Genomic DNA, 72,089 nt, shown 5'->3' with positions numbered 1-72,089 from the left:
GTGTGAAAAAAAATTAGAAGGGAGGTGAGGCCTCCATCTTCTCTCCAGCAACTGAGTGGGTGGATACAGCCAGGAGCACAGGATACACAGCAGCAGCAGAGCAGATGGGTCCATATGGGCTCCACCTCACCCAGGAGCTGGGCAGCACCACATCACTCTGTGCCAGGGAAGAGTTGGTCACATAGGGGTGCTGAGACAGGCTTGCAGGTCCATAGGAGGGACATGCACCAGCCAGAGGCAGCAGGACCAACTAAAACGAGAGATAACCAGATGGCAAAAGGCAAATGTAGGAACATTAACAATAAAAATCAAGACAACATCCGAACCCAATTCTCCCACAACAGCAAGTCCTGTATACCACAACACACCAGAAAAGCAAGATTTGGATTTAAAATCACAGCTCATGATGCTGATAGAGGGTTTCAAGAAGGACATAAATAACTCCCTTACAGAAATTCAGGAGAACACAAGTAAACAGGTAGAAGCCCTTAAAGAACTACAGGAAAGCACAACTAAACAGGTGAAGAAATTGGACAGAACCATCCAGGATCTAAAAATGGAGATAGAAACAATAAAGAAATCACAAAGGGAAACAACTATGGACATAGAAAACCTAGGAAAGAAGTCAGGAGTCATGGATACAAGCATCAACAACAGAATACAAGAGATAGAAGAGAGAATCTCAGATGCAGAAGATACCATAGAAAACATTGAAACACAAGTCAAAGAAAATGAAAAATGCAAAAAGCACCTAACCCAAAACATCCAGGAAATCTAGGATAAAATGAGAAGACCAAACCTAAGGACTATAGGTATAAAAGAGAGTGAAGATTTCCAACTTAAAGGCCCAGTAAATAAATGTCTTCAACAAAATTATAGAAGAAAACTGCCCTAACCCAAAGAAAGAGATACCCATGAACATAAGAAGCCTGCAGAACTCCAAATCGTTTGGAACAGAAAAGAAATTCCTTCTGTCACACAGTAATTAAAATACCAAGTGCACTAAACAAAGAAAGAATATTAAAAGCAGTATGGGAAAAAGGTCAAGTAGCATATGAAGGGAGACCTATAAGAATTACATCAGACTTCTCACCAGAGACTATAAAAGCCAAAAGACCTTGGGCAGATGTCATACAGACCCCAAGAGAACACAAATGCCAACCCAGGCTATTATACACAGCAGAACTCTCAATTACCATAGATGGAGAAATCAAAGTATTCCATGACAAAAACAAATTTACACAATATCTTTCCACAAATCCAGACATTCAAAGGATGATGAATGGAAAACATCAACAAAAGGAGGGAAACTACACAGTAGAAAAAGCAAGAAATTAATCTGCTTTTAACAAACAAAAAAAGAAGAGAACCACACAAACATAATTCCACCTCTAATAACAAAAATAACAGGAAGCAACACTCACTCCTCCTTAATATCTCTTGACAGCAATGGACTCAATTCTCCAATAAAAAGACGTAGACACTGGATACATAAGCAGGACCCAACATTTTGCTGAATACAGGAAACCCACCTCAGGCACAAAGACAGACATTACCTCAGAGTAAAAGGCTGGGAAACAATTTTCCAAGCAAATGGTCCCAAGAAACAAGCTCGTGTAGCCTTTCTAATATCTAATAAAATAGACTTTTAACCTAAAGTAATCAAAAAAGATAAGGACACTTAATATTCATCAAAGGAAAAATCTACCAAGATGAACTCTCAATTCTGAACATCTATGCTCCAAATACATTCATGAAAGATAGGCACCCACATTCATGAAAGAAACTTTACTAAAGCTCAAAGCACACATTGCACCCCATACAATAATAGTGGGAAACTTCAACACCCCACTCTCATAAATGGACAGATCAGGGAAACACAAACTAAACAGAGCAACAGTGAAACTAACAGAAGTTATGAACCAAATGGGTTTAACAGATATCTATAAAACATTTTATCCTAAAACAAAAGAATATACCTTCATCTCAGCACATCATGGTACCTTCTCCAAAACTGACCACATTCTCGGTCACAAAACAAACCTCACCAAATAAATATAAGAAGATTAAAACAATTCTATACACTCTATCATATCACCACAGACTAAGGCTGGTTTTCAATAACAACAAAAATGACAGAAAGCCCACACATGGAAACTGAACAACATTCTACTCAACGATAACTTGGTCAAGGAAGAAATAAAGAAAAATTAGACTTTTCAGAATTTAATGAAAACGAAGGCACAACATACCCAAACTTATGGGACACAATGAAAGCAGTGCTGCAAGGAAAACTCATAGCTCCGAGTTCCTCCAAAAAGAAACTGGAAAGAGCATACACTAATAGCTTAACAGCACAGCTGAAGGCTCTAGAACAAAAAGAAGAAAATACACCCAAGAGGAGTAGACGGCAGGAAATAATCAAACTCAGGGCTGAAATCAACCAAGTAGAAACAAAAAGAACTATACAAAGAATCAACAAAACCAGGAGCTGGTTCTTTGAAAAAAACCAACAAGATAGATAAACCTTTAGCCAAACTAACCAGAGGGCACAGAGACAGTATTCAAATCAGCAAAGTCAGAAATGAAAAGGGAGGCATAAGAACAGATACTGAGGAAATCCAAAAAGTCATCAGATCCTACTACAAAGCCTATACTCAACAAAAGTGGAAAATCTGGAGGAAATGGACAATTTTCTAGACAGATAAATCAGGTACCAAAGTTAAATCAGGATCAGATAAATGAGCTAAACAATTCCATGACTCCCTAAAGAAATAGAAGCAGTCATTAATAATCTCCCAACCAAAAAAAGCCCAGGACCAGATGGGTTCAATGTAGAGCTCTATCAGACTTTCAAAGAAGACCTAATACCAATACTCTTCAAACTACTCCACAAAATAGAAACAGGTGGAACACTACCCAATTCATTCTATGAAGCCACAATTACTCTGATATCTAAACCACACAAAGAAATAGAACTTTAGACCAATTTCTCCTTATCAATATCGATGCAAAAATACTCAATAAAATTCTTGCCAACCGAATCCAAGAACACATTAAACCGATCATCCACCATGATCAAGTAGGCTTCATCCCAAGGATGCAGGGATGGTTCAATATATAGAAATCCATCAATGTAATCCACTATATAAACAAACTCAAAGAAAAAAAAACCACATGATCATTTCATTAGATGCTGAGAAAGCATTTGACAAAATCCAGCACCTCTTCATGATAAAATCTTTCTGAGCCGGGCGTGGTGTTGCACGCCTGTAATCCCAGCACTCTGGGAGGCAGAGGCAGGTGGATTTCTGAGTTCGAGGCCAGCCTGGTCTACAGAGTGAGTTCCAGGACAGCCAGGGCTACACAGAGAAACCCTGTCTCGAAAAAAAAGCCAAATCCAGAAAAAAAAAAAATTCAGGAGACAGCAGGTGTTGGTGAGGATGTGGAGAAAGAGGAACACTCCTCCACTGCTGGTGGGGTTGCAAATTGGTACAACCACTCTGGAAATCAGTCTGGCGGTTCCTCAGAAAACTGGGCACATCACTTCTGGAGGATCGTGCTATACCACTCCTGGGCATATACCCAGAGGATTCCCCACCATGTAATAAGGATACATGCTCCACTATGTTCATAGCAGCCCTATTTATAATAGCCAGAAGCTGGAAAGAGCCCAGGTATCCCTCAACAGAAGAATGGATGCAAAAAAAATGTGGTATATATACACAATGGAGTACTATTCAGCCATTAGAAACAATGAATTCATGAAATTCTTAGACAAATGGATGGAGCTGGAGAACATCATACTAAGTGAGGTAACCCAGTCTCAAAAGATCAATCATGGTATGCACTCACTAATAAGTGGATATTAGCCTAGAAAATTGGAATACCCAAAACATAATCCACACATCAAATGAGGTACAAGAAGAGCGGAGGAGTGGCACCTGGTTCTGGAAAGACTCAGTGTAGCAGTATAGGGCAAAACCAGAACAGGGAAGTGGGAAGGAGTGGGTGGGAGAACAGGGGGAGGGAAGGGGGCTTATGGGACTTTCAGGGAGTGGGGGGCCAGAAAAGGGGAAATCATTTGAAATGTAAATAAAAAATATATCAAATAAAAAATAAAATAAAAAATAAAAAGAATGCTGTGCACAGGACACATGCACTCTACCACTGGGGTACTTCCCAGCCCTGAACCCATATGTTTTATCTGTACTTATAAGTAAATTCAGTTCCCTGACATGGAAATTAAAGTTATTGTATCTATAGGGAAATCTAGCAAGTTGAAAAATCATTCTCTTCTAGATCAATTTATTATTGTTATAGTCTACACTAAGCAAGAAAACAAGATAATGCAATAGAAAGTTGTACTGGTTAGTTTTGTGTCAACCTGACACAAGCTACAGTCATTTGAAAGAAGGGAACCTCAACTGGGACAATGCCCCCATAAGACCCAGCTGTAAGGCATTTTCTTCATTGGTGACTGATGGGGGAGGGCCCAGTCTATTGTGGGCAGTGCCATCCCTGGCATTCTGTAAGAAAGCAGGCTGAGCAAGCCATGGGAAGCAAGGCAGTAAGCAGTTCCCCTCAAAGGAAACTGCATCAGCTCCTGCCTCCAGGTTCCGGCCCTGTTACAGTTCCTGTACTGAGTTCCTTCATTGATGAACAGTGATGTGGCAGCATAAGCCAAATAAACCCTTTCCTCCCAAGTTGCTTTGATCATGGTGTTTTGTCACCGTGATAGTGACCCTAAGTCAAAAGCCAGCTAAACGAAGTGGCCCATTAGATCTCATGGTAATGCTTCTGTCAACAGACCCACAGCACCTCTCTAACTTTCAGGGTGAATGTCCGCTGTGACGGCTGTGCTTGGTTGTCTACCTGAATATATCTGGAACTAACGAAAATCCAAGTGGCTGGGCACATCTGTGGGTGATCTGTCTGTCTTTCTACTATTTTTATCTGTTTTGTTTTATTCTTCTCTCGTATATTATGTCCAGACCACAGTTTACTCTCCACATGTCCAGTCTCTACCCTCCACCTCCTCTCTCCCACAGATCCACACCTCCTCCCCCTCCCCAGAGAAGAGCAGGCCTCCCAGGAACATCATCCAAACTTGGCATAACAAGCTACAGTAAGACCAGGCACATACCCTCTCGTCAGGACGAGACGAGACAACCCAGTAGGAAGAAAGAGATCCCACGAGTAGTCAAAAGAGTCAGGAACAGCTGTTAGGATTCCCACAAGAACACCAAGCTACTCAGCCATGTCATATATGCAGAAGCCCTAGGTCAGACCACTGCAGACTCCATGATCTCTGCAGTCCCCTCTGAGTCCCAGTCAGTTGACTCTGTAGGCTGTGTTCGTGATATCCCTCATCCCGCTGGTTCCGCGGACCCTTCCTCCCCTTCTCCTCAGTACGCTTGGAGCTCCCGTTAGTAGCTGCATGAAGTCTCTCTGCTCTCTTTGATGAGGATTCTGCCAGGCTCCAGTTCCAGAACACTCTACAGGTTTTACGTTACTGTCGATTGGTGTCCCAATCCCTCCACTTGAACCCTGATCTGGTTACAGAAGACGGCCGCATCAGGCGTCCTGTCTCCCGCTCCTAGAAGTCTTCGCCGGGGGTCACTCCTGGAACTTCCACGGCACTAGGTTTCTACATCACTCCTGGAGGGATTTTCCTTAATTACTTGAAGTGGGAGGAGCCATCAGACCTTTTGAGGCAAGAAGCTCCACCTTAAGTCTGGCCACACCTTTAAGTGGTAGGCTATATAAAGAACACAGAAGGAAGTTCTTGCTCCTTCCCTGCCTGCCTCCCTCTGAAGGGCAAGTTCACTCCTTCACTGACATTAGAGCCGACTTCTTCAAGATTCCAGCGTGCACTGAAGACCAGCTGAAACACACAGCCTTATGGACTGAATAACTAGTGCATTCTTGGACGTTCTGTTGGTAGACAGCCATTGTTAACTAGCTGGGCCACAGCCTGAAAGCCAAAGCCAATACATACTTTATTTTTATAATATAAAATATATTACTAAAGTACTAATATATTAGTATATAACACATTATATTCATATATAACATTATGATATAATGTTAATTAATTTAATATTATTATATTGATATATAATACATTATATTAATATATAAATGTATTATTGATCAAATATTATGGTATAATAATATATTAGCATTAGTAACATTAATATATTAATGATATATGTTAATACAGATAGTATATATAATGATTTTAGATGTGATTATTATTTAATATATTACTATGTTACATATTAATATATTAATGCTGTAACAATATTAATGTTATATGTTAATGTTGTATAATTATAAAACATGATGTATTAATATATTAATATGGCATATTATATATTAATAAATTTTTAAATGACATATTAGCATATAATATAATAAATCTTATAGCGCTTCTCTTTTTACCTAATCTATTACTCACTTGTGTACACATGTTCTTTCTCAGAAAGACTTAAAGTCAAAGCATCATTTAAAAAAATCAAGGTTTTGCTGGATGTTATGAGGCACGCCTTTGGTAGGCAGGTCCCTGTGGGACATGGAAGGCCAGCTTGGCTTCCTTATCAGGTTCCAGGACAGCCAGGGTTACCTAGACCCTGTCTTAAAAAGAAAAACAGAGAGGGAGGGAGCGAGGGAGAACATCAAGGGTTTTACCTGCGTCGAGACCTTTGCATCTCTTTTGAAATTTCTAATTGCATCTTGCTGGCTATATTGGGGGGAAAACCCAAAAACAAAAACTGCTGACCCTGAGATATGACAGATAGAAAGAGGTGAAGGGACACAGGAAGGAAAAAGAATGACTTCCCCTCCTTCACCTGGATCTGACGTGTCTCCAGCTCACTGAGTCAGGGGTCTCCATATAGGCAACCCAAGACTGCCCTACACAAAAATCGCAGACAGAAATTACATGTGTCTTAGTTAGGGTTTTACTGCTGTGAACAGAAACCGTAAGACCAAGGCAAGTCTTATAAAGAACAACATTTAATTGGGGCTGGCTCACAGGTTCAGAGGCTCAGTCCATTATCCTCACGGCAGGAGCATGGCAGCGTCCAGGCAGGCGTGGTGCAGGAGGAGCTGAAAGTTCTACATCTTGTTCTGAAGGCCGATAGAAGAGTAGCTAGGATGAGGGTTTCAAACCCCACACCCACAGTGGCACATGTAGTCCAGCGAGGCCACGCCTATTCCAACAAGGCCACGCCTCCAAACACTGCCACTTCCTGGGCCAGGTATATTCAAACCACCACAACAGGCTTCCTTAAAATGTTCATTAAGCTAGTGAACCATGCACAGGGTAAAAATGTATGGCTTAACCTCTTTGTATGACCTGTGTATGTTTTGTTTTTGTTTTTGTCTTTTAAACCGCATTTTCTTAGTTACATTTCTTCCATATGTGTGTGTGTGTGTACCTTCATAAATAACTATAATTTTTATTTATTAAAAAATTCTTGGGCTAAAGATGTAATGTGCTTGTTCAGAATGCACCAAGCCCTAACACCCCAGAAACTGTGTGCTAGCACATGCCTTTATTCCCAGGCTCAGGAGAAGCAGAACAGTCAGAAAATCAAAATCAACCTTAGCTACTCTGAAATACAGAGTATTATGTGAGAGCCCAACTATAAGAGAAAACACAGGCATGACCCGGCACCCAGCCTACCTGGCACACTGCACTTCTCAATATGAAGTACGGCTTTTGAGTGTTCCCAGGAGACACAACACTGAATTCTGAAGTGGTGCGGGTAGCCAGTAACTGACCTGCAGAAGACTACACTCTCACGTCTCTTCTGTGCTTCTTCTGCAGAGACCCTGGAGGTATAAGCACTCACTGTACAATCCAAGGTAATGTGATAGTCAGTCACAGTTGATATAAATAGTTGTTCATGTCCAATAAAGCAGATGATGATCCCCGAAACTTTCTCCAGAGAAATTCATCTCTGGGTCTCCTTTGCTGACCCACGGGTATTGCCCACTTGTTGGTGATGCCCCAGTAGTGACCACACCCAAATTATGGCCTTAAAAGGTGTCTTCCAATAAGGAAATGGTTGAGTTGTATTTTTTCCCTCTCCTACAGCCTTACTTTCAGATGATCTCCTCAGAGCAAGCTTGCTTCAAAGGCTCTGCTGAGGCTCGTGGGAGCACCCCTCTCTTGGTTTTAGTCTTTTGATTTTGTTTGGAGAGAGGTTCTGGCTGCCTGTTACATGTTATATCCCTCTGGCTGGCCTTGAACCTGCGTTGACCCTCTGCATCAGCCTTCTGAGCACTGGGATGCCAGACACATGCCAAACACTGGTTGGTTTTCCTCTCTTAATGTCCAAACTTTGTTGCCTTTCTTCAAATGTGCTTGAATTTTTCTTAATAAACTCACTAATTTTGTATCCCTTTCATTAGTTCTGAAATTTGTTTCTATAGTATTATTGCTTGTAATAATCTAATATCTATGAGCTGGTGACAGTCTAATGGTTGGAGTGTCTATGAGCTGGTGACAATCTGATGATTGGGATGTCTGTGAGCTGGTGACAGTCTGATAGTTGGGATGTCTATGAGCTGGTGACAGTCTGATGGTTGGGATGTCTGTGAGTTGGTGAAAGTCTGATGGTTGGGATGTCTGTGAGCTGGTGACAGTCTGATGGTTGGGATGTCTGTGAGCTGGTGACAGTCTGATGGTTGGGATGTCTGTGAGCTGGTGACAGTCTGATGGTTGGGATGTCTGTGAGCTGGTGACAGTCTGATGGTTGGGATGTCTGTGAGCTGGTGACAGTCTGATGGTTGGGATGTCTGTGAGCTGGTGACAGTCTGATGGTTGGGATGTCTGTGAGCTGGTGACAGTCTGATGGTTGGGATGTCTGTGAGCTGGTGACAGTCTGATGGTTGGGATGTCTGTGAGCTGCTGACAGTCTGATGATTGGGACGTCTATGAACCACAAAGGAGGAAATCTACACAGAATTGGACTGTGGCTCAGTTGAGAGAGTGCCTGCTAACATGTACACAGCCTGATTCCCAGTACCACATAACCTGGGTGGGGTGATGCAAGGCTATAACGCATGCCTTTACGCAGAACACAGGGGTGAAGGCAGAAGGATAAGAAGCTTCAGGCCATCCATCCTTGGTTACACAGTGAGCTTGAGCCCACCTGGTCTGAAGAAGAGGAAACTTCTACACTAGGAGGCAAACCCATCCCCTCCAACACAGGAGGAAGAGGGAAGTATCACTTAGTCTGAAGACACACAGCTCTCCTCATCATATAATTTCATGTCCATGCTTCACTGTTAGAGTTAAAACTAGTGAGAATATAAGCAGGTAGCTCCTAAAGAGGAAATGCAGGTGGCCAGGGGACATAGGAGAGCCTGTCATCCCAATTATAATGGAAAAGATGCCAGCTAAACAAGACAGTGCAGTCACATGGCAAGAGCAGGGGCAGATGCTAGTCACAGGCAGCAAGAGGAAGGGCATGCATTTTAAAGGACACTTAGTTAACTTTTTTGAAACAGGGTCTCATTCTGTAGCCCAAACTATCTGATAACTCACTATATAGCCCAGGCTGACCTTGAGCTAATGGCGATCTACCTATATAAGTCTCCCAAGTCCCGAGCATACAGGTATGAGCCATCACACCTAGCTGAATCAAACTTGAAACCGATCTTCCTAAAGTCTAGAAATCTCTTCAGCAGCACGTCTTAAACCACCAGCCTGAGCCACTGACTCTCGGATGTCTACAGTGCTATCAAATTTATGTTTATAAAAAGCAGAGATAACCCAAATAGTTGCGAAAAGTAAGAGTTTTAAATCCATTACACCTACGCTGTAAATGCTTTATAACCATCACAATGAAAAAGTCCATCTGTAAAACACAGAAAAAATGGCTGTGATATGTTTAATAACTCTAATAAAGAGTTTGCAAGGCATACAGGTGTACATTGGTACAATTGTTGCATAAAGGTTATAGGAGAACCAATTGCTGTTGCATTGGACTTGAAGCCTACTTTACAGGAAGGAGTTCAGGCCTGATACTGAATTGAGACCTGATACTGTATCTTGGTCAAAGGTCTATACCAAGAAACAGACTACTGTCTTTTTGCTAAACCATGTGCTTTCAAACTGCCTTTAAAATAGTTATGCTTATACCCACAAATGAGTGCTGGCCTCAATACTGGCCAGAAAAGCTTCTCTCTGCAGCAGCCAGGAGTTAATGCCAGTAACTGGCCAAAGTGCTGAAAACAAATGTGTATTGAGTGCTTGACCCACAACAGGATGTCCATAGCCACCCTGTCCCTCCCTCCCTGTCATCTTAGAAGTGAGGGAGAAAGGATGTAAGGGCCAGGGGATGGGAAGGAGGGCTGTGACATCTTGACTTTGGGATATGACGTGGCCATTGCCTCCACGAGGTCACGCTGGCTATGGATACCTGCCAGAGGTCATGTCAAAAGGTTAGTCAGCATCCCAACAGGCCACACTAACTGGGTTCAGCAGGTTATTAACTGAAAAGGGAGAGTGTGTGATCTGTAATGAACCTGGGTCAGCATGCTAACCACTGAGCCATCTCTCCAGCCCAAGATATTCTGTTTTTAGAGTTTTTCATGACACATAAGAGCAGATAATTTCTGTACTGGGGGAAAAAGATATGTGTCCTATAATTCTATATTCACGATCACATAGAGGGGAGTGCTGGAGTTGACCTGGGGCCTTGTGCTAACAGGCACAATCATCTGTGAGCTTCATTATCAACTACCTACATGACCGTACGCCGCACAAGGAACAGAGCAGAGAGGTCTCCAAAGAAAAACACCTAAGTGGGGACAGTGATGCAGAGAAACAAAAAGGGCTTTTTAAATTTTAACTTTATACCCCACATCTTCAGCAGGTAGGTGAGCTGGTCCAGAGAGTGAGAGAGCTGGCCCTGCCCCTCGCCAGCCGCAGCAGTAGGGAGAGAGAGCCCCAAATGCCTCTGGCAGCACAGTAGAGCTGACCCTGGTGGCATGGGTACAGAAGAGCCACCTCAAGGGTGTGAGCGTAGGAGAGCTGTCCCCTCCCCTACCTGGGCAAAGCTGGAGGGCTGGCCCTGCCCCTCACCTGGGCAAAGCTAGAGAGCTGGCCCTGGTGGTGATGGCACTGCACTGACCAACTTACCTTCCACCCAGACCTAGATCTGTTGGGCCACCCCAACATCTAGCTCATCTATCCACTGCTGGAGGGTGACAAGGGGCTGGTCCTATAGATTCGAAACTACAGGATCGCTATGATACAGCGAGAGGATATCCGAGAAGAGACCTGGTGAGGATCCAGTATTGATAGTATAGCAAAAGTCAGAGCCCTCAAACCAGACCAAAGGCTCTTTGCAATGAACATTTGCAAGAAAAAACTGTTTGGGCAAAAGGGTATACTGTGGGACACACCGTGCATATTGCAGCTTCTGTGGCAAGACAGGCTTTGTTTTGTTTTTATACATTTTTTCTTTTTCTTTTTCTTTTGTTTTCTTTGGGGGGGTTGCAAGGGCAGAGGGTGAATATGGAGGGATGGGGAGATGCATGATGTGAAATTCACAATCAATTAAAAGGTTTTAAAAATTAATTCTATGTATTTCTGTATCAAATTTAAATTTTAACACTAATGTGCTAGTGTTGACTCCTTTGGAATGAAAAAACTAAAAGTAGCTATAAATGATTACAGAGTACAGAAAACAGTGAGCAGTGCTCAAGAACTGCATGCATGAAGAATCACTAAGTATTCCTCAGAACATCAGCTGACACAATTGTTCACATGTGTGCACCCCAGTTACACGGAAGTCTCAGAAACCTGGTGCCTGTGCATCAAGTAATTTTCATGCTGCAGATGAGATAAGGAAGAAACTGGAGGGCGGGGGTGTCATTAGCACATTGAAGTGTCTGAGATGCCAGGAGTGGTGCTTTCAGAAGCAAATAACCTGATCATGGCTCTATATGGAGTCACAAATCCAAACGAAGCTTCTGGAAATTAATAAATCAGATGGTGGCTGGTTAGGGAGAGAGAATCATTTTTCTTTAGAGATGTGATCCATGACAGGTTGTCCATACTCCACCAAGTACATGTATGGGCAGCATTAACTGGATGCAGTGCACTATTTACAAAAAAAGAAAGGAAGGAAGGAAGGAAGGAAGGAAGGAAGGAAAGAAAGAAAGAAAGAAAGAAAGAAAGAAAGAAAGAAAGAAAGAAAGAAAGAAAGAAAGAAGGAAGGAAGGAAGATTGGGTGTGATTTAATGTGACTGATATACATTATATGTATGTATAAAAATTCTCAAGGAATAAATAGAATACATTACATTTTCAAAAAGTAAAAAAGCTACTGGATGTATCACATACCTTTAATCTCAGCACTTGAGAGAAAGAGGCAGGAGGACATCCGTGAGTTAGAGGCCAGCCAGGGCTACACATTAAAACCCTGTCTCAGAAAAAAAAAAAAGATAAAAAATAAAAGAGGAAAAAGAGGGCTGTGTCTGGGTGTGGTTTGGTGGGAGAACACCTGGGTGGCAGTGTGAAGCCATCCCCAATACTGCATGAGAGAGAGAGAGAGAGAGAGAGAGAGAGAGAGAGAGAGAGAGAGAGACCAGTGCCAAAGGCCCAGTACCATTTAACCTAATATTTCCATACTTCAAAAGAAGCTGGTATTGGGTTTCTGAATTAATATTCCAACCAGGTTTGCACTATCTTCACTGCTGTACTGGTAAAGAGTGCAATGCCAAACGTCATGGGACCGTCACAGCATTTGAGCAGAAATACTAACACATGCTTCGAGACCTGGCCCAGGCCTTCGGTAGCCCTTTGGTCAACACGACACGGGGCCCCTTTTCAGGTTGTTCACCTTCTACACAAGAGAATTATTTTGCCTTTCTTTTATTTAGACAGGATCTCATGAAACCCAGACTGGCCTCAAACTCACTACATAGCTCAAACTGACTGGAACTACTGATTCTTCTGTCTCTGCCTTCCAAGACCTAAGATTACAGACATATGAAATGATACCAAGTATTATAGATAAAACAATTTATAAGCAGACACGTGGACTGGGGATGGATCTCAGCTGGTACAATGCCTGCCTGAAACCAGTATGCAGAAGGGACTTGAGGCCAGGAATGGCGGCGCACACTTGTAATCCCAGCACTTGGGACATGGGGGTAGGAGGATTTCTTCTGCTATGTAGCAGAGGTTGGGGGTTGGGTTTGGCGTCAGATGTACAGTGTGAGTGCAGATGTCATCAGAACAGCTGTTTCTTCCACTTCCTTATTCAGTGCTCATGTGTGTCTCCCGCTTATTTTTCACTGTGGGGTTCTATGCTTCCTTCAGTTGTAAATATGACTTCCTCTCTAACAAAGAAGATCCTCTCAAAAGAGACCCCAAGTCTAGTCTGAAGCAGAATCCTGTTTTCCCTATACTTAGACGGTGCTCCTGACTACTGACTGTGCTGTTTGTAAAGGGTGTGATCTGTCACCTTCTACATAGTGCAGCCAGCTATTGTGCTACAAGTGATCAACCCAATTGTTATTTCTATTCTACATGTGTCTGTGACGTAGGTGGGCGCTCAGGGTCTTTCTACTGGCTTCCTTCCTAACTAATGCTCAAGCTCCCCTTCGCCATTGTATTAGAAAATACCTTAATAACTAATAACTTAACTAAAGCTGTAGAGGAATTTTAATCCAGCAATATGGCTGATCTGGCAAGGGACCACATTCAAAGACCTAAGTCTGTATGATCTGGCTGGAGTGAAGACTAGCTACATACCTTTAGTCCCTCTTGCCCTTCTGGGTCTTTTTCCTCAGTCCCTTCTCCCTTGGCGCTTTCTTCTGTTTGCTCTCTCCCCTTCCGCCTTTTCTCTCATGGTCAGGTTCAGTCTGGACTCTTCCAGATGCCTCTGGCTGTACTCTCCTATATCTACAATCAAATCCTTCTCCTCAATCATTCCTTGGATCAGTCATGTCCTCCTCATTTTAGTCACCTGGACTCCAAGGACAAGTCCCAAAAGATCTCCCAGCCACATTTAACAACTGCTTCCTGTCAACTGAAAGCCACCCTGGCCTTGTGACAATCCCTGTGGTGGTGGGTTTCAGCTCCCTGCAAATGCATTGTCTAGACTTGAGAACCTCAAGAGCCCCTCATGACACTGCCCCATTTCTTCTTGGGGCACTGCACAGTGTCCTTGTTTGTTCTGTTTACCTGGAGAGTTTTCCTGGTTTACAGGTGACAGTCTGTAGAGCAAAGCCAAGGGATGAACTCAAGGAAGGAGCCTAGGGTCAGAGGCTGAAGCAGAGACTCCATTCATGATGAACGCTGCGTGTTGGCTTGTTGGCTTGCTTTGTTCTTGGTTGGAGCCCATGCTTTACAGGTGAGCCAACTCTCCAGCCCTCAGATTGCATTCTTATACAAGCCAGGCCAACTTGTCCAAGGGTGGCGCCACCCACAGTGGGCTGAGCCCTACCACATCAATCACTAATCAAGAAAATGTTCCCATGGACTTGGCTAGAGGCCAATAGGATGGGCATTTCCTCAGCTGAGGTGCCCTCTTCCCAAGTGATTCCAGTTTGCGTCAAGTTAACAAACACTAACCAGCACAGATAGTAAATGTTCAACAAAGAACTTCAAGCTATTTTACTGACTTCATGTCACAGAGTCTGTATGTCTGGATCTCAGGACAGCTTCAGTTTCCAAGAAACTTGATTCAGGGTCAGGAGGATAAGCTTAAATGATCTGAAACAGTAGCTGTGAGAGCTAGCTGTGCGAGCCTGAGCATCCATCCCAGAAGCCATGTAAAAGGTTTGACACAGTGCAGTCCACACATTTGTGATCCTAGGATGCACAGTGAAATGACAGAGCTAACTCTGCCTCTGACCTCTACACAGAAGTGGTGTGGACACACACCTATGTATACATATGTGTGCATGCATTCACATACACACACACACACACACACAGAGAGAGAGAGAGAGAGAGAGAGACTTTAAATAAATAATTTATTTGAAAGACAGAAGTAGAAAGAAAGAGAAGAAAAAGGAAGTAAGGAAGACAAAAGAGAAGATAAGAAAAAAGAAAAGAAGAAAAGAAAAGAAAAGAAAAGGAACTTGGTTCAGAAGCCAAAAAACAACTTAAAATCATTTGAGGAGCTCAAACATGGCTCAGCAATTAAGAGCACATATTATTCTTCCAGAGGACCCTAATTCAGTTCCCTGAATGCAGGAAAGTCTCTCTCTCTCTCTCTCTCTCTCTCTCTCTCTCTCTCTCTCTCTCTCTGTGTGTGTGTGTGTGTGTGTGTGTGTGTCTGTCTGTCTGTCTCTCTCGCTCTCTCTCTCTGTCTGTCTCTCTCTCTCTCTCTCTCTCTCTCTCTCTCTCTCTCTCTCTCTCTCTCTCTCTGTGTGTGTGTGTGTGTGTGTGTGTGTGTGTGTGTGTGTGTGTGTCCTCCCCACCTCCCACCTGTGGATCAGGATATTGAGGTCCCTAATTCAGGGAATCGGGTGATTCCCAAGCACCTGTAACTCCACCTCCAGAGTATCTGATATCCTCTTCTGGCCTCTACAGACGTTTGCACACACATGGCACATAAAGACAAATGTATACACATAAGTAAAACTAAAAGTAAATCCTTTAAAAGTCATTTGAGGCCTGGTAAGTGGCTCTGTGGGTAAGGGCACTTTCACCAAGCTGAATTCAGTTCTCCAGGGCCCAGGTGGGCATTCTGGGGGTACAGATTATCTTGATGGTATTAACTGTGGGTCATAACAAATCCTGTCTACCTTAAGTGACTGTTGTCAGGGCATCACAGCAAATGAGAGAGAAACTTAAGATTGTATGTGTCTTAGTTAGGGTTTCCATTGCTATAAAGAGACACCATGACCAAGGCAACTTTTATAAAGGCAAACATTTATTTGGGGCTGGATTACAGTTTCAGAAGTTTAATCCATTATCATCATGGTAGGAAACATGACAGCATCCAGGCAGACATGATGCTGGAGAAGGAGCTGAGAGTTCTGCATCTTGATAGAATGGCAGCCAGGAGAAGACTGTCTCTTCCAGGCAGGTAGGAAGAGGGTCTCACTGCCCACTCCCACAGTGACACACTTCATCCAACAAGGCACACCTCCTAATAGTACCACTCCCTAGGCCAAGCGTATTCAAACCACCACAATATGTAATAAACACACTGTGTAATATAAAACATACAATATAAACTTGGTATTAGCAATTAAGTTTGAAATAAAAATGATTATATTTGCTTTTATCAAAAGTCTTAGTCAGTGTTCTATTGCTGTGAAGAGACACCATGACAAGGCAACTCTTATAAAGGACAGCATTTAACTGGGTATTGTTTACAGGTCCAGAGGCTTAGTCCATTATCATCATAGCAGAGAACATGGTGTTATACAGACCTCAATATCCTGATCCACAGGTGGGATGTGGGGAGACACACACAAACACACATACACACACACAGAGAGAGAGAGAGAGAGAGAGAGAGAGACAGAGAGACAGAGAGACAGAGAGACAGAGAGACAGAGAGACAGAGAGAGACTGAGACTAGATGCTTTTGAAACCTCAAAGCCCCTCCCAATGACACACCTCCAAGGAGGCCACAGCTACTCCAATAAGGCCCCACCTCCTAATTCTTCTCTGAAATTCATCAACTGGGGACCAGTATGCAAATGTATGAATCTGTGGGGGTTGTCCTTACTCAAACCACCACACCAGCACTCAACAGAAGTCAAGACTACTTGCAAAGCTGAAGCCAGTGAAATGGATATATCTTATGAATTTATTGTCATTCAATAAATTCCAACATTGTAGAAATAAGAGCACAAACATGTCTGTCTGTTTTTCTGGCGTGACGTGCTCACGACACTGTTAGACAAAAGCCCTAGGCTCCAGTCATCTCCGTGGTTAGACTCTGCCACTCATTTCCAATGTGCCAGCTAAACAGACGTCTAATGTGAGAAGTAGAGAGAATGGCTGTGATCAGCGTGGCCACACTGGGAACAGAAACAGTGACCACATGTCTGTTTTCAGCATTCTGACACGGCTTAGTTTCATAGAGGGTGGACAGTTTAATTAAGCATCCCTGGCGAGGATGTGGGTCCAGCCGTCATCAGCTCATCAGTGCTCATCACTGTCCCAGCTGCCATCTGCTAGAGCAGAACAAATTGTCAATCTGTTCATCACTGTTACTATCCAAGGGGACCAACCTGACTCCTTTCAAGATGGTGACTTCTGATCGCAGGTGAAGCACTGACTTCTGGATAATTGGCCTCCCCCCAAAAAGGCTCTGCTCTCTGAGGCTTTTGCTCTCCCGGGGACTGCAGATTTGGACAGTGACTTTAGTTTTGTGCTTTCAGCCTTGAAAGGGAAAGGTCAGCTGAACAAACACTCCAGTGGTTCACAGGTCTGCAGAGTTAAGTGGGCATCTGAGCCCAGGTTGGGAAGACCAACACAGCCAAAGCGGAGATAACAGATGCTCCTCCTGCTTCTGACGCCCGAGGGCCTGAACAGCCAATGCTTTTCAGCACAAGTGGCCTCTAAAGCCTGCTTCGGTCCACTCTCCAACACAGTTTTCTTTTTCTATTTCTTATTTTTCTCTGCTCTCAGTTCAAGCAGTACCCCAATTATTTTGCTCATAGTAGACTTGTATAACAGCTATGCCTTAGCTCTTCCTTAGAAGCATGGAGATATGACTAACAATTCCATCTCCAGAGGTGGCATTGTTGTAGTAGCCTTGGAGGTACATACTACAGTCCCACTTGAAGATAGATACCAGAGCCTTGGTGACTCCAGGAGAAGCTAGTTCCTGGTCTAACACGTGTAAGTTACCTGTGGCACTGAATGGAGACACGCATGACATGTGATCTGATCTATGATGAGAACATTACATTTTGCTGTTTGCTCCATTAAGAGCAATCTCGCCGGGTGGTGGTGGCGCACGCCTGTAGTCCCAGCACTCTGGGAGGCAGAGGCAGGCGGGAACATTGCATATTGCTGTTTGCTGCATTAAGAGCAATCTCTGTGGGGCCTACCAGTCCCTGGGCGAGAAGACTACTCCTTGGGAAGAGGATTCACTGACAGCCATGCTAAGGAGATGGGGAGGGATCAGTCTCCCCTTAAGGAGACAATGCCCACAAGCTACCTAGAGCCCCTACCCTGTGCAACACTGGTAGAGCTTCCACCGCACAGCATTGTGGCCTGTCTGCCTTTCAGAGTTCCTTGGAAAACTGTGAGTTTTCCTCTTTCACTCTCACTCTTTTTCTTTCAGATACTGATGAGAGTCTTGGCATGTTTTCCAGACACTGGTCTTTCTTGTTCTTTTGGTCTGCACCGCCCTCCCCTTCTGCCACACAGATACTTAGTCTTTACCATGAAACTGTCTGCTTTCTTCTTTTTTTAAAAGGCTAACTTTACTATTTTTAATTATGTGTATGTGCACGTGTCTGTATGCGGCTGTGTGCATACGAATGCTGATGCCTGTGGAGGCTAGAAGCCTTGAGGGCGCCTACAGCAGTTGTGAGCTGTCCCGTGTAGGTACGAGCAAAAGTGGATCTTCTGAAAAAAAGAATAGTGCATGCTGTTAACCATGGTGTAGGGGCTCTCTCTCCAAGGTGTGGGGGCACCACATCTTTTCTTGCCCAGAATGCTCTGCTCTATGAGGGTGAAAGGAACAAAACTGAATTTCCGTTCAGTGCATACCCTAAATACGCTCCTGCCATTTTCAAGACTTCCATTCTAGTCCCAACCCTACACATCCTTCTGTGAAGATTCATTTTCACTGTCCAATTGGCTGAATGGAAAATCACCATGGAAACACTCGCTTGGCTTGTGCAAAGAGGTTGTTTCCAGGGAGATTTAATTGAGAGAAGACCCTGGAAATGGGTCTTGGGTGGGAAGTCGAGCTTGGGTACCAGACTGAGTAAAAACGGAGGAGATACGCTACACCCCTGCGCTCATCTACCTCTGCTTCCTGGCTGTGCTGCCGTGTGACCAGCTGGCTCGTACAACGGTGACCATGGCTTTCCTGCTGTGAGGACAGGGCAGCAAGGGTTGTCATCCATAAATCTTGTCTTTATGAAGTGACTTTTTTCAGATATCTTTCATGACAGTGAAGAAAGTAAGAACTCTGCCTTTTAGTGACTCCACTGGCTCGGCGCAGTGGTGCGTGCTATAACCCTAGGAGGAGAGCAGCAGGGTTGCTCTGGGCCTGAAGTCAGCCTGGGATACACAGAGAATACTGAACTATCTAGATTATAGAGCAAGACCCTATTGTTTTGTTTTAAGCAAAAGAATATAAAACCAAATAATAATAAATCATAGCCTCACTTGCCTTCCCTCGAATCACTTCGCGTGCTTCTTTTTAATGCTAGGTTTGGGTCCACGCGCTTCTCCAGAGCTGACTAGACACCAATCATTGAGCCATATTCCAAGCTCCCGTTTTGTTCCTAAATATTCCAGATCCTCATGTGAAAACTTTCAAGGCCCTTGCTGCCCTTATTCAGGAAGCTCCAGGCATGCAGACATTAGCTCTGTCCCCTCGCTGAGTTGGTGCAGTGTAGGGAACCAGGCTTCTTTCAAGCCCGCGGAGTTCTGCTAGAACAGTAGTCCCTATTTATTATAAAGTGCCCGACTGGGCTGGAGAGGTGGCTCAGTGGGTAAGAGCACTGACTGCTCTTCCAAAGGTCCTGAGTTCAAATCCCAGCAACCACATGGTGGCTCACAACCATCCGTAATGAGATCTGACGCCCTCTTCTGGTGTGTCTGAGGACAGCTACAGTGTACTTACATATAATAAATAAATAAATCTTAAAAAAAAAAAAATAAAGTGCCCGACTAATTCTTCCCCAACACATCATGGTTGTTGGTTTGTGTGTGTGTGTGTGTGTGTGTGTGTGTGTGTGTGTGTCTGCTTTCAGTTGCTCAACAGTGAGCCTACTTACTGCCTGTGTCCCAGATGAGAGACTGTGGCACTGTGGCAATTTCCCAACCTCTTTTAAAACTTCCCAGATAGCTGTTTTATCTGTCTGTCACCTGAAACCTTTGTTTCTGAAACCCTGCCTGTGAAAAGTGTTTGTGTGAAGAAGAAGGAAGAAGAGACACCCACTCTACCCGTACCCTCCAAGAAAACCAGTAAGGCCTCTGAGGAGCAGAGAAGCAAGAACTCCAGTCCAGCTGACTGCCTGAGACCCTTCTCCGCCCTCAGGTTAACCCACTGCTGCTACCTAGGACTCTCAACAGATTCCTGTAACAGGCCCAGACCTTAGCACAACTGACTCCATGATGGAAGTACCATTCAGGCCATAAGCTCAGCACATGGACAGCATTACCTGCCAAATCAAAAACAAAGTCCTAATCTATCAAAGTTTGGGAAAGTCTCCAACCTTGCCTTTGGCTTCTGTAGTTCCGCTTCTGGCTAACTGTTCTTAGGATGAAGTATGTTAATGCAGGACATGGGTTTTGTGCTTAAAAGCTCACTCTGAGAGGCTTAGGGCTACACTGGTATTCCCAATGCCCTAGTAGTTGTCAGCCAGTTAGCAGAGGCTGCCTATTAAACTTGTGTCCACACCGTCTTCTCTGGTGGACACCCACAACATGGAGAAAGGACACCTTAGGAACGAACCTCTGTGCAACACGAGTGGGCCCTAGCTTCAGCTGTCAGACCGGCATCCCACCCTTTCTTCCATCGCTTCTATATCCCAGGAAAATCTTCCAAGCACTGTACAATTACAATGTGGTTACATTTTAGTTTTCTTCTAGTGAATGATTATTTTAAAAACAATGTTTTTCAATAACTTTACAAGATATAACACTTGGTAGGACAGGTAAAGAAAACAAGTTATTCTCAGAAGCCCACACACACTCGTAACCAAGCAACTGGTCACAGATTAACGGAGTGTAAGCTAGCAAGGTAGTTCTCTCAGCCAGTTTCTCTTCCTGGCAGGCAGCAATCTACTTTAAATCTTCAAAATGCACATCTATTCATCAGAAATTCTTAATAAATCATATCAGGAAACTGAGGGCAAAAATAAGTATAAGAAATCAGTCATCCAACCACTCTGGAAATCAGTCTGGCGGTTCCTCAGAAAACTGGACATGAGACTTCCAGAGGACCCTGCTATACCACCCCTAGGCATATACCCAGAGGATTCCCTGGCATGCAATAAGGACACATGCTCCACTATGTTCATAGCAGCCTTATTTATAATAGCCAGAAGCTGGAAAGAACCCAGATGTCCCTCAGTGGAAGAATGGATACAGAAAATGTGGTATATTTACACAATTGAATACTACTCAGCAATTGAAAACAATGAATTCATGAAATTTTTAGGCAAATGATTGGAACTGGAAAATATCATCCTAAGTGAGGCAACCCAATTACAAAAGAACACACATGGAATGCAATCACTGATAAGTGGATATTAATTAGCCCAGAAGCTCTGATTCTCAAGACACAATTAGCATATCAAATGATTCCCAAGACGGAAGGAAGGAGAGGGCCCTGGTCCTGGAAAGGCTTGATCCAGCATTGTAAGGGAATACCAGGACAGAGAAATGGGAGGGGGGTGATTGGGGAATGGGTGGAGAGAAGAGGGCTTATGGGACATATGGTGAGGCGGGAACCGGGAAAGGGGAAAGCATTTGGAATGTAAACAAAGAATATAGAAAAGAAAAGAAGAAAGAAATCAGTCATCAGCAGTTCAGCCTCAGTGTCACGCCAGCCAGTGATGCAGTTGTTCTTGTCCCTGACCATAAGAGGTCCCCAGCCTAACTAAAGTCAGTGAGCCTTTCTGAACCTCAGATTGTTCCCTGAGATGTTTTTGCATCAGAGCCAGTAGTAAAAACGTCTCAACCTACCTTCACTAACAACTTTATTTTTCCAAATGTTTTCTAAGGGTGGTAGCCATTGCTGACAATCTACCTCTCTGAGTTCTTCTCTAGGATGGTGATTAAATCATTAATCTGCTCCAACAGCAATGCCTGAAAGAGAGCAAGCACTGATACTGTCAGTGCCAGAAACATTGCCAGTGAGGGAATTGAAGCCCCCTTAAAGTTTTCAGAATTCTTAGATTAAGGCGGATGTGAGGGCAGCAAGCAGGGCAGAACTCCGTAGCAGCATAAACTCCTCAGACACGCCCCTCGGGGCCGTGCCACACAGAGGCTCACCTATGTGGCCATGGTAACCCGTGGACTGCATTCCATGAGTTCTAAAGCAATTTGTCATTCCTCCTGCATGGCCCTCGGCACCAGTGTCCACATACAAACATATATGCACCACATAAGATTATATATAATAATCTTATTATATATAGTTAGTAAGTAAATAAAACATAATAAAATGTGTTGGGTTCCAGAGCCAGGACAGTGGGACTGAGGTGACTGTTTAACAGACCAAAGTGGGCCTGGCCTCCAGGTCCTCCCAGTGTCCCTCAGTCCCCACCTGTCACAGGGCGTGGCTGCCATACTTTCCCTATATGCTGATCTTTCCAACCTAGGGTCTGGGCTTGCATTCAGCCAGCAGCTCTCCAGCATGTAGTGCAGACCTGTTGGTTCCCCTCCCCCGCATCTCCCTTCCCCCTCTGCACCTGCACTTTCTCTTCCTCCTCCCTGTCTCTCTCTGCTCGGCAACTTCACTGACCCCTTCCTGTGTGCTTAACTGCCCCCAAGAGTGACCCCCCCATAACCCCGCCTTTATACTTTAATTTGGCTTGAATTGGCTCATTTAGTCAGCAAGCCAAGATAACTTATCAAAAATGTTTTAAAGAAAAAATGGGGTAAAGGTTTTTTTTAACAACCTTTCACACCGTGGCCACTAAAATGGTTCCTGCTAAGACAATTCATTGAGAGTTTCCTTTAAGGAGCCTGTACCCACACTTGGCTACATTTTACTCTTTTTCTAAGTACCTCTCCTCCTAACTCTCATAAAATATCTCCAGCTTGGCTTCCTCTCACCGGCTAGATCTGAAATTATTTTCTATATGAAAGCCACAAATCCTGTTTGGTCTGAAGTGAGGTGAACTCCACAGGCCTCTGCGAAGCACACTGGCAGCTCGGAGCTGCCTCTCTGTCCCTGACAGGGTGACATGAGTACTTCTGATTAGCCCCACATGTAGAACTGAAGGAACAAGAATCCCTAAGGACAGATAGCAAGATAGAAAACCTCCTGCAAAGAAGACAGTAAGATATAAGCAGCAACGGGGGACTTACCAGCAGAAAGGCCGGGGGTTTCCTACAGCACTCAAAACTTGGAAGTCTCTGCATCCTGCTGAGACAACTTCATTCTGAACACACTCCAAAAACACCCCAAGTGACCTTCCCGGGCAACAAATTCCTCTGTATTCAGACACAGCTTTCCCACATTTTTTTGTTCCAATGCCACAGTCCAAATCTAGCATCTAAATGTGATGGTTAGTGTCATGTCAACAGAACAGAATCTGAAATCACCTAGGACGTGACCTATGGCCTGTGGGAGATCCTAAACTTTGGTGGGAAGACTCCTATTGTCATCTTTTGTGTATATGGGGGATTTGTCTGCTGATGTGACTGTGCACCACCTGTGCATCCAGGGTCCCCTGAGACATCAGATCTCCCAGGACTGAAGTTGTTGACAGTTGTTCCACCACATGGGTGATAGAAGTGGAACCCCAGTCCTTGTGAAGGGCAGCCAGTGCCCTTAACCACTGAACAATCTCTGCGGCCCAGGGAACACCCATCTTAATTTCCTGGGAGGGAATACTGGGTCTTAACCGTAAGACACAGAGGTGTGAACTGGCAAGCCTTCATAACTTTTATCTCTGGTTTAGCCCACAGATGTAGTGTGACCAGTTGCCTCACACTCCTGCTGTGGTGACTTCCTCTGCCAGCATGGGCTGTAACCTGAAACCATGAGCACCCTGGAAAAATGGCTCTGTGAAGATGTCTTTGTCCTGTGGTTAATCACAGCAACCAAGCAACCGAAAAGGGATAGAAACACTGAAGTGGCCCTCTTATTGTCTGTCAGGCTGGACTCCCAAGACTGAGGACCCCCTCTGGAGCCCCATGCCGGGCCAAGAGAAAGGCTGAAGTCTTGATGAATGCAGAGGAGAAACTTGTCTCCCAGATTCCACAGTTCTATTTAAGTGAGCATGTCTTTTTTTTTTTTTTTTTTTTTTTTAGATTTATTTTATTTATATGATCACACTGTAGTTGTCTTCAGACACACCAGAAGAGGGCATCAGATCCCATTACAGATGATTCTGAACCATCATGTGGTTGCTGGGAATTGAACTCAGGACTTCTGGAAGAGCAGTCAGTGCTCTTAACCGCTGCTGAGCCATCTCTCCAGCCCAGGTCTTTTTTCTCGCTCATATTTCATTTGTTTTTCTAGAAAACAGTAATAATATTACAGAAACTCCAGAAAGATACCAGGACTCTCCTTTGCTCTGATTTGGCCAAGGTGTAAATAAATCTGTTTTCCTTTTAAAAAAAAAAGTGTGTGTGTGTGTGTGTGTGTGTGTGTGTGTGTGTGTGTATGCATGCATATGCATGCTTCACTCAAGAAAGTTGTGCCCATCAAAGTCGCTGCCAGCATCTTCAGGATTGTTTAGCCAGTACTCTTAACCACTGAGCTCTCGAGAGCCTTTGCATTTTTCCTTAATCCATTTGTGTCTTAGCTTCCTTTAAGATGGTGGATCTGAGATCCTTTAACAGCACCACTGAGAAGTCCTCCACTGTGAGCACCACTGAGCAGTGCTTCCTAGCCCTTCCCTTTTTGAGAAGCCATCCTTTTAGAACATCAATCCACTAGGAACTTTATTTACTTACTTATTTTTGTGTTTTTGAAATAGACTCTAGCTAAGTGTCCCTGACTGACCTGGGACTTGCTCTGTAGCTCAAACTGGCCTCGAACTTGCAGCTAGCTGGAACTGCAGTCAGCTCTGCTGTGTGTGGCTCCCAGAATTCTTTGCTCACCTTCTTGTTAGACGTGAAAAGTCCAACTGTGTAAGCATTTATCTTCTGCTTTGTCTTGGTTTTTCCTTCATTTATTTTCCTTTTTACTTGTGTACCTCTAGAATCTTAATACGATGTTAAACACAAAAAATACTCAATTCTTTGAGTGATACTTTGATTCACTGACTACATACACACTGGCTACAAATGTATTCTGAGGAAGACTGAAAAAAAAGATGAGAGGAGGCGGCAGTCAAGGCAAAGAAATAGGGAAGTGCACTTTTAATGTAAATTAAGATGACGGCATAGCTGTTGGCTGGTAAAATGGGAGGTACAGGCAGAGATGTGGAAATGGACTTGGATGGAGGCCAATTTGCAGTATTTTGTTACATCTTTGCACACAGCTTTACCTAATCTATAGCTATCAGTCTCAAAGCCAGGAGGATTCTGATTCTTTCCTCGTGCAAATACTAATTTACCAAAAAGGCTTACTGGCCCACAGCTTTGAGTGATTATCACAGCATGCAGAGCAGATGGGCCCACTAGCATCTCTTCCATTGTTTGTCTGTCTCTCATGTAGGCTGGCTAGCCTCAAAGTATGTAGCCAAAGATAGCCTTCAATATCTATACCTCCTGAGTGCTGAGATGACAGGCTTGCAGCCACAAATTCAGGACCTGTTTCTTTTTAACTAAAAATTTACTCTGGTGAATTTTTAAGCAAGTACAATAGTCTGTCTACATTGTCAACTGGACTTATGATCACTTATCGGGAATACCTCTAGGCCTCTACGGAGGGCGTGTCCTGAGAGGCTTAAATACAAAGGGAAGATCATCCTGATTTGACTTGTTTTCCACATAGGGAAACTATATTTCCATATAATTTTTTAAAAGGAAAAAGCACATAGGGCTGGTTTATGATGATTCTGTAAACATTACAAAGATGTCATGTTTTCTCAGCAAAACTTTTTGTTTTGCTTGCCTCATCACCATGGCCAAGTAGTGAATGCAAGCAACTTAGAGAAAACTGTGCTTGGGCTCATGGTTTGAGAGGTATGCTCTGCCCTGGGGGGAAGCAGCGCAAATCTAGTCATTCATGAATATTTTGTTTATTGCTATTGTAATTTTTTATTTATGATTGGGGGTGGGTGTGCATATATGGGTCAGAGGACAACTTTGGAGACTTGGTTCTCACCTTCCACATTTTTATGAGGGATCTTGTTAATCTTGTATACTTGTACAAAAATGTATTAGAATTAGGAATTTCGGAAAACAAAGATTTACTACTGTGCCTAATATATAATTTGAAAAATAAAATAGCCTTTTTAAAAAATAGGACAAATTTACACCCAGTAGAATGCTTATTGAAAGCAATGAACTATTTCATTTATTAAAAATATATCAAGAAATAAAGTATATGGAATCATTTTAAGGCTCTCCCATAAAAATAGCCTGTTTCTGCATTTATAAATGATTAAAATACTAGACTTTCATGATTATAAAAGTAAATTATAATGTAGGTAATGGAGATGCATTTGCTAGATTGTTGTCTTAGGATTTAGTTGCTGTGAAGACACACCATGAGCACAGTAACTCTTATTAAGGAACATGTTTAATTGAGGCTGGCTTACACTCTCTGAGGTTCAGTCCATTATCACATGGTGGGAGCATGGCAGTGTGCAGACTGACTTGGGGCTGGAGGGACCAAGAGTTCTACATCTCAATCCACAGGCGGCAGCAGGAGCCGGGGAGCCACACTGGGCATAGTTTAAGCATATATGACCTCAAAGCCCGCCTCCACAGTGACACACTTCCTCCATCAAGGCCACACCCACTCCAACACGGCACATCTCAACAGTGCAGTAGCCAAGCACTCAAACATATGAGTCTATGGGGGCCGTAACTATTCAAACCACCAGTTTCCTTTCTACCTTCTTTAAAATAGACACCAAGTCACTGTTTATATAGCTAGATTCTTCAGAAATAGAACCACCAAATCCTAAACACACAGCTGCTTTTTTAAAGCCTGTGGTTGATGCTGGCATTTTCAGGTTGGCTGATTGCAGTTTCATAGAAGACCTGTAAATGTAGAGCAAATGGGCCTTGATCCATGATCATCACACATCTATAACAGACAAGCTTCGTGGAAGTCAAAAGTATTTTTCATAACAAAGTTTTTGGCTTATCTTTGTAGTGCCCTGGATCAGGTGTTAGAGAACTGCACTATCCTGTGCAATACGTCTTCCACATTAGTTGAGTGAGTGTACTAGCCACATATTTTAGAGTTCTGAGTGGAATCAAAATGCAGTCTTTGGGAGCATTGCTTTAGGGCTTAAGAGGAATTTTCCCCAAAAAGCTAGACTACAACAGGCTGTTTTTGAACAAGGTCAGCGAACTCTAGAAGACAGGAACCTAAGTTATAGGTGCTAAGTTTCCAACTGCTCTGCAAACCGCACTGCCCACTCTACAAGTTTTCCCACACTTGTAGAAAAAAAAAAAAAAGGAGGCACAAGGGGAGTACGAAGATCGTGGCGGTTAGTTTGAAACATTTTTGAGTCTGACCTCCCTACACTCCTCTGAGAGGCTACCTCTGCAATCATCCAACCTGTAACTCCCTCTCTTCCTCTGCGCCGCATGCGCGCCAATCCGCACCCGAAAACTTCTATACAAAGCCTGTCTTCAGGATGCCCTGACAGACGACTATCCCTCAAAGGACAGAGATGGAGCCGCAGCCACCGCAGCACTTAGTCCAGACCACGCCACGCCCAAAGCCACGCCCTCATCCGCCTCCGAGACCCCTCCTCTTATCCGCTCGGCTGCACTTCAGAGAGCCACGCCCTCCCGTCCGAGGCCAGTCCCCTTGCTCCGCTTCTGTAAGCCCCGCCCCCTCTCCACTCTCCTTTTCTTAGAGCCACTCCCACCCTGGGTTCCGCGGTTCTCCCTGCCCCGCCTCCTGTAGGCCACGCCCCTCCTGACTTTGCGGACCACGCCCTGGCCCCGCCCCAGGCCGCCTGGCCCCATCCCTATTTGGTCACTGGGGGGACCGGCGGCGGCTGCGGGGGAGCGATAAGGGCGGAAGGGGACGCGGAGCGGTCGCGTGCGCGGAGGGCAGCTCTGGGCGCCGGGCGGTTGCTGCGGGCGCTCAGGGGCCCAGGAAACAATGGTGTTGTGCGCGCGGGCCGCGCTGCTGCTGGGCGCGCTGCAGGTGCTGGTGCTGCTAGGGGCCGCGATGAACCAGACGGACGCTCAGGGTAAGTCGGCGGGAGGAGAGGAAGCGCGCTGCGGCGGCCTGCCTCTCCATGTCCGGCTTCTCCGTGGAAAGTTCCACGCGTCTGCGGTAGACTCCGCGGGCGAAGGGCGAACTGAGGTTGGGGTGGGTGTCTCGCTTGCCCACGGGCCACCTGCGGAGCCAGACTCCTGTGCTTGCGGGCGGCAGGCCGGCGTGGTGCGCAGAACTTGTTGAGTTTCTCTGGCATGGCCCTTCAGCTCAACTCAAGTTGGCCCTTAGCCTGTCCCTGGAGTTCTGTGGCTGGTAGCAAGACCTGTGGATTGAAATATGTCCGCCGACTGCCGCAAAAACAGGTCTGATTGTCTACCCACACAGCTTCCTGCTGAAGGTATTCCCAGAATTCAAACTGGATTCCAGGGCCAGTTGGGCTGAGTGGGAACTTTGGGTGTACACGCCTTGTTCCCCTGCGCAGGTGAGGCTTGTGCTCGGACTGTGGTCACTACTGCTGCGCACGCAGCCGCCTTGAGTTGCGTGGGGTCCAGAGCCTACAACGTCATCATTAAGGTCATAACAAGATGTTGTTGACAGCCTTCTGTGGTGGGGATTTTGTTTCTCTTGGAAACCTTGACCTTTTGAACACTTTGAGAAGAACTCTGAGTTTGTGAAAATTCTATTGTCCCTTGTCACCTACTAGAGTCCAGTCGCTAGGGAAAGAGTGAACTAGGATAAGAAACTTTAAATGACCAAAGGCTTTGTGACTTTCAGTTCAGGCCATCTGTTGTGATTTTCAGTATCATCTATGGAGAGAGAACCAGTCAGTTTACTTAAGCAGATGATTTGGACCCAACACCTGCTTTTGCACCCTATTTCTGTTTGTTGTGCTGAATTTCAGTGTTTCTTTTGTTGAGTCAGGATCCCTAGTAACCCTGCAGCTGGCTTTGAACTCCCTATGTGGCTGAAGATAACCTTGAACTTCTGGTATTCCTAACACTACTTCAGGGATTACAGGGCTTCCTCACCTCGATTGGTTATATTTTATGCTTGCTCCTTTGACTTGTACCTGTGACAAGCTGGAATTGCAGACCTACTTCTGAGATCAGTTAAGGTAGGAATGGACAGTGTAATTAGTTGAGGCTCTGTCTTAGAGCACAATTAGACTGTTTTGGGGAGGAGGCCGTATCCTCCTAGCTGTTTGCCTAGTGTGTACAGAGAAATCTGATTTTCTCCTCTCATGAGTTCCTGATTGAAGTGGAGTGCCCTTTTTAATCTTTTGCCCTCAGAACACAGTTTTTGGCTGCTGCAGCTGTTCTGCTTTCTCACTAGGCTCTGGTCTTGGGTGTTTCACAGAGGGCTTAGTGCTGCTCCGAAAACCTGAAATGCTCGGATGCCATGACTTCATGAACTAATAGAACCAATCAATCCAGTTCTATAGAGAGATCTTCAGACTGTGCCAAAAGAAGGTGTTGTTAAGGGAGTGTCAGAACCAGGCCTCTGGTCAATCAGAGGCACTTCTTAAGGCCAGCCTGGGCTGCATAAAGGAGACAGTATCTCTAAAAATTTTAACAGCAAGCAAATAATAATAATAATAATAATAATAATAATAATAATAATTAACTGTTGTAGTCTTTGTGTGCAGCATTTAATTAGTACAATTAGCATTATAATACATGGTGATTTTTAGCAGTGTTCTGAAGCATAGCTAATCTTCCAGGTTCATTTTCTGCTGTTGTTCCCCACTGCCACCACTATGCTAAATTGAAGTTTGTAAATCACCCTTAGAAACTTACCAACCATCTCCATTTTATAGCTGAGAAATCTTAGACTTCACACAGTAAGCTAACTTATTTAAAGTAAAACAAGTAACACATCTTTGCCGTCAGAGCAGAATCCAGGCTCGAGCGTTTCACCACCAAGACACATCAGGTGATTGGCTTTACTCCTTTCATTCCACAGTATCATCCGGGTGTTGTGGAAAAGAGGCCGTGGAACTTCCGGCTTTGTAAAATACTATTCTGCTTGGCATGGGGCACACACCATTAATCCCAGCATTCCACAAACAATGCACATTGATCTCTGTGGGTTTCAGGCCAGCTTGGTCTACATAGTGCCAGGATAGCCAGGACTGTATAGAGAACCTCTGTCTCAAACCACCAGAATAATAAACTAAATATATTAATAATAATAATGATGATGATGATTTCAAGTGTTGTGGCACATACCTTTAGTCTTAGCATTTGGGAGGCTGTTAGTTTTGGGGTTTTTTTTTTTATGACAAATGACAAATTCATTTTCAACAACCTTAGGGAAATGAAATAATTTTTATTAACTTGTAACTAAAAGTGTGGAAATGTCTGTTCAAACATTCAGATATTTTGCCCAGCAATGCTGTCTTGTGAGTGACGGTAACTGAGGCGTATTCGGTGGTCCAGCCTCAGGTTGACCACGCTGTGGAGTTGTGCTGAGATGCAGCAGTGGGACACATTGCTTGCTTGTGGGTCACCTTGATGCCAGAAGAGGGAGGACTCAGGAAGACTTGGGTGAGGAGGGAACAGCTGATGATGTAACAGCAGGAAGATACAGGAGGAAGAACGTAGATCTATTCTGGTTTTGCAGTTAATCAACCTGATCCCCATCCAGACTCACTAAAGAGTTGAGTAGCTTTTTTCTGGGCCTCAGTTCCTATCACTGCAAAACAATGCTCCTGTCATAAAGTTACCAGGAGGCTAGGATGAAGGAAATTTTGTCTATAAGCACTTTATATTGTTGGCCACCATTTGATACCTGCCAAATACATCTATATTGATCAGACCTTCCTGAGTTCTGTCTCACAATGAATGATTATCCCATCCAGAGGAAGAGGGATAGATTAAACAATAGCTAAATATTTCACAGTTATTGTTGGGTTTGGGGGCTTTTTTTTTTTGCATTTTAAAGGTTTCTTCGGTTTGTTTTGAGTGAGTTATGTCAGAAACATAACACCTGTGTGCCTCTTTATACAGGAAGTGTCTCAGAGTAGGGCTCAGCCTGATATCAACAGGTTGGTCTCTATGACAAGGAACTAATAGTGGGTTGTGGTCTTTATACAGATTCCAAAACAAACCACTGGAAAGTTGCTTACCTGAAAAGTTAATCCCCTTCACCTGCCGAAATCTTAAGGTACTAGTTTAAAAATTAGAAGTCATACTGAGATTTTCACTGAAAAAAAAAAATGAGAATCCTACAAATCTCACTGCTCTGAGTGACACTGGGGGTACTGGTGGTTTTAAGACTTAGGAAGACCTTTCCAGAGTGGTCCATTCCACCCGGAACAGTGCTGCCATCACCTCTGCAGGCACCTTGACAAAGCTGTTGAGCAAGGTGCTCCGGAAGCTGCTGTGTTCTGTGTGAAAGATCTAACAATGCAGCCTCAAACTCACTGACAGCCCCAGGATGTTTCTTAGCAACCATGGTACAAGCAGAACTCGTGTGGTATTCCTCCCCTCCCCCATGTCCCAGCCGTCCTTAGGCTGCTGCGAGATCCCCTCCTTCATCTGCATACAGGCCCCAGGCTCTGGCTCCACAGCCTCTGGGGCTAGGGGAATGGGATGTATGCACGCTGGATTCCTGTAAACTAAATGGGTCTCTCATTTTCCTCAAGTTCACAGTTCTTTCTTCAAAATGCAAGGCCCAGGTCTCCCCCACTGCAGCCCAGGAAGCAGAGACAGACTGACTGTAAGCATGTGCAGTGGACTGTTTGTTCATCAACCTGGCCACTCTGCTGCACGGCCTGCACTCTTCCTCGGAGGGGGGCCCCATCACACCGACTTTCCTTGGGGTAGCAACTCTTCAAATCTCTCACACGGAGACAGACAGTTGGATTCAATATGTGTACCCCGTGGAGCCCCAAACCTTTGACTGAAGGTCAGAGGGCTCCTGCTATGTACCAAGTTAAATTTTCAGTACGCTTTAATAATACTCTTTATTTTTGCAGGCTCTCCAAGTGGAAACCACTCTTCGCTGACCAACGATGTTAACCAAACAGGTAAATTTGAAAGATTCAAGGTTTCCTTCCTTCTAGCTATAGCCATACTGGCCTGGGAACTGTATTTAATGCTACAACCTCAGCCTCAGCAGAGGTTCCCTCCTCCCAGATGACTGAAGCTTGTGTCACATTGACAGAACATAGGAACCAGTACAGGCCAAGTCTCAATCAAAACGAAACATATTGCTTTGTTAATATTGCGGGAAGGGATTTGATATTCTGCGTGTGACTGAGGAGTGTGTGGGTCTGCAGGCCCTCTGAAGAGCAGGGTCCCTCTGCACCATCCTGGCTGTCCCTGAATGCAGCTCTGTCCGGTCAGACCCAACCTGCTGTCTTCAGTGAAACAATTAGGCCCTCCCACACTCACACTCCCCCTTCTTGGGGCTGCACACTCACTAGCTTGCCGGTGTTAGGTGTTATCATAGTGCATGCCGGGTACCTTCTCAGTGGCTTTGTTTCCAGTGCTGAGTCAGAAACCGGAAAAGGTTCCATAGGTTCTGGTCTTACTCAGTGCATGTCTGTGATATACCATCACAATCTGAGTGCTGGGGACACGAAGGGGGCTACGTCCTGACCCCTCTCAAGTGTCCACGTGTAATATTCTCACGGCAAGACATAAATGAGATGAAATGACTGCCTTTTACCACTTACGTTTGCACTTCTGCCCTACGTGCGTGCATTCACATCGTGCAGCTTGGTGGCGTTGTCACTGTTGATTCCTTTGTTTAATCATGCTAATCAACACAGCTGGGGCTTGCTGGTCCACTGTGTTCACGGTGTGGTGCAGGCTGGCCTTGAACTTGCAGTCCTCCTGGCTGTGGGTTCGAGACTCTCAGCACCTGCCTGGTCACCAAGGTCCTCTGGGGTCCTCGCAACTTTGTGCTTTGTTCTCCTCAGCGCCCCCTTTCCTGCTGGGGCCTGGGAGACAGAGCTGTGCTCCTGTGAGAAGCACAGTAATGACTGCTGAATTTCTGTATGTGTAGAAACATTACTAAATACAGAAGACTTCGCAATGGGAGAAGAGGACTGGAAAGATGTCCCCAAGAATAGCATTTATCACTGAGTAGTTAAGACTGCTTTACGTATGTTATTTGACTGTTAGGTGGGTGTCTTTTCCTGTTGACCTATTTTAGAGGGAAGGAAGACGTACGTGTGTGTGTGTGTGTGTGTGTGTGTGTGTGTGTGTGTTTGTTATTGTAGGAGACGCCGCATCAGCTAGGAGCCTTTGTTGTTCTCCTCAGCGGAGAACCTGAGCTTAGTACCCAGTTCCCACCTCAGAGGACTCACACACACCCGAACCGCCAAGTCCAGGGAATACAATGCCTTTGGCCTCAACAGGCACCAACACTCGTGCACTTGTGCACTTGTGCACATGCACACATGCACACAACTATAACTAGAATGATCTCTTTAAAAACCATAAGAGAGCGGAGCTTTAAAATGTGTAGGAGAGTTACGGGGAGAGAGGCTTGATTTTGGCATTTCCCTGAATTCCATGAAGAGCCAGTTCACACTCAACCTGTTCAGTTCTTCATGCTGTTACTATCATTCACGTTTGTGTGTGTGTGTGTGTTCGTATACCGGCATCTGAAGAGCGCTGGTAATGTGTGATGTACGTAGATTTCTCCCCACAGATTGTGGAGTGTAATAGTCGCACACTGTTATGCCCACTCACTGAGCAGATATATTTTGGATAACCCACTTGGCTTGCAGCTATTTCAGCCACAAACACATCTGTCTTTGCAGTCGTGAATGTTCCATCGGGATGGGGAGGGAGTATAAGGAAGTAAGGATTACAGATGACTTTGGATAATGCTAAGAGGTGAGCAGATTAAAATACACACACACACACACACACACACACACACACACACACACGGGTTATGCAGTAGAGACCTACAACAAGGTCTGCTTCAGGTTCTGCTGTGTGGGTTGACCTGTATAAGATTGGAGAGAGCCAGCCCTACCCATCCCAGAGGAAAGACCGTTCCAGGCAGGGGGATCACTAGCATAGACACCTTGTTGCTGGTGCTCCTGAGACTGGAGGGAGCCACTTCCATGGAGGTCAGCAATGACCACCTGGCAGGCACATGGAGGATGTCTGCTTCTCAGTTACAGTGTCATGCACAGGAGCCGGGGAAACCAAGCAGTTACATATTCGCTGTCAAAACCACAGGTGGCCAGAAGCAGGGGTCCTGCCACTCGGTTAACTTTCAGACAAGTGAGGGCTCTCTCTTGTGTAATATCTTTCAGTGAGTCTAACCTACTGCACTCTCTCATTTTCAACAGCTAGAATGACGTAAGCAGCCTGTGTCTGTAATACACTGGAGTTGTAATCAGGAGCCTTGCCTTATGATGAAACCAAGGTTGGCTGCTGGACTGGACTGTGCAGTGCACGTTAACACTTTCAGCTTTTGCCACTGGGGTTTTTTGTTGCTGTTGTTGACTTATCTGTGTCTTTTCCCCCTGTATGGTTATAAAGGTAATTCTGGGTTCATGTGGAAATTTTGTAACGTATAGTAAATAGATAACATCATTATTTGAGGTATTTTAATACTTTACCAGCTGAACCTTCTTGCCAGCCCAATAACAATGCTTTACACTTGAAAATTGCTAAAAGAATAGGTTGAGAGGGCTCACCATAAAATAAACGTGTGAGGAAGGACAGGACTTAGCGATTCCCAGTGGGTAAAAACGTGTTATTCATAGTAAATGTGTACACAATGTTAAACATACTCTATTTTGGTTAGTTTTGGGTTTCTTTTGGGTTTTTTGCTTTTGTATATTTGGGTTTTTCTTGTTCTTTTTCCCAGCTGAAATTCACGAGCACAGTATTTGAAACATGAACTACAGAACTTTATGACCCCGTACTTATAATATACTTCTCCTGTGTGTTATATTCATAAAAGGAGAAAGAGGGTTTGAGAATATGGCATATGGCAGTGTAGGGGAAGGGGGCGCCCTGGCTGACCTGTACCCAGGCATCCCTTCCCCTGAGGGACCAGACACACACCGACGTAGTATAAAATAGAGTTTATTCAGGGCAGAGTAGTTAATGGAGTAGTGGAGGCAGAGAAAGGCAGAGAGAGTAGAGAAGTAGAGGCCGGCCATGACCACGTGGAGAGGGGGGAGGGGAGCAGAGCCCAAGAGGGCAGAGAGAGGGGAGTAAGAGGGTAAGAGAGGCAAGAGATAAGAGAGAGGAGGGGCTGAGCATCCCTTTTTATAGCAGGGCCAGGCCTACCTGGCTGTTGCCAGGTAACTGGGGGGAGCTTAGACAGAACCCTAACCCTATATGTGGCCCACTGCCTCCTCCCTCCCTCCCTCCCTCCCTCCCTCCCTTCCTTCTTTCCTTCCTTCTTTCCTTTCTATTTTTTTTTAAACAAGAGAAGCAAAATAACTTTATCCAGAGAAAAACAATAGTCCAGTTTAGAGTGGGCTGCTTAGTCAAGAGGAGCAGTAGGCCACGTGAACAGGGAACCATCTCTGCGCCAGGCTCTTCCAGAGTTCAGGAGGCCAAGGTGGCTCACCAGGGATAAGCATGGACAGGGCACTGTTGTGTGGTTTTTATTTTGTTTTGTTTTTCTTTTCTTTTTTTTTTTTTTGGTAGTTTAAAAAAATTTTCATTCAATATATTCTGATCACAGGTTCTCCTCCTCTGACTCTTACCAGATAATGATTTATGATTTGTGCTTTGAATACAGCGTCCTTTCTACTTTGCCAAGAAAGGGAGAGAGGGGAGAAAAGAAAGGGGGAAAAAAAGAATGATAGAGAGGGAAAAACAACAATCAGGCGCATTTCTGCTCTGAGACTGGCCTGAGGGCTCTGGGAACTGGTTTGGCTGCTGCTGACTCCACTAACTTCTTGTGTCTACCCATGGTTGGTATTCCTTGTTGTTGGTTGGCCGTGGTTGCTCTCAGCAGGGCAGCACAGGGAAGATGGGGTGGTGTATAAAGCCCCTGACCCAAAGCAGCATCAAAAAAGCTAGAACTCAAGTGGTTCTGTTCCTCCTCCTCCTTCTCCAGACTCCCCCGCTCTCCTGCCTCAGGACCTTTACCAGGACTTTTCTTGATACCTCAGGTACTGTCCTCTCCTCTGTCTTTGCCTTCGTCTGCCTGCTGTTCACCTATCATACTGAGCACTGAACTCTGAATGCTCAGGTTCCAGTCCTTGGTGAACAGTCCTTGATCTCTGGTGTGTGTGTGTGTGTGTGTGTGTGTGTGTCCGAGTGGCTCACCAGTCTACATTTACATGATGCTTCCTATCACTCTATAACTCTAACGAGTGCCTGAAGGGGCAGTGCTGATTTCAGTCACCATCTCATCCCAGGGCCCAGAGTGGCCCTGACACACATTACTGTTGGAGACAGTAAGCAATAGCAAGTGCTCTGCATGGGAGAGGGCAGTAGTGTGCAGGCTGCTCCAGCCCAGGGTGCCAAGAGTCTCCAGGGTGCAGTGAGCACAAGAGCGCAGGGCTCTTGTGACCATGGAGTTGCCACCGTTAGATTCCGTGTAGAAGCAACCTTGACTCTTGCTCCTTCCCCAGATCAGGCTGTGCCCTTCTGTATTCTGGGTAAGGCCTCCACAGGGGATGCTGGCACCAGCAGCTTCTGGATCTGCTCAGTTTTTTTGTGAGAGCGTAGAAAAGGCTGGTCCCAAGGCTTCCTAAGTGGACAGGGACTTGCTGAAGTCTCCCGTGGCGTTTGAAGTTGATTGTGTTAGAGACTCAGAGGTGGGCACTCCCATGATTTGATTGACACTTCAAAGAACAAGGTTCATGATGAGGAACCTGTTTCCTGAGTACAACCGGCTCTGAGCCCCTCCCAGTGTTGGGGGGCCACAGACAGGAGCTCTGTGGATGGATTGGGTGTCACAGGTGGGAGCAGGGGCTTCTGGTGTTTGAGTGCAGGTGTCTCGTTAGTCAGGTCACTGAGCAGACACTTAACCCCACACACACTTGGGGGCTGTTTCAGAGGGAAAAGTTAAGATAGAACACTGGCAGATCAGAACAAACCAGAGAGGGCCAGCAGCTAAAACTGTGTGAGGAAGGAAAAGAGTTGGACTCCAGGGGAGAGAGACTCCCTCTTGCTGCGCCTCCTTGTCTATGAGAGGCAGAAGTGACAGGGGTGGTCACACATTTAGAGTCCCCCGCTGAAGCGCGTCTACCTGGATCAACGGCTCCTGAATCCTGGAAAGTTTCTGGCAGTTGGTGCATCACTTCAGCTTCTAACATAAACTTTACAACTTGCTGCAGTCTTTTACCTATTTACATGTGGATGTGTCTGTGGGTGTAGGTCAGTGTCTGCTGGTGTTTGTGTGTCACTGTGTCCTGTGTGTCTGACACAGCGTACGATTACCAGGGGAATGAGAAGAGGTTCAGGTGGCTGTGAGCCACTCTGTGAGATTTAGGGACTTGAGTCCTCAAAAAGAGCAGTAAGCATCTGTCTTAGTCAGTGTTCTATTGCTGTGAAGAGACACCATGACAAAGGCAACTCTTACAAAACAAAGTATTTCATTGGAGGCTTGTTTATCCATTATTATCACAGCAGAGGGCGTGGCAGTAAGCAGGTGTGGTGCTGGGGAAGTGGCTGAGAGCTACACACTGATCTGGAAGCAGAATCCATGCTGTGCCATGGATTCTGAGACCTCCAAGCCTACCCCAGTGACCTGCTTCCTCCAGCAGAGCCATGCCTCCTAGGCCTTCTGAACTAGTGCCACGCCCTGATGACTAAACCTGCAAAGAGATGAGCATCGGGAGCCATTTTTATTCAAACCACTGCAGCACCCTTGACTCTGGAGCCTTCCCTCCAGCCTCTGTTGTGTCACCATCTTCATGTTTTGTGTCCTGTGTCCCCACCCCTCCCCTGCCTCCAGCAGTGGCTGAGGGGCCTTTTCCTCTCAGAGGCCTTGAGTATCTGCTCAGAACCAGCATGGCCGTATTAACTGGCAATTGCTGGCATTTGGCAAGTGAGGGATGTTTCCTTACCAGGTTTTAGGATTTGTTACCTGGTGACAGCCACTGCATAGAAGCCTGCTTACAACAGAGCAGACACCCCACCGCAGAGGCGTGGCAGCAATACCAGCAGCTATGCCATTACTATGATGGGCATTGCACTTCTCTGGTTACCCTTGTTTAATCTGAGTCTGTCCATTAGCTGTCAAGACAAAAAAGGGAACACTCTCCAGGAAAGTAAAACTTTGCTGAAGTTTCCGAACTGAAACATGAGACGCTACAGAGAATAGCAGAGGGGTCCCAGGCCTGACCAAGTCCGTTTAGGTCGGCTTAATACACCTGTTCTCAGGTCATGAAACATTAAAGCTAACTTTTGTGAATGTAGCTCATCCCCAGTGTTTTTATGCTAGTGGGGAGGGGGATGAATATGAATCATTTGTGCTTTGTTCCAAGGTAAACAGGAATGAAAGTTTTGTCCTTTGTGAGACTCCACTGAAGGTATGCACACTAAAACCTTTTCAAAACCATAGCCCTAATGTCATCTTTATTTCAAGTCATGTTAAGATGGCTTCCAGTCATTGCTCATTGGATGATTTTTTTCATAAACACACTCTGAAAAAAAAAAAAGCGACAGCCCTTTACCCACTGAATCGTCCCCTGGGCACTTTTCTCTGGTCAGGCTGAGGGCAACCCATGCGTGTCTTAGTGCCTACCCACTTCCCTTCCATCCTCATCTCAATAGCCACAGTATCAGCATTTAAAACATTATTTCATTTTCAGTTATGTGTTTACATTCCAGTGCAGATGCCCACGGAGGCCGGAGGAGCATTAGGTCCCCTCACGCTGCAGTTGTAGGTGTTCGTGAGCCCCCCCTGGAGAGACTCTGAGCCGAAATGCAGTCTTCTGCAAGAGCAGTAACCATTTTTGGGGGGGTTGGTTTTCTTTTTTCTTAGAAGGTCTGTCCATTTTTCCTGATTGCGGTCTCTCGTGGCCTACCTTCCTGTAGCCTGGAGGAGCTGCAGTGCTCACCACCACAGCTGGGCTTGACAGCAAACTCTTCAGAGTCCTCGTGTGTAAGCAGGTGCTGCTTTGCTCTCAGTTTCTGCCTTATGTCACGTATTACAATGATCCCCAGTCCACTTGTGTCACAGGATGGTCATTCTCCTTTGTGTCCTTGTCCACCAGTGGGTGGGCAGTGAGGCCTTTTGCATCTCGTGGTGATGTGAAAGCAGTAAGTGGACATGCGCACAGCGGTCAGCAGGCCCGCCCCCTCCTCTGTCGGTGGACATGCGCACAGCAGTCAGCCGGCCTGCTCCCCCTCCTCTGGCATTGAGCATGCGCACAGGGGTCAGCAGGCCCGCCCCCTCCTCTGGCATTGAGCATGCGCACAGCAGTCAACAGGCGCGCCCCCTCCTCTGGCATTGGGCATGCGCACAGCGGTCAGCAGGCCCACTCCCCTCTGCCTTGAGACCCAGGCAGTGGTGCGCTGCCCGATGCTGACCTGGAAATGCTAAAGTGGTCAACCAATGTTGAAGTTTTATCTCCACAAGGCCTACTAACGTTTGCCTCTGCCGTCTGGGCGCTCCAGTGTTGAATACACGTATTCAGAACCGCCACCTCCTCTTGCTGGTCAGAACTTCCCGGCAGTGTGTAGCCGGCATATTTATTTGGACTACCTCTTTTTTAACGTGTATTTCATCTATGAGGCCACCGCCTCCTTTAGGTTCCATTTTCATGGGATGTTGTCTTCTGTTGTTTTACTTCCAGTTTACATGTACCCAAACAGTTGAACGTAGTTTATTATAAAGACCATATAGGAACCCCCAAATTTAGTCACTGTCTTTTAATTGGAGGTTTTAATGCATCCACATGCAAGGCTACTATTTCTAGGTAGAATCCGAGTCTAGCTATTTTACATCTGGTTTTCTAATTTTGTTGTATCTCCTCGTTGCGCTCCTTTGTGACTAACTGACTCGTAGTATGCTTTGGTCCTTGTTTACTACTTTTAGGTTTTAACTATTAGTCTTGATTTGATTTTTTTTCCATGAAGCTTGGAAGAAATAAGCCTTGATTATAATTAGCTGTTTCAAAATGCATCCACTGATTTCCTTTGCACTTAGGGACAGGAATAGCTAGCTGTTCACTGTGCCAGTGGGAGACTGTCACCAGCGATCTTACTCAGCTGGTGAAAGAACACCAGCTTCTTGCTGGAACACTATCTTGCTGGAAAGAACATTTTTTAAAGTATGCCACGGGCTCCCTTTATCATACTTTTCTAGTTTAAGAAAAGAAAGGCTTCCAATGTTATATAGCAACAAAAAACACAGCACAATGTGGTAACTGTAAATGTCCCTCTTTTGTTATAGAGTCAAGGTGGCCCAGTGCCATACCTGGTACTGCAAATAAAATAAAATGATAGATATATAGATGAATGAATAAATAAAACAGTTATGTATCTCATAGTGAACTCTGTAGTGTGTAATACTCCCAGTGAAGAAATTGATTCTAGATTCATTTCTGTCGGCATTTGGGTTAAATTTCTTACTTGCGAGAGTTGCGTTTGATTTGGGTTCCCTTGTGCTGATTTTGATTTGCACCTCACGGATCCTGTGAAGGATCGTTTTGAGACAGGAGACCTTTGATATTAGGGGTTGTCTAGCTTAGGGTTTTATTACTGTGAAGAGACAGCACAACCTCAGCAATTCTTATAGAGAAAAACATTTAATTGGAGCTGGCTTACAGTTCAGAGGTTAGTTCATTGTCATCACAGTGGGAAGCATGGCGGCCCTCAGGCAGACATGGTGCTGGAGGAGCAAAGAATGCTACATCTGGATGCCAGGCAGCAGGAAGTCACAGTGAGCTGGCACAGGATACACATGACCGTTCCAAAGGAGAAGAAGGAGCACTGTGAGGAAGTACTAGACCATGCAGGACTGAAAACCAGCTGGGCAGACTCTAAACTTGTTATCGCCATGTCTGATCTCACAGCACTCTTCAGAGCTCCAACTCCTTTAAACTCTGCGGACTGCAGTTCACGTCTTTGGGCTGATTCCACTCCTTACTAACAGCAGCTTTTCTCAGCAGGCATCCACAGATCTGACACTAGAGGTCTCTGAGGCAATCCAGGCTTCCGCTTCACACAAGGTCTACCAGGCCTCCATGCAGGGACACCCCTGACATGCCTGGCCTCGGCCATGTTCCTTACTCACGTGGACAGATTCTATTCCCCCTTTCTTCTATCCTGACTCTAAAGCCAGAAATATGTGGCCAAAGCTGCCAAGTTCTGCTGCTGTGGCCACTCTTTCTAATAGACCTCCTTCTGCTCTCTGTGTCCACTGGTTTCCTTTGTTGCCTGAGCCTGGCTGTCCTGGAACTTGCTCTGTTGACCAGTCTGACCTCAAACTCTGAAATCCACCTCCCTGACTCCCCATTGCTGGGATTAAAGGTGGGCACCACCGCACCAGTCCTAAACTTTCCTCTAGTTCCTTTTCACAGTTGGAAGCTTAGCTGGGTGAGGTCTTGTCCTGAGTCCCCTTTAATCCCTTTAGCAGCAGGCTTTTCTTTAACCTTCCCATCTGTGTTTTGTATTTTTCCTTTTCGTTATAGACGTGCAGAAGACTGGCCAGTAAGAACGATGCCACGTGGGCAGTTTTGAAATCGCTTCTAGCCGGGCGGTGGTGGCACAAGCCTGTAATCCCAGCACTCTGGGAGGCAGAGGCAGGTGGATTTCTGAGTTTGAGGCCAGCCTGGTCTACAGAGTGAGTTCCAGGACAGCCAGGGCTACACAGAGAAACCCTGTCTCAAAAAAACAAAAGAAAACATAAAACAAACAAAAACAAAAAAAGCCTAAAGATTTATTTATTATATGTAAGTGCACTGTAGCTGTCTTCAGACACACCAGAAGAGGGCGTCAGATCCCATTACAGATGGTTGTGAGCTACCATGTGGTGGCTGGGAATTGAACTCAGGACCTTTGGAAGAGCAGTCAGTACTCTTAACTGCTGAGCCGTCTCACCAGCCCCAGGTCCCCACATTTCAGATCACCCCCAGCACCACAGTCTTTCATGTTTCTATTAGTATGGCCCGTTCAGGCCGGCTTAAAAGCATTCAGTTGCTTTTCTAATCCAAAATCTACATTCCAACAACAGGAAGCATGGTCTGTCCTGTTCCAGTAATGCCCCAGTCCCTGGGACCAACTTCCATCTTAGTGTTACAGTGCTCTGAAGACACCATGACCACGGCAATTCTTATAAAGAAACCCATTTCGCTGGGCTGGCTTACAGTTCAAAGGTCCATTGTCATGTTGGGGAACAAGATGGCCGAGTGCCAGATGTGTTGCTGGAGAGGTAGCTGACGGTTTTACATCTGGATCTGCGGGCAGCAGGAAGAGACTGTGAAGCCACTGGGTCTGGCTCAAGCTTCTGAGACCTCAGAGCCCACCCCACAGTGCCTTCCTTCAACAAAGCCATTTCTCGTAATTGTGCCATATGGGCCCGTCAGTGTTATTTTTTAACAAAATCTCAACCGTTCTATTTTACCAGTGAAGACTCAGGAGCCAGATGTTGGGGTGAAAGCCAGCAGCTCAGAGAGGCAAGAAAGCACCCAGCTGACCTTCCTCCTCATGTCTTGTCTCAAAACACTTCTTCCAAACTGACTGTCCCTCCCTTCTACTTCCTGTGTGTCTCCATCATCCAGATTCCCTACTCCCTGTGGTTTTTACTATGTTCACTTCCAGTATGCTAGTCCCTTGCTTAGCCTCTTGACCATTGACTTTATTTAATTCTGTTTACAATATTCAGGCAGAAAACTCTTAGACTAAAGGTGTGTGCTAAGGCTGAGCCACTCCACAACTAGAAACATTGTTTCCAGTAAATAACACAGTCTCAGGTTTCACAACATGATCAAACACCCTGTAACATGGGGGCCGTTTTTATTCAAATCACCACCGGGGGTGTCAGGGACCCAGCCCAGGTGTCCTGCCGCTGAGCTTTGTCCCCAGACATCTTGTTTTTAAAATGTCTTGTTACTTATGCTTTGGAAGTCGGCTAGTTAGCTGAGAAGACTGAGGTAAGGAGAGGCCCCGCTCAGCCAGGGTCAGGACCTGAGAGCTTTGCTGGACTTTGACGACAGTTGGAGTTGCCCAGACTCTGTTCCTTCCCGTTAAGGTTACTGTGATGCAGTGTCTCAGCAAGTGCAGCTGAGGGAGAACGGGCTTATCCTGGTGTGAAGTTTGGGCGGGGGTGGAGTTCAGAACCGCAGGAACAGAGCCTGGCCTAGTGACACACTTCCTTCATCGAGGAGGCTCTGTCCTGAAGTGCTGCTACCGCTGGGGACCAAGTGTTCCAGAACAGAGGCCCGTGGGAGACATTTCTCATGCCGGTCACTACGAGCGTAGGTGGTGGGAACCTGTGCCTCTGAGTAACGAGCGCCCATACGCATGAGAGGGAGAGTAAACCCCGAGTAGTAAACCCCGAGTAGTAAACCCGAGTAGTAAACCCCGAGTAGTAAACCCCGAGTAGGTTCTGAGCACAGGGAGCGGAGGCGGGGCGGAGCACCAGGCTGGCTGTGCGGTGCAGATGGTGTGGGATTAATACATTCTCTGCGGCTCCTAGACAGTTACTGTCTGTTCCTAGCTTTGTCCCCTTTCCTCCCACACGTGGTGAGGATGGAAGCCAGGCCTCACCCTGCTAAGCAAGACCTCCACCAGGGAGTGACACGTGACCGTCTGTGCCTCGGTTTCCTTCTAGTACTGCTTCTTGGGGTTACGAGGGTTAGAGTTAGTAGAGGTGAAGAGCCTGGAGCCGCAGCTGGCAGGTGCGGGTGCTCTGCACCTGTTCGCATCCCTGTTAGGATGGAAGCTAGCCTGCAGGCGTGGAGAAGTCAGGGTTGGAGTTAGGGCAGCGCCGTCACTTAGACTTTTACAGCTGCAATCGCCAGCCGCCTTGTTGATGTTGCTGATAGCTCTGCTGCTGGTCTGGATGTCTCTTGTCGCCGGCACTCAACAGAGGGTCACTTTGTACTTCATTTATCCCAAATGGCATAGGTCCCGAGAGGCGCAGAGACTTAATTGGACATAGATAAAACTTGCTAGGATGCCTCAGCTGAAAGGTAGAAAGAACGGAAGCTGTAATAACAGACAGGTATAAACATGGTAATAAAGGTGCAGGTTATCATCAGGTCAAGAAGGAGAAAATACTGGGAGAAACATCTGCCACTGGGGCCATTTTGAGGATGAGGTGAAAACCTAGTGCTATGGAATCTACAAGACTTCTAGAAATGGCCCTGAGCTGGCCATCCTCTGTAACCAGCCAAGGCCTCAAGAGGCGGGATTGGAACACCAATCCAGCCACAAAACCTCCGATTTACAGTTTGTCCTGCCTGCAGAGTGTTCTAGCACCAGGGAGACTTTATCCAGCAACTGATGGGAGCAGATGCAGAGAATCACAGCCACGCATTAGGTAGAGCCCTGAGAGTCCTAAGGAGGATGGAGAGAAAGGATCAGAGGAACCAGAGGAGTCAGGGACACAACCGAGAACATGGCCCACAGAATCGACTGACTGGGACACATGGGGGCTTGTAGGATCAGGGAGCCTATAGGGTTTGACCTAGGTCCTCTGCACAGATGTTACGGCTTGGACTTGGTGTTCTTGGGGAGTCCTTACAGCGGGAGCAGGGGCTGCCCCTGACTCTTGCCTGCTTGTGTGACTGTCTTCTACTGGGTGCCTTGTCCAGCCTTGATGTGCTGGTACGCACCTGGTCTAATTGTAGCTCATTATTCCAAGTTTAGTTGATGTTCCTGGGAGGCCTGCTCCTCTCTGAGGGAAGGTGGAGGGGTGAGTGGATCTAGGGAAGAGAGTGGGTGGGAGGAAGAGATGTGGGGGAGGGAAGGGAAGGGGAAACTACAGTAGGGATGCCTTAAAAACAAACATCCAGGTGACCAGATGAGCCTCTGAACACAGGACTTCCAGACGAGGGGAGGTGATCCTGGAGCTGGAGAGATGGCTCCGCAGTTAAGCGTGCTTGTTCTTGGCGAGGCCCCGGGGTAGATTTCAGCACCTGCATGGCCGCTCCTACGACTCGTCCAACACCCCCTTCCAACTTCTGTGGGCACCAAGCATGTGTGTGGTGCCCTTACATACGTGCAAACAAAACATATTGATAGCACTCTAATCCCAGTACTCAGGGAGGCAGAAGCATGTTGGATCTCTGAGTTCAAGGCCAGCCTGGTCTACAGAGCAAGTTCCAACCAGAGAAAGCCAGTCTCAAAAACAAGACAAAACAAAAAATTCAAACCACATATTCATACAAAATACGTCCTCAAATCCTTTAAAGAAAATCTTAGAGGAAATAGTCCTTAAACAGGCCTTACGGGGTGTGGCAGGGTTGGAGGGAATCCACAAGTCTTTTGAAGACTAGAGCTCTGGTGAGGGGAAGCAAACCTGACTGTGCGCTCTAGGGCCAGGCCGGTCTTCCCTGTGTGTGCCCTGCAGTGTGAGTGGCGCTGCCAGGCTTGTCACAAGTGCTCTTGCATCCAACGCAGTAACCACGGGGGTTACTTCGGAAGGGAAAGGGTACACAGAAAATGTGCCAGGACCGCGCTCAGTGTGCCTACTGCTCCTGGCCCTTGGAGGCTTTCATGTGGCCGACTGATGGATAAGGGCATGGTGTGTCCTGTTGTTCCTGACCAGGAAAACTGAGACAAACCAGAACTTCATTTCCTCTTGTGGAGTTTTTCTGGAAACCAGTAGTGTCTTCAGAAATCAAATTTGAACTCTCGGGAAAGGAATCCAGGGTCTTCTGTGCCCTGTTCCACGGTCATTTCCAGTCTGTAGGATGACACTAAACCCCTGGCCAGCGTCACAGTAATGAACTCTGCCTGTGCCCTTAGACATCCTCTGAGTCACAGGCGTCTGGAGGGGTCTCTGTTCCGTGGTCTAGTAGCTCCAGCTAGCGTGGGCTAGCTAGCTGACGGTTAGCCGTCTGCCTTTTGAACCAGGATATCCCTGCTCTAATTGCCCACGCCACCCTCACTTTGCCTTTATACCCAGGACTCACCAGGAAACCGCATGATAGAGCTTGCTCACAGTGTGTCTCAAGTTAAAATTATCTCGTACTTTTTTTCACAAGAGTAGAGATTCGGTTGTTTTAGGAATACGTAAGCCCAGCACAGGGCTGGGATGACAGAAACACAGGATGGTGGGGTGGGGAGTCTGGGCGCTGAGTGGAGACACTGCAGCCTGGAGGCTCTGGTTATTATATAGTTAGTGAAGGAGGGGTGGGTCATTACACACCACTGCACCGTCTCGGTAGCAGGAGTCTGTGGAGGGGAACACTCTTCAGGCTGTAAATACGGGGGTGGGGGAAGCTCTGGTGGACATTTCTGCACACACTGCAAACACTTGGGTCTAAGAAAGGCGTTGCCATCCCTCTGACTCTGAGGCTATGAGGTCTTAGACTTGCCTGTGCCATTCAGACAGGGCTCCCCTGCTCCCTGCAGAGCGTGTCTTATTTAAAAATCTTCCTAGGCCTTTGGACAATTGTGGACATCAATAATGTATGCATTTAGTCTCTGAAGTGGTGCTTTAGCATCTAAAGTAATAACGCTAAAGGATCTTGGCCTCCTCCCATTGCTTCCAGTAACTCCGAGACGCAGCCAGTGTTCGCTGGGGTGAAGAACAGAGACACGCCGTGTGAGTGGCTCTGTCGCTTGTATAACTGCAGGTTCAGAGCTGAGCTGGGCTGTTTAGAACTCTCCCATTATGTGGCATCCATATGTATCAGGAATTAGTAACTCCAGTAGGGCCAGATCAAAGTTGGCAGTGATTATGTAGGTATGACCAGGAGGAGTCCTCTCTTGGATGGCTGACATGACCAGCTTATGAGTGAGAGGTCTCGGTTCTTCCCAAGGCTGTTGTAGGCCTCAAATGGTAACCATTTCTCCAACAGCCTGCTCCTGAAGAGAGCTGTGGAAGCTAGCCTCAGATGCCTCGCCTGCACCAGATTCTCTTTCTTAGAAGACAGTCTCAAGACAAGGGATGTTTAAAACAAAACAACAATGAAAACCCCTCACCTTTTGGAAGGAAGCATATCAAAGAATTTATAGACATTGTGGGGAAAGGGATATAACACACACACTGTGCATGTGTGGGGTTCAGAGAACAAACTGCAGGACTCGGTTCTCTCCTTGTACCATGTGAGTTTCAGAGATTAAACCCAGGTTACCAAACTTGACAGCAAGCACCAGTGCCCATTGAACCATATTGCTGGCTCTGTGAACATAATTTTAAATGTTTCCTATTTTGTACTATTTCATTATATATAGGTGGTATAAATTCAGATAGTTTCCTTAGTCAAACCCCATAGTACATATTATATTCTCCTAAGTAGTTCTGCAGTGATCTTACATGTGCATCATTAGCAGCCTGAGCTAGAATTGACAGGACTCCTAGATGTGGGATTTTGGATTCAGTAGGACCATGGAAATAGATTTAGGAAAAACAAAAAAAAACAAAAAAAAAAAACTATGTAGCAAACCTGTGTAAAAGTACAGCTCTTAGATGGAAAAAGTTTAAATACTTTAAGAAACCAGTTGTGTTTAGTGCAAAGAGCAGATGTCAGAAAACATACGTCATGGAGGAGTTAAATAAGATGTAAGCCACGGAGAGGAGCATTGTATATCACAAAAACATTACCAAGTGAAGGAGTGTAATGAAGCCCTTAGTTTAGGACAACAGCGTCTGAGATGGAAGCAGTTGTGAGAGTGTGCTCACACTGGGGGGAGGGGGGACGTTATTGGCAGTACTGTGTAGTTAGGGTTGATATTTCTGTGATAAAACACCAGGAACAAAGCAAGTTGGGAGGAAAGGGTTTATTCGGCTTACACTTCCACATTGCAGTTCATCATTGGAAGTCAGGACAGGAACTCACACAGGACAGGGCCTAGAGGCAGGAACTGATGCAGGGCACAGAGGGGCGCTGCTTACTGGCTTGCTCAGCCTGCTTTCTTATAGAACCCAGAAGTACCAGCCCGGGGTGGCACCACCCACAAGGGGCTGGGTTCTACCCCATCAGTCACTAGTTAAGAAAATGCCCTACAAGCTTCCCAACAGCCTGATCTTATGGAGGTGTTTTCTCAGTTGAGGGTCCCTCCTCCCAGTGACATTTTAGCTTGTGTCAAGCTGACGGAAAACTAACACAACTAACAAACTGAGGAGAACACAGATTATGCATCAGTATTGATAGGTGGGCAGGGGCTGTGGCAGGGAGGTTCAGCCTCCAGAAAAACAACAGAAGCCAAGCTGTGAGACACTATGATTTTAAACCTGGGCTCGGCTACGTCAGGTATGTATGATTCCATACGCACGTGTGTTTGTTGCCGTTGCCTGTGGTGTCTTGAACATTGTCAGTGGGAAGTCGGTGTCTGGGTGAGCACTTCGCATGACAGAGTGGAATGGCTGGGCTTTTGCTGCTGACCTGGAGCAGATGGTGCTGCGGTGCAGCTGCAGCACAGGCCCCAGGCTTGGGGAGCCGTGAGAGCTGCCTCAGGTCTCTCGCCTGTCGGCCCTCCGAGGCTGACAGGAATCACCCAGTGAAAATGTGAACACCTGTCATGGCCTCCGGCTGGCTCGCAGGAGCTGCTGCTGTCTGAAATGCAGTATTCCCAGAGAGCATTCAGCGTGTGTGTATTTCATTGTTACAAGGTTTCATTTTTCATTTGTCTTTCAAGGAAAATGTTCGACATTAAGTATTAAATTTTCTAGTGCCAGAGCCAGGCCAGACGGCTTATGCAGTAGTCTGAGCAGACACTGTTCTGCTGACCAACTCTCTCTGTTGTGGTGCTTTCCTTAAGCTTGTGGGTGACCACATTCTTTTGTGGCAGCTGCGGGATTGCACATGCCTATTCTGTGTTTAGGCCCTAAGTCCTTTGTAACCAAATGACAGGGCCATCTGCATAGCCTATGACATTGCTAGTACAGCTTTAATAGTGCTATCTCAGGCATAGTTAGCCCTGCAAAGACAGTGCAAAGACAGCCTAGGGTATGAGGAAGGTCGCTGTCAGCGCAGTGCGGACTCCCTGATGGAGATGAGCTGGTGTGTTTCTTATGTGCAGATTCAAGGAACAGTAACATCTTTGGTGTGCACCTCACTGAAACGGGTACATTTTAAGTAATACTGTACATGTTAGTAGTGTAATTTTTTTTTTAATCTAAAGTGTATTCACAGTTTTCCAGCCAGGAGCATGATCAAGGTTAGCCCTGGCTAATATAAGCCCCTGCCCTTTCCAGCCGAGCCTTCTTGACTCCTTGCTGCTGCTGCCTCCTGTAGCATAGCCAGTTGGTGACTCGGTGCAGGGGCTTTCCCATCAAATTGCCTAAGCTCAGATCCTGGCTTCTACATTTGTGACTCTGGACAAGCTGCCCTCTGGATGCGGGAGTAACAGCATCTGCCTCAGAAGCCTCTGGAAATTACAGGTGTCTATAACACACACAGAAGAGTCTTCGGCACAGAGGAGAGCACTGCCCCCCCCCCCCCCAGGGAGCACCGGCAGCTGTAACAGGGCGCGGGTCGGCTGCGCCAGCTTACGCCAGGCCCCGGTTCAGTTTGGGTTGCTCCTTCACCTCCTCGCCTCCTCGGGAGGGATAGAAAGCGCTGAAGTGAGACACTGTCCCTGGGGTCAAACGGAGCCCCAGGGCATGCGGGCACATTCAGGCCGCTCCAAGTCCCTCTCCTCAGGGCCCAGGGCAGCCTGGCCAGGGCAGGCCTGGGTCCCATTTGTGCCAGTTTCTACAGAAGAACCTTTTTCTATAGCCTTGTAGTATGTTTTCTAATTTTCTACAGGAAGAAGTTACATTCAGCTTGTATAAAATGGAAAGTAAAAATTGCCTAAAACGTATTTCCACATCAGAAACACCTGAGAAGGGAAGAAACCATCTCCTTTCTGCTTCATCTAGAAGAGCCATCAAAGCATGGGAGAAAAGTTTTTAGTTATGGGGTGTGTGTGTGTGTGTGTGTGTGTGCGCGCGCATGCGCGCGCGCGTGCGCGCCATCATGATGGCCCCAAGAAACATTAGATTCTAAGGTAATAATAATAAAAATGCAATTAAGAACTATAAAGACTAAAACCCATACATTTGATTGAAAGAGAGATGGAAACACTTTGGAGGGAGAGGAGGGCTGCCTCACTTCCAGCCTGGTTCTAACTGCACTGTTCCTTGACTGTCAACTCCGCCATGAACCCCTTACACTAAGGCCTCCTGTGCCAGAGGGTGTCTTAGCTTCGTGGCTAGTGTGGGAACACACATGTATAGAAAGAAGCAACTAAGGCCTGACCTGCTGTGTAACTGCCTTCCCAGCGGGGGGGGGGGGGGGGGCGGGGGCGGGGACTGGGGCGGAGGCGGGGCGGGGACAGGGGCGGAGGCAGGCAGATCTCAGAATTCCAGTCTCAGAAAATTTAAGGGGCAGTTGCTGGGAGGCTTGGAGGGTCTTGAGCAGAGACATCACGCAGTACTGGTGATCTCAGCTCCTTCTCACTGTCCTGGGCCATCTGTAAGTGGCTGGATTCCTGTGGGTGCAGGGTGTGGTTGTGGGATGGAATGAGCAGGCAGGCCCCACGGGACCTAGCTAAGGGAGTCTTCTGGGCGGCCCCACCCAGAGCAGCAAGGCCATCTCTCCTGCACTCTGCAGCCTGCTGGGCAGGGAGGGAACAGCGCTCCTGCAGAATTTCTCAACTCATTGCACAGCAAGCCATCTTTGTCCTGGGGTCTTTAGATGATTACTTTGATTGAAATAAGATTCATAAGGTATTTGATGTTTAGGAAATAGATAGATGTTCCCTTCTGCTGATGTGATTCTTAAAAGGCCCAGTTTTTACCAAGACCCTACTTTTGGTACAGATTTTTCTTGGTTTTTTTGTTGGTTTTTTCCTAGATTTTTCAGTTCTGTGTTCTGTCAAGTAATTTGAATTTACGATTTTTAAAACATGCCTGTGGACTTGTAGCAAGAAAAGGCCTTTTTGGTTTTAAGCAATAAGTTTGTTTACCCAGCCAGCGATTGCTTGACAGGGTAAGGTTTAGGCGGTCACTCTGAGAAGTGGTTCTAAGGCAGGCTCTGTCTCTGTCTCTCCTCTCTTCTCTTCTCTCTCTTTGCTTCTCTTCTCTTCTCTTCTCTTCTCTTCTCTTCTCTTCTCTTCTTCTCTCTCTCTCTCTCTCTCTCTCTCTCTCTCTCTCTCTCTCTCTCTCTCTCTCTCTCTCTCTCTCTCATATTCCAGGAACTCACCATTTTAATTTTACACTCAGGGATCAGAACATTCTGGTTGTGTTGGAAAGAAATAGTTCTGTGTAGTTAGCAACTGTGATGCATGGATGGTTACAACTTCATATTAAAGAATTGAGTTTTTAAATAAATGAGAAGTTAAGTGGCATTTGACACCCTTCAGTCTTCTGGGACTTGGTTACGGGACTAAGGGAGATTACTCTTTCACAGTAGCCTCCCTGCCTGAGGTAGCTGAAACCATCCCAGTTTCCAGGTCAGCTGGAGACAGCTTCACAGAGAGCATCACCAGCTGTTAGAGCCGTGCTGTCTGCTCCTCCCTAAGCTGAAACTTGTCATAAACTGCTGCTGAGCTGGCTGCTGCCAGCCACCGTGGGAAGTAGGAGACAGGACAGCGCCCCGTTGCGGCTAGTCCTGGTTGCCAGCTTGACTCTATCTGGAATGCACTACAATCTCACCTATGATCCTAATCTGGAGGCTGAGAGATACAAGTTTCTAACCTGGATATTGGTATGGAGATCTTGAAGAATAGTGGCTATGAATTCCAGAAGATTAAGACAGGGAGATTTCTGAGTTCAAAGTCATCTGGAATTAAAGGTAAGGTGGCACAAGCCTTTAATCTGAGCCACAACCTCTGCTGGAGACCTACATAAGAAGGAAAAGAAGACTCGCTCACTCTTCCTTGCCTTCCTGCCTCATGGGACTGAACTACTAGATCCTTGGCCTTCCATCACAGCTGCGGCTGACCGTTGCTGGGGAGCTGGGCTATGGACTGTAAGTCATCAGATTCTCTAACTAGATAGAGACGACCTATATGTCCTGTGACTAGAGAACCCTGACTAATACAGCCCCTTGCTTCACAGAGGGGCTTTTCCAGTGCAGCTGTCACAGGCGTGAGCTAACTATACCTCAGCTCATGCCCCTGCGGTACAGCACTTTACAGGCCCTGGCTCTCAGGGACTTAAGTGACTTCTAAGCCCTGCTCCTGTGGCTTTACTAATTGGGCTGGGGCCGTAATGTCTGAGCAGACTGTTGGAGGCCCCAACACACGCACGCGCATGTGTACCTGGCCCGTTTTTGCATTGTATCTGCTGTAGGTATATGAGGCTGTAATTGGAAAAGAAGAAAAAACTTCAGTAAAGGAAGCATCACAAATTTTGCTGATTTAGCATAGGTTTAAAACAAAACAAAAAAACAAATCACCATCACCACCACCAACAAAAAAATCATTCCTAAGCCAGCCTCCGTTTGGACTTGACTTCAGTCCTTGGCCCCGTCTAGAGCAGAAAGCTGTCTGGCTCTTCAGAGAGTTTCCTTTGAGCCTTCATGTCTCGTGAGAAGTAGCATCCTCTTACTTTCTCCATGGGCCAAGGATGGGAACGAACACTGTTCCCTCACCTGCCCGCTCAGCCTCAGCTTAGAGCAGTGGTTCTCGCTCCCCCTGTGGGATGTGTGTGACCCCTTTGAGGTTGAATGATCCTTTGATAGGGATTGTATATCAGATATCCTGCATATCAGATATTTATGATTCTTTTTTTTTATTCGATATAATTTTTTATTTACATTTCAAATGATTTCCCCTTTTTTAGCCCCCCACTCCCCGAAAGTCCCGTAAGCCCCCTTCTCTTCCCCTGTCCTCCCACCCACCCCTTCCCACTTCCCCGTTCTGGTTTTGCCGAATACTGCTTCACTGAGTCTTTCCAGAACAAGGGGCCACTCCTCCTTTCTTCTTGTACCTCATTTGATGTGTGGATTATGTTTTGGGTATTCCAGTTTTCTAGGTTAATATCCACTTATTAGTGAGTGCATACCATGATTCACCTTTTGAGTCTGGGTTACCTCACTTAGTATGATGTTCTCTAGCTCCATCCATTTGCCTAAGAATTTCATGAATTCATTGTTTCTAATGGCTGAATAGTACTCCATTGTGTAGATATACCACATTTTTTGCATCCACTCTTCTGTTGAGGGATACCTGGGTTCTTTCCAGCATCTGGCAATTATAAATAGGGCTGCTATGAACATAGTAGAGTATGTATCCTTATTACATGGTGGGGAATCCTCTGGGTATATGCCCAGGAGTGGTATAGCAGGATCTTCTGGAAGTGATATGCCCAGTTTTCGGAGGAACCGCCAGACTGCTTTCCAGAGTGGTTGTACCAATTTGCAACCCCACCAGTAGTGGAGGAGTGTTCCTCTTTCTCCACACCCTCTCCAACACCTGCTGTCTCCTGAATTTTTAATCTTAGCCATTCTGACTGGTGTAAGGTGAAATCTCAGGGTTGTTTTGATTTGCATTTCCCTAATGATTAATGGAGTTGAGCATTTTTTAAGATGCTTCTCCGCCATCCGAAGTTCTTCAGGTGAGAATTCTTAAAAGATATTTACGATTCTTAACAGTAACAAACTTAGTTACAAAGGAACAATGGAAATAATCTTATGGTTGGAGGTCACCATAGCCTGAGGAACTGTATTAAATGCCGCAGCATTAGGAAGCTCAGGAGCCACTGCTTTAAGGACCAGAGGAGAATGACCAGCTCAGCAGGGTGGATGGCAGCTGGCGGCTGGCCGGCCTGCTCCAAGGATATCTGTGCAGGTGACAACTGTGTTAACTGCTCCCTTTAGGTAATCATCAGTCTCTGAACAGTGAAAAGGGGGGAACATCAGGCTTAAGATGGCTCTTGTTCATATATTACATTTATTGTTTATATTTTATTCTGTTTACTAATTGGGAGTATATGAGTCTGCATGTGCGTGTGACCTAGCGCATGGTGGAGGTTGGGAACAGCTTATGAGAATCCTCTCGTTTAGCATGAAGGTCCCAGGGACCGAGCTCAGCTCCTCAGGCTTCACAGCTCCCTTTACCCCTCCCCACCCTGTACCGTTATTTTTTGTTGTTGTTTGAAGTAGGATCTTGCGTTTTAACTCTGGCTAGCCCCAAACGTGCGATCCCCTGCCTCAGCCTCCCGAGTGCTGCCTTCCCGGTTGTATACCACATTGCCCAGGGTAGTAGTAACTCACAGGAGGAAACAGCTGGCGTTCAGTTATACTTCTGAATAAGGGAGGTCAGTGACCAGGAATGAGTGCTGACCTTCCAAGACCGCTCACGTCCCGCTCCTAACAGCCCCCTTTGGAGCATTTTACCAATGTATAGGCATTTCCAGCTAGTTGTTTTTCTAACACATTTGATTTCCCAAGAGGGAAACTAATATTCCCTGTCCTGTTTTACCCGTGTCACTCTCGGGCTTGGAGGCTGTCTTAGTTAGTGTGCAGTTGAGTGGAAAGCAGTGCTGTCGTATCCTGCAGTATGCGCTCTAGTGAGCAACAGAACGGGAAGACTGCTCTTCGCTGTGGTTTCTTCACAGTAGAATTCATACAGCGCTTTAGAGAGTGATTAGGTGTTATAGTATTCAAGATTGAGTAATGAAAGGCTAGCTCAAGTATGGTACCTACTAGGATAATGATAAATATTCTCTTGAGCTTAAAAAATAACAGCTAACACCAAGTGGGAGGACTGAGTAGAGAGGCCAGGTTGAAAGCAGACAGATGCATCCGAAATGTAAACATTAAAAGCTGGGGTGGAATGGTTCTAGCCAAAAGTGTGGCAGAGAGAGAGAGAGAGAGAGAGAGAGAGAGAGAGAGAACGAACGAGGTGGAGGAATGCCTTGCCGGACATCAGTGGGAGGAGAGGTCCTCGGTCCTGTGAAAGCTCGATAGATGTCCAGCGTGGGGAAATGGAGGGGGGGTGGGTGGAGTGGGTTGGGTGGTGGGGCATCTTCTTGGAGGTAGGGGGTGGGAGGATGGGTTGGGGTTTTTCTGGGAGGGGGTAACAGGGAAAGGGTATAACTTTGGAATGTAAATGAAGAATATATTCAATTAAAAAGAAGAGCTGCAGTGGAGAAGCAATGCTCTGAGAGCCAATCTGTACACCTGAGCTTGAAAGACAGTTGTAGATGGTGACATCCAGAGTCGTCATCTGCAGAAAGGAGGACCATCGTGCTGCTGATGGGACAAGAAGTCCGTGTGATTGATTTTTCGCATCTTACTATTTATGAGGATGAAAATGGTCACCAAGGGAAACAGTAAGCTTTTCTGAGTGATGGACGCCAACACAGAAATAAGCCACACAGTCTTAGAGTCAGAGGCACAGCCCAAGTCTCCACCCCACACGTGTGCTGTAAGCAGCTGCAGAACTTCTGTATAGTACAGAAGTGACAGACTGTTACTATACAAGGATTTGCTTTTGGTTACGTGGAGTGTGTGTTTTATACTCCCTCAGGGGAAATGCCTACCAAGCAAGACATGAAGAAGATGAGTTACTGTAGTTGGGAGTTTATGGACTGGCCTCTCTCTCCAATTTTCATGCACATAATATTTCATATCAAAAAATATGCTCTGGGCATGAGCTGAGGCATTTTTCGCTGTGGAACGGCCTGCAGGCTGGCTTCGAGACATGGGACTTAGAGATGCATGCTCCCATCTGCACAGATATCACCATCACGAAAGGAGCACTTAACTGTGGGAGTTAGTCCATAGCCACCACAGGAAGTTGTTTCGCCTTAGGATAGGTCTGCCGGCTGCTGTCCTACTGTGCTGTGGGAATCTGCACCCGCTGGCTGTCCTCAGGGTTCTTGGGATAGTGCAGCACAGAACCGGAAACCCTTTTCACACTCACAGCTCATTCCTCTAGACATGAACTGATTTGCTTCAGGTTCTGGTGGCCTTGTTCTCCGTACTCAGGCAGGCTGCAGTGGGATGGCCACAAGTCTGAGGCCAGCCTGGGCTACATAGCAAGGCCCTGACTCAAAACAAAACAAAAAGATTATCATTTAAAGACCTAAAGTGTGAAAGGAAACAAGGAGCGGTATCAGACAGAAAGGATTCAGTCTTGCAGGCTGTCTTTGTATCTTTACTGAGTTCCTAGCTACAGGGCGTGGTTTGCTTGGTAGTTTGGCTGTGACCTCAGCCCCGCTTTCCTGCTACTACCCTGATTAGACCGTTCTGTGTGGCACTAAGACAAGGAGCTATGTGGGACCTTTTACCATAGATCCTAACAATTCTTATTCTTGGCATTTTTTTCAGAGAATACCACCATGCTTATGATTTCCAACCAGACCAGTGAAATAAAGACCACTGTGAAGCCCTCAGTACTGCCAAAAACTACCACAGTTATCACTGCGAAACCTGCAACTATTGTTAAAATATCAACCCCGGGAGTCTCACCGCATGACACTCCGACGGCCTCAAAGTCTACACCCAAAGCAAGTGCTTCCCCAAACTCCACCCAGACGCCAGCATCCATGACAAGCACAGCCCAGAGTAGTTTATTGACATCTGTAACTGGTATGTGGTAAAATTACTTTATTTTTCCCTATGCTGTGAATTAGCTGTTAAATGCCACATGAAAGACAGCACTCCATTCTACAAAATAATATACTTCATGTGCCTACATTTTCCCTCATTTCCCCCACTTCAGTGTTCTTACTTCAGAACGTTTCACATAAAGCACGGATATCTGTTTTATCTTCCTAGTTTCAGCAACTACTCATCCCACCAAAGGCAAAGGATCAAAGTTTGATACGGGCAGCTTTGTCGGTGGTATAGTGTTAACACTGGGAGTTCTATCTGTTCTCTACATTGGATGCAAAATGTATTACTCAAGAAGAGGCATTCGGTACCGAAGCATGTAAGTGGCCGTTGTGACGCTTTATCATGACCAGTGCCAGAGTTCGGCCAGTGCTGGGCTTGTGGAGGCTGTGACTGTTTCCAGGTGCATATATACTCATGCACTGCACCGTACCAGAGTGTGGCAGGCTCCTTTTGTTAGCTTTGACTGCTCATAACTGACATACCAGGTCTCATCAGTGTAGTGACTTAGCACATGTGCCCTGGATATGTCATCAGTACCAAAAAGAGTATTTTTGGTAAAAACATGGTTTTTTTTTATTTTTAATGACAAAGAGACAGACACAAAAGAAATTCCTCTGACCGCTTGATTTCCCTGATAGCAGTACTTACTATAAGTACAGACTTTTATAAGCAGGTGTGGTCAGTGACTGTACTCCTAGCCCTTTATACTGGCCTAATGTCCTAATTTTAACCTTTATGGGTAATTGTCCCCTCGTGTGTACATGGCCAATGCCCTGTGACTGTCAGGACAGAGATTTGACTGTGAACCTGTTTGGCAGCCTTAACCACTCCAGTATGCTGGGTGTGCACAAAACATGAGAAATTATAATTTTGATTATGAAAATTAAAATTGTTCTGTTACCTGTCTTACAAATAATAATTTTACAATAATTTCATTGTTTATATATTTCAGTGACGAACATGATGCCATCATTTAAAGTACTTCAGTGGTCAAGGAAAGAAGACTGCAGCCCTGTCAATTATTTTGGTTTATGTTAGTTTAAAATATTATTTTCTTGGAAGTAGTATAAGCAAGCCGTGCATAAAATGAACAGTGTACTCCGTGAATATCTGGAAATTTCTCATTCCTATAGGCAAAGGGTATAGTCTAGGTAAAGTGAATATCTGGAGCTAACAGGTCATTTATCCAGGGATTGTATTTCCTTCAGTAAGTTATAGCCAGACAAGTCCTATCTTCTGAAGTGTGTGCATGGCATTGGTTGGTCACGTGACCAGCAGCACTGAGGCAGGACCCGCCTGGCACGCAGACGAGGAGCCCACACTGTGCCATTCAGGGCTGGGTGAGCCTAATTCCTGCCTCAGGTCCCACGGTTGCGCTAACCAGCTTTCAACCACGGGTAAAGGAAGCTGCGGCCTTAGGGTTTAGATTAGAACTCGCGCTCCAAATACAGCTGCGACGACCACCCGTGCTCAGCCGTCAGGACTTCCTTTGTAGTAATTTCTGCAAGCCTCAGCGCTCGCTCGCTCGCTCACCCGCCCACCCGGCTTCTGCAGGCGCAGCAGCACGAGGCCTGCTGTCATGCTGCCGCAGAAACCTGTCCCGCCATTGGGAACTGCTTTGCACAGTCACTTGTCAGCTTGAGTTTAGACAATGGTTTTTAGGCAATGTGGAGCTGCTTCCCTTATCTAGAATATTTTAATGGAATACGAAAATGCCATTTTTTAAAAGCTCCATTATATGATTTCCCAGTATTTAGAAGTCTATATTGACCAGCATCCTGTTTGCTAAGCCCCAGGCCTTTGAACCCACAGGGTACAAATGCTGTATTTTTTTTTTTACACTGTCAACTTATTCAGATTTGAGAAAATGACTTTTTATACTAAAGTGTATTTTGGTAAATTCCAGATCCCCAAGCCCAGTCTGTATCCTCGGGGAAGACAGCTGCATCCCAGTATTTCCAGGGACGTAGCCTCAGGTCACCAGAGCAGCCACGCTCTTTGTGGCATTGTAAGTTTTAAAGTTTATACTCAGGTCAAACTCAGGGCTAGGTTTAACAAAGCATTTAGGCACAAAAGACTAATATAGTATGTCTACTGTAAAGGGACAAAGTGAATTATAGCAATTTCTAAAAGTGTACAAATAAGCCAAAAATATCTGAATGAGCACACATCTATGTTACAATTAAAAATTTAAGTATAACTTTTGTAATCTGTTTCTGGTTTTCAAAACAACACAAACTACCAAGAATTTTTTCATATGTAAGAATCATCTCTATTTGCTTTACATCGATACAACTGACATGGTAAGACATGGACGGCTCAGATTACGCTATCAGAGAGACGCTAGGAGATGGGCCGTGGCGGGAGGGAGACGAGTTTCAAACCAGGGCTGATGCGATGTCCATGCTCCTGTTGGCTTGCAGCTCCTGCTCTGCCTCCTGTGAGAGAGCTCAGGGCCTTGGGGCAGTGGGGCCTTGGAAGGTTAACTTGGTTTATCTGCTGCATGCTTGGTGTTTCAGTACCCACGGGAGATCATCTTGAATACCTGTTTCTCTAGCACTTTGGAGATATAAACCACTTTCTAAAAGCACTATCATTTGCCTCTTACATTTCCACTGAGTTGGGGGTTAAAAGTAATTTACTTAACATCGTTTCTAATGTATTACTTTCAAATACCAGGCCTTCTGTTGAAGAGACTTCTTTTTAATCTGTAAAAATCGAACGTGTTTCCTAAGCATAAGTTGTCTTCCAAGTCTGGCTTAAGCTTTCCTAGCTTTTCTAGAGAATGTGTTTACTAAGATAAAACAATGAGTAAATCCATACAAGGACTAATTCACATATGAGAGATGCAACATATTTTATGGTGTGATAACTTTGTATCTTGAGGAGAAAGACTACAGCAAACCTTTACTGCCCTTTTTCTATTGTCATGACCAATTTTGGTATTTCATTGTTACTAAGATCTATTTTTAGAATAAAATTTGTTCTTCATTCAAAGCATTTAGTGTTTTGCTGAATATGCCCAGAATATGCCTCTTTTATTTATCCAGTATATAGTCCTGTTGACAGCATATAACCCTGTTGACAGCATATAACCCTGTTGACAGCATATAACCCTGTTGAATTCCTGGTGACTAACTGCTTTCACAGTGAGCCAGACTTTGGATGGTTCCATTTCAACATCATCCATTCCTTGGCACAGGCTTCCGAAGTTTGCCATTGTGTTCTCTCGTTTCTTCAATATTCTTCAGTCTCTTTTGCAACAGATGAGAAGCCATCATTTATACCTGAGGCCACAACCCCCACAAACACACTACACACCACACAATAGCCACTTATTTCATGCCAGGAACCAGAGATGCTGTCTCTCCTAGCCCTGTGTAAACTCAAAGCTATGGCCTCTACCTACATGCCCACATTCTATTAACCTGTGCTTCAGACATGGGAGACTTCCCACAGAAAACTGGTGTACACAGACCTCGAGCTGCGTGTACATATAAAGTACCAGCTCAGCATTCAGTGAGACTAAGATCTTGCTTCACACCTAGCTTCAAGGCCTAGATACTCATCAATGTAGTAGCTTTAAAAAGATCTCATGCCGGGGACACTGGGGCCACTGTTAATGTGCCTATGCTAGTAATGGTAGCTCATTCCTCACAAGAGACCTTAGAGCTCACCTTCACTCTGTAGCTACTGCAGCCACGGCATGCTAACATGCCCTTGTTCCCAGTTCCTGGCTGCTTCACAAGGGCTGGCACCTAAATACTTGTCAGCTCATCAGCAGATCCACAGATCCCAAGAACTGTTGCTATAAGCTCTGGATCCGTAGCCACTCCACAGGCACCACCTTGCAGGTGATGTGACAATGGGCCTACAAGCTGGACCCCGTGCCTTGAAAAGCCTTAGCTATGACCTCTGTGAGCAAAACAGACATCACAAGTGAAGACCCACAAAGCCCTGCTCACAGTACAGAGCTCTGAGGGCGCGGGCCAAACTACGCCAAGCTGCCAGCTGCTTATGCTCCACAGCACCAGACCAGGTCCCCCACGCCTGCTTATCTTCCAAGTGTGAGTGCACTGCCCCAAAGCCATCCTATAAAGCGCCACTAAATACACAGTTCAGCTAAAAATGTGAACCAAGGAGACATTGGTACCAAACAACAACCACTTCCCACTAGGTGGAGAGCTCCAAACTATTAATATACAAAAGAACAATATAGTAAGGATAATCATTTTAAGGACGATCCAGTGTTAGAAGATAATAAGCAGCTCAACAAAAGTAAGTAAGTGGCGAGATGCCAACTGCAATATAATGAAGTGCTGTGTTCTCATGACTGGTACAACGACTTCAGAGTCAAAAAAGGACTGCTCTTGCCTAAACTGCGCGGGGGCAGGGGTGGGAGGCTCTATCCATGAGTGGTTGGCTCCTTGCCTGCTTTGGGGCCTATGGCAGGGTAGATCATGGTTATGTACAACAGAGGACATTGTTTCTGTGGTACCTGCAGGGCACTGAATCCAGGATTCCCCGAGATACCCAAATCCACATAAGATCATGACAGACTACTTAAAATACCTAGCAGAGTGCAAACCAGACAACAAACTGCAGTCATCAGAGATAAAAGATGTTAAATGAAATCCTCTGCGATTTATGAGCCAGCGTCACAGTGAAAGTACTGACAGTTGAAGGAAGGAAAATTAACAGCTAGAAACAGCCCAACTCTGGAAAAGTTAATTTTAAGAACCCAGGTACAGAAAGATCCAAAGTTACAATCACTCTTGATCCGAACTGAATGACAGCATGACATTACAGTCACATTGCCGGACACTGACAGGGTACAAACACAAGAAAAAGATGTGAAATTCACACGGAAGCACCACGCACCATCACCAGTTCAGTGGAAGCGGACACGCCAGAAGAGTCGGTGCTATGATGTAACTGAGGTTCTGAGGTAAAAATAAAGCCACGACTAAAAGCTGTCCTTCAGATACTGATAGACTCACCAAGACAGAAGTATGGCCGGTGGCTGTCAAGGACAGAGCTTTTCAGAGTAATCTTGAGAGTCATTTGTCTTTAGATTCAGAAGGGGGGGGGTGATAAACAGAGGGAGGGGAGATGGGATGGGGGTTGTCAGAGGGGTAACAAGGAAAGGGGATAACATTTGAAATGCCAATAAGGCAAATATCTAATAAAAATAAAAAAATAAAAAATCATTGACTGGGCTGAAGAGATGCTCCGTGAACCCAGTGATCACTGTGTAAGCACGAGGAACTGAGTTTGAATTCTCAGCCTCCACACAAGAGCTAGAGGTGGCAGTGCAGACCATAACTCCAAGTACTGGGGAGCAGAGACAGACAGATACAGAACCTTGAGGCTTGTGGGCCAATCTACCCAAAAAAGTAAACTTTAGGTTCAGTGAGCGATCCTGTCTCAAATACATAGATGATAGACAGACATTATGATAGATGGACAGACAGATAGAAAAAGACAGTAGTTAAGGATGGTACAACAAAGTCAACTTCTGACCTCACACATGGTCACACACTAACACAACATTGGATTTAAAAAAGACTCAATTTCATGCTACCTATAAAAACCTCACTTTGGTTTTAAAGACAATCGTTTGGATGGCGATGCTTGGTTATCAGCTTGTCTGTGTTTGGAATGAACTACAATCGAAAAGCTCATCTGTGAGAAGCTTTCTGCTTGCTTTGAAGAGGGTGAATCCACTTCTAGTCTGGACCTTGGAGGTAGGAAGACACATCTGTGATCCAGATCTTGAGGAGGGAAGACGTGCCTTTAGTGCAGATTTTGAGGCAGGAGATACACACCTTTTATCTGGATCTTGAGGTGGAAAGACACTGCTTTAAACTAGGTCCCACCGTTCTGCTAGAAGCTTGTGTTAGGACGAGGGTGAAGGAAGCTCTTGCTCTTTGCCAAGTCCATTTCTTCACGGCACTGAAGCCTACCTACATCTTCAGGATTCCAGCATGTTCAAAAGACCCACCCTTGTGAGAAAGAACAACTTCTAGATTCTTGGACTTTCCGGTCACAGCTAGCAATTGCTGGATTTTAACTGAACTGCAACCTATAAATCATCACAATAAAAATTCATATATATATATATATATATATATAATGGCTACATTTAGATGAATCATACTAAGTTAAAAACATGAGAAACAAGGTCCGTATATGACAGCAGGTCAGCTGTACACTCATAATGGTGGAGCTCCTCAGTACTGTCAGCAACAAGCATCAGAAAGTCAGCAGGGACTACATAGTCAATGAAAAAAGAAATAAAAAGGAAAGGACACGACTGTTCCTGGTACGGTGGAGGAGGAGGCTTGTTGTAGGCATGTGGGAGAGCATAGCCAGGGCAGGGGCATCTGGGAGAGTCCAGAGAAGACATGACTGGACTGAACTGGACCATGAGGGGAGACAGGGAGGACAAAGGAGAGAGGGGAACCTGGTGTAGCAGCCAGGAGGCTAAAGGCACAAAGGAAGTGGGTACCCAAAATGTCTGGATTGTACAGAGCAGAGCCTCTGGGCAAAGAGCAGCCTAGTCCTGGGCCAGAGAGTTTCAGAGTAGAGGATGGAGACTGCCGGTCAGAACCACTAACAGATAGGAAGCTAAGGAACTGTGCGAGAACCTAGAGACCAGGGTCTGCTTTGATATGTTAAATAGGCACCTCGCCTATTTGTCCTGGGTTTGAAACCTAACACCCCAGATTTTCTATTGATAATGAATGAATAAGGGAACATAATTGTCAGTGACTAGTTCCTGCTGCCATCGGGAATTGTTGAGGACTCAAAAAAGCTGGAATGTTGTCCTAGGTGTGGTGGAGGAGTAGGTTTGTTGTAGATATGTGGGACAACATAGCCAGGGCAGGGATACCTGGGAGAGTCCAGGGTGGTCTCATGACCAGTAAGCTGTATCATGTAAGGGTTGGGGGGAAGAAGAGAAAAGAGAAAAAAGAGAAAGGAGAGGGGAGGGGAGGAAAGGGGAGGGGAGGGTAGGGGAGAGGAGGGGGGAGGAAAGGGGAGGGGAGGAAAGGGGAGGGGAGGGGAGGACCAGGTACAGCAGCCAGGAGGTCAAAATGTACAAAGGAAGCAGGTAAACAAAATAGCTAATTATATAGGAAAGAACAGTCCAGTTCCCTATGTTGGAAAGTTCAGGGTAGGGGGTGGGGTATTCCAGCCTATCCTATAACAGGTAGACTGAGGGATGCTGGAAGAACCCAGGGGCCAGTGTCCATTCTGATATGTTAAATAAGTACCTTAACCATTTGTCCCATATTTGAAACCTAGCACATAGTAGGCCAAAAGGCCTACTTACAGTAAGAAGGCAGTCCTAAGTCTTTAGTGGTGTCTGTGGAGGTTTGAATAAAAATGGCCCCATAGGTCCATAGGGCAGGTCATTATTAGCTGAGGTCTTGGAGTAGGTGTGGCTTTGTTGGAGAAGATGCATGACTACGGGTGGGCTCTGAGGTCTTAGAAGCTCAAGGCAGTTTACTGAGCAGATGCTGCCTGCCCATCCAGATGCGCTCAGCCCTTCTCCAGCGCCATGTCTGCCTGCTTGCTGCCATGCTTCCTGTCACAGTGATGATGAACTAAACCTCTGAAACTATAACCCAGCCCTAATTAAATGTCTGCCTTTATAAGAGTTGCCATGGTCATGATGTCTCTTCCCAGAACACGTGTGTCCTAAGACAGCACACACACACACACACACACACACACACACACGTTTATAAGAATAGAATATATAGTTACATAAATATACAGATACACATTTATAAATAAAGATCTAAAATAACAAAATAAGAAAAAAAAGGTGTGCAAGTCATCTATGTGATAAGTTAATATTCAAATGTATAAGGAACTCAACAATAAAAAAATTGTAAAAATGTGCAAAATACCTGGAACAAGCATTTTAAAGAATGCACACTACTGTCCAGTGGTGTGTGTTTGCTTGTCAAGTGGACAACCAAGATTAGCTATCACAGCTCTGTAAGAGTTATTGTATCTCTTTAAAAGGGTCGAGGGGCACTGGAGAGATTGATTGATCAGTGGTTAAGAACGAGTTGAGTTCTCAGCCACCATAGTGGGATCACAACTCCCTGTAACCCAGCTCCAGGAGATCCAATGCCTCTGGCCTCTCTAAGCACCTCTGCAGATACCTATTTACACATAAGGCACAAACAGACAAAGAAAATCCAGTTTAGACAGTCAGAGCAGAGTGGAGATTGCCTGCAGCTATGACGAGGTATGACATTTTACCCTTCACTGGCCAGGGAAGGCCGGTGTGGACTGGCACCAGGACCTCTGGGAGGCACTTTACATTGCTCCCACATGTATGTGGTTAAATGTCCCAGACACTGAGATATAAAATGCTTTGACTGCCATCCCAGAATGCACCTTGAGGGAAGAAACGAGATATTCTGAGCTCCCTGTGGTTCTGTCTTCTGCTTCCCCGTTTGAGGGCTGTCACCAACCCAGGTAGCGCTCCCAGCCACACCTTGTCTCTTCCTTTTCAATCTCTTTATTTTCATCCTCCCCTCGGGAGCCAGTCCAGAACCCTGACACAGCCAGTCCGGGGTCAGTTGAGGGGCCATGGAGATGGTTCATGAGGCAAAAGCACTCGCCACACAGCCTGATTTGAGTTTGATCCCTGCAAACAGTGACAGTGGGAGGAGAGACCAACTGCAGTGTCTTCTGACCTCTACTCATGCACCAAAGCACATATTACAAATAACACATTTTATTACTTTTATGACTTTTTATATTCTGACCAGTTTCCCCTCCTACTTCCCCTCTGGCCCTCCCCCATCCACTCAACCTGTTTTTCAACCTGAACCTGTTTCTATTCAAAAAAGGCGGGCCTCCCATGGACATCAACCAAATATGGCCTATCAAACAGCAGTAAGACAAGGTACCTCCCCTCATATTAAGACTGGATGAGACAACCCTGTAGGAGGAAGAGTCCCAAAAGGAGGCCTTAGAGGCAGGGGTGGGCCCTACTCCCACTTTAGGAGTCACAGGAAGACCCAGCTGTAACCATAGCACAGACAGCACGAAGGGGGAGCTTAATCCGCCCAGGGGGTGGGGGCTCCCTGCCTGTTGGTTTTAGTCTCATGGTGTCCTTATCCTCTCTGGTTCCTACATCTTTTTCCCCTTTCTGCAGGATTCCCTGAGCTCTAATGTTTAGGTGTATCTACATCTGTCTCCACCAATTGCTGGGCAAACTGATGGCTTGGTTAGGTATCAATCTATGAGTATACAAGAATATCATTACGTATCATTTCATTGACTTTGGGGAGGACAGTTATGTTTGGTTCTACCCTAGATCTCTGGGCTACCAGCCTCTGGGTTCTGCCCTCCAGGTAGTGTCAAAGGTTGATTCCTTCTCGTGGCATGGGTTTCAGGTTGGACCAGTCACTGGTTGGCCACTCCCACAATCTCTACTCCATCTTTACCCCTGCTCATCTTGTAGGCTGGACAAATTGTAGGTCAAAGGTTTTATGACTGAGTCATTACCCCAATCTTTCCACTGGATGTATTGCTTGGTTACAAGGAGATGGTCAGTTCTGACTCCATATCCCCCATTACTAGGAGTCTTAACTAGTGTCACCCCCAGCGACTCCTGAATTCTCATTGCACTAGGTTTCTATCTCGTTCCTAAGATGCCCCCCAATTTCAGTTGTCTCTCCCACTGCTCTCTCCATCCTCCTGACACATGATCCCTCCTGTTCCTGTCCCCTATGCCCGCCTCCTTCATCCCCAATGTCTATTATATTTTCCCGTCCCTGGGAAGTCAGATGTCCACTCCCCCTACACACACACACACACAACTACTCTTAAGAAACTGCCACTTGGTCAGGCACAATGGCATGGCTGTACATGCCTTTAATCCCAACACTTGGGAGGCAGAGGCAGGTTAATCTTGTAAAGCCAGCCTCACCTACAGAGGACAAACAGGGCTTATCACACAGAGACCCTGTTTAAAAAACCAAACCAAACCAAACCAAACAAACCCAAAACCAAATCAAAACAAAAACCCTGCCACTTGTCAGAACATAAAAGAATTCCACTAATTACATAATGGTTTTCCTTTTTCCAAATATGTGCCACTAAACATATCACAAGCAATTTTGTACAAGCAGGTAAGACTACAGCTATCTTTTAAGCAAGACATAAAGCTTTGCTAAAATATAAAGTACCACTCTCTTAAATTTTCTCATATTCTTAAAAAGCATTGTGTGTAAAGGTAAGAGAACTGACTCTACAAAGCTGTCTTCTGACCTTCACAAGCATGCTAATGCTAACGCACACACACACAAACACACACCAAAGTTCTTTGTTCTGAAGATCCTGCTTTTTTTAACCAGGTCATGCTCTAACACCATGACCAGTTCTTACTGTGCAGTTGCTGAGTGACTACAACTAACGTGCTCTGAAGCACATCAACAGGCACAGCAGGTCTCCAACAGACTGGTCATAGAGATGGAGAGACAGCTCAGGGATTAAGAGTTTGCTGTCTGCTCTTCCAAAGGTCCTGAGTTCAATTCCCAGCAACCACATGGTAGCTCACAACCATCTGATGTCCTTTCTGTTATATCTGAAGACAGTGACAGTGTACTCACAGACATGAAATAAAATAAATAAGTAAATAATTAAATAAACAAATAAATAAATGAGTTTGCTGTACTTAAAGAAGACCAGAGTTCATCATGCCAGAGCCAAGGGTTACAACACTCTCTGGACAATTGCCTTTATGTATATAGTCAGAAACACATAAATTAGAAAAATATTTAAAAAAAAATCTCAACCTTGTGTCAACTTGACTACGTCTAGAATTAAGTAAAACCCCACATCAGAGGACACATGTGTGAAGGATTTCTGCTGAGTTTGAACTGGGAAGATCTATTTCTAATCTCCCATCTTTCAGAAAGGAAGGCACACCTTTAATCCAGATTCTCTGAGCTGGGAAAACCCATCTCTAATGTGGGGTGCACCTTCTGCTAGAAGCCTATATAAGGACATGAAAGGAGGAAGCTCTTGCTCTTGCCTGCTTGCTCTCCCCTAGCTAGCAAGTCCATTCCTTCCCTGGCTTTAGAGCCTACTTCTTTGGGATTCACACATCTACTGAAGACCAGCTGAGACATCCAGCCTTGTGAACTGAGTGCCTACTAGATTCTTGGAATTCCATTCATAGCCAACCATTGTTGGATTAGTTGGACCACAGCCTGTAAGACATTCTAATAAATCCCTTTTCTAGACACAGAGTCTCATTCTGTAAGTTCATTACTCTAGAGAACATTAATACAAAGGGTTGGCTTTATTTATTTTCTTAGTCTCATTATCTAGCCCTGGCTGCTCTGAACTCAACATGCAGAATAGGCCATCTTTACTGTCTTGGTTGCTATTGCTATGATAAAACACCATAACCGAATGCAACATAGGGAGGGAAGGGTTAGTTTCAGCTTACAACTCTTAGATCATACTCCATCACCGAAGGAAGTCAGTCTAGGAACCTGTGGGCAAGAGCTGAAGCAGAGACCATGAAGGTGTGTTTATTGACTTGTTCCCATGGCTTACCTGGCCTGCTTTCTTGTACCATCTAGGACCACCTGCCCAGGGGTAGCACCAGGTATGACCGGCTAGGCCCTCTCTCCCACATCCATCATTAATGAAAATGTTCCTAGACACGCTTACAAGCCATCTTATATACTTTCTCAAGATTCCCTCTTCCAAGACATGTTTAAATCTGCGTTGTCTTGTCAGAGACAAGAGATCCACCTGTCTCTGCTGAGAATAAAAGTGTGCCTGCCTCTTTTTTCTTTAAATACACTTCAGATCTTCACAAGCCTACCAGACCTACATCTGGGACAGGTCATACATGGTTTGGTCCACAAAGAAGGTACTCATCACTGTCTGGTTCCTAACCTCCAATCCTAACAAACACCTACACACCAGGCAAGTAAACTATTGATTGTAAATTCTCATGTAGATTTATCTCAATTTTTTGAAACTGAAGTCTTCACTCAATACTTTATTTACAAAGCATACACAGCTTGTTATCCAAAGGAATCTCATCAGAAACAACATTTTAAAAGATTTATTATACACAGTGTTCTGCCTGCATACATCACTGCACACACTATGATGATGCAAGCCTTTAAAAAACACTTTAGTATGTTTCTCACAAACAGAAAATACTTACCAGTAACAGAAAAATCCCAGAAGCACAGGGCACCCTAACTGCTGAGGGCCACGGCCACTGGTTTCAGGCTTCTAAGCTCCACGTCACCTGAATCCAAAGCTTTCCCAAATTCCAAATCCAGGAAGTCCTGAAGGGACGCACACAAGCATCATTCTTTGTTCAGACAGCTTCTGATGTCCAACAATCCTTTCAGACCATTCTTTACTCAGGAGAGAAATGTTCGCACAGTCCCCTTGATTGTCCCCCTGCAAATGGGGCACTTTCTTAGGGAAGGGGCACATCCCTGGCAGACTACCAAATGACCACAAGGAATGAACACGATAGAAACCTCTCTGTCCATACACACTTTGCAAGTTCGTTCTTCTTGTAATCTCCGCAACTGTTCTTCCAATGGTAAGCCTGAGAACAAAAGAACATTAGTGAAATTCAGCTCCTAAAAAGTAACAGAAATAATGCTGAAGTACTAACCCTATTTTACCTGAAACATCTTCTGTTGGAATATACTTCATATTCTTTTCCACTGAAGAAAGAAAGCATACAAAAAGAATCACTCTATAAATACAAAACTTTTTTACCCTACTATTTTTAGATAGATTTTTTTTTGCTATATATTACAAAGAATACTATCTAGACAATAAAATACATCATTTTTTTTGAAACAGGTAAAATGTAAAGATTACAATTTTTTAAACCAGATTTATTCTGCTTGCTCAACAGATAACTAAAACCCTATAGGTATCTAAATAATTTTCTCAACAAACTCACCAAATAAGTTTTCATATAATGTAGAGTCAATTTCCTTCAGAGAGTTTTTGAAGATGTTAGCTGCAGCATTTCCCTTGACTAAAATGGTGTCAATAAGCTCTCTTGCTTGTAAGGGTATCTGTGTTTTCTGTCTGATAATATCATGTTCTTGTTTTGTAATTACACTGGCCTCAAGAAGATTATCCAGGATAGGAAGGACACGTGTCAACTGTTGAAAGAGGGCCATTCTATTCTTCCGAATCAGTGACAAGTCACCTTCATTTAAAAACAAGCAAGAAAAAAATTCCATTAAATTTCAAATATCCCCAACCAACCAACCCTACACATAAATTAGGCACTAAGCTGAGCTTGAAGGACTTTGAAATGACTTGAGTGCACATCAATGTTGCCATGTTAATCTTCCAGATTAAACTCATTATCACACAGTGTGTACAAATGTTCTCAAGTCTACACAATAATAGACTCAGACCCTTGCCTTCAAATTGTTGAGAACAAGCAGAAAACTTTAGAGAGTAGTAAAACATGGGTCCTCTTTTTCTCTTTCTCCAGAATCCTAAACTAGCTGAGTTTTTTTGGTTTGTTACTTATTGAGATAGGACCTCATGTGTCCACAGGGATAGCCCTGATCCTGGCTCTACCTCCATTCCAAGTGCTGGGATTACAGACATGAATCTCTATGCCTGCTTTACACAGAGCTGATGGGACTCAGGGTTTGTGAACACCAAGCAAGGACCCATCAAACAAGCTCCATCTTCAGCCTAGAGCGGGGTTCCTTCTCAGAGTCCATGCCTCCTATAGAACTACAGCACTCAGCTTAAGCTCCTCGTCACAACAGACTCTGCTTGGCTCCCAGGCAAGTCTAGACACTGTGTCCCCTGCGACACACACCTCCGCTTCCCAATCTGAAATACGAGGAAGAGCATCTTCCTCCGAGAGTTAAACAAAATGCACATAAACCACGTTGCACAATACCTCGCACATAGGGCATAGCCAGCTTTATCATTTATAAATCTAAATTTATAGTAGTTTTTAAAAATGAATCCAGCTTATTCATAAGAGTACCTCACTTCAGAGGTGAGAAACCTTCAATTTAGTTGAATGAGCTACCTACCTACTAACCAAAGGGCCAAAATTGAAACAAGTCTGTTTCAATCCTGAAGTTAGAATTTTAAATGTTTTGTGATAAGGCTAGTCCTTATTATATATATCTTATTAAAATAAACTAGTCCTGTCTCTTTTTTTTTTTTAACATTTTTTTCCTTGGTGGGGTAGGGGGTGCTGCCACAGCACATAATTTGTAGGAGTGTGTGTGTGTGTGTGTGTGTGTGTGTGTGTGCGCGCGCGCGCACGCATGCATGTACACACACACAAATGCCATGGCATGTATATGGCAGTCAGGGTAAAACTTGTCGGAGGTGGTTGTCTCCTCCTACCTTAGTCTCAAGTATTGAATTGAGGTTGTCAGTGTGGACAGCAAGTACCTTTCCCTGTTACGCCATCTTGGAGGCCCGCTAGCTCTCTGATCCTGTCTTTTGCAACTAGTATTCCCGGCTGGTCACATGCTCCTTGAGAATAGTCAATACTTCCACATTATTTACTTCTGCTGTTTACATATTTAAATGTATGTATATTTATTGAAGATCTAATTACCAAGAAGACTTATTCCAGGAGACTAAGATGTAATAAAACCTACACAAACATCCAAGTCATCTGTCTACTGTCCTTGGGTTGGGCAAAGGACCACAGTCTAGGATATCATCTGAAGTCAAATTTTTGGTATAAAGATCATCTACCAAGGATTATTAGGTAAATGTCATACTAGAAACCAGATTTGAGGTGGCTGGAGAGATGGCTCAGCAGTTAAGAGCACCGACTACTCTTCCAAAGGTCCTAAGTTCAATTCCTAGCAACCACATGGTGGCTCACAACCATCTGTAATGGGATTTGGTGCCCTCTTCTGGTGTTTGAAGACAGCTTACACCCATATAAAACATACATCTTTAAAAAAAAAAAGGAGGAGGAGGAGGAAAAGAAGAAGAAAACCAGATTTGAAGGAACTTTATTTAAAAAGTAGATTCTTGCTTTGGAGCCTAGGCTGACCCTGAACTCAGTCTACCATCTTACTCTCTTGAATGCCAGGATTGTGGGAATTAGGCATGTTCCATTTAATCATCTCTGAATCGGTTTTTAATTCTTACTTTAGAAAACAATTGTATGTGCATGTGCCTGAGTGTATGTATGTGCACCAGGTACATGCAAAGATCGTAAGAGGGGGTCGGATCCCCAGGAACTAGAGTTATAGGTGGTTGTGAGG

General features: G+C 45.4%; 2 protein-coding genes across 2 annotated transcripts in view; one reads left to right on the top strand and one right to left on the bottom strand.

Annotated features, from left to right (window-relative positions):
- The first annotated feature begins 27,972 nt into the window (after positions 1 to 27,972).
- Tmem123 (transmembrane protein 123) lies at positions 27,973 to 59,784 on the top strand. The gene is made up of 5 exons (XM_052189155.1): positions 27,973 to 28,200; positions 32,149 to 32,199; positions 56,500 to 56,760; positions 56,950 to 57,103; positions 57,740 to 59,784. The coding sequence occupies exons 1-5, from the start codon at positions 28,110 to 28,112 to the stop codon at positions 57,762 to 57,764; spliced, it is 582 nt and encodes a 193-aa protein (XP_052045115.1). The 5' UTR covers positions 27,973 to 28,109; the 3' UTR covers positions 57,765 to 59,784.
- Positions 59,785 to 68,890: 9,106 nt separating this feature from the next.
- The window catches only part of LOC127689446 (baculoviral IAP repeat-containing protein 2), a 16,332-nt gene continuing 13,133 nt past the window's right edge, over positions 68,891 to 72,089 (bottom strand). The window contains exons 7-9 of the mRNA XM_052189154.1: positions 69,776 to 70,030; positions 69,489 to 69,530; positions 68,891 to 69,409 (exon numbers count right to left, since the gene is read on the bottom strand). Of these exons, the coding sequence (XP_052045114.1) occupies positions 69,216 to 69,409; positions 69,489 to 69,530; positions 69,776 to 70,030 (491 nt within the window). The 3' untranslated portion in view covers positions 68,891 to 69,215. The remainder of the gene's footprint in view (positions 69,410 to 69,488; positions 69,531 to 69,775; positions 70,031 to 72,089) is intronic.

This window comes from Apodemus sylvaticus, chromosome 7, assembly GCF_947179515.1.
Source record: "Apodemus sylvaticus chromosome 7, mApoSyl1.1, whole genome shotgun sequence".
Lineage (NCBI taxonomy): Eukaryota > Metazoa > Chordata > Mammalia > Rodentia > Muridae > Apodemus > Apodemus sylvaticus.
Note: the sequence above shows the minus strand (reverse complement) of the source record. Positions and strands in the feature narration are given on the sequence as shown.

Bases quoted from the DNA above. Each gene is read 5' to 3' on its own strand.
- Tmem123 (XM_052189155.1), top strand. From the start codon at position 28,110: ATGGTGTTGTGCGCGCGGGCCGCGCTGCTGCTGGGCGCGCTGCAGGTG. The intron at 56,761-56,949 runs GTATGTGGTAAA...TTATCTTCCTAG, and splicing joins TTTATTGACATCTGTAACTG to TTTCAGCAACTACTCATCCC. The intron at 57,104-57,739 runs GTAAGTGGCCGT...TATATATTTCAG, and splicing joins GGCATTCGGTACCGAAGCAT to TGACGAACATGATGCCATCA.